Here is a 72,089-nt window from a genome sequence, read left to right as displayed (position 1 = left end):
CTATAGGTGTAACGAAGAAGGTCATATTTCTAAAGACTGCCCACAGAAAAACACACCTCCACAGCCAAGGGCATTCAACATGTTCCTCAATGAAGCAGAAAAGGATGGGAGGATTAAAAGATGAAGACTTAATATTAATATATAAAGTCTGTATCAGGAAGCATAGCCTGTTAGAGGCATAGTATAGGGTGAACTTGAACTTTTGTGTAATAGTTTCAAGAATTAATATAAACCCTGGTTTTGTTATCTGATGTGTTGAATGATTATATGATTTATGTATGGTGACTTGGTTAACTGCGAGACAATACTTGGGACGAGTATGAGTAGGTGTGAATGGTAGTAGAGATCTATACTACCGGAAGCATAGGACTCACGCTTGGATCAGGGGAAGTCACAAGGTTATCAAGAAGCTAGTAATTGATTCTGTTTTATCCAAGTATGTCATTACCATTGTTTCGGTAATGTCTAGTAAGATAGTTGTTATTCCGACCCTAGGGGTCATATCAATTGAGTCCGACTACGATGAGAGGTCATCGGGACACGACCCATCAAGGTTATTACTAAGAATGGAGAGATAACTTATGGAGTCAGTATACGAATCCTATTTCGTTGATGATTCCGGGACGTAATCATCCTAAGAGGGAGATAATTGTAACGCCCGTAGATCAGGGCTAGTCAATTTAGAGACAATAAGCGTCAAAAATGACTTTTTGATAGAAGATTATTTAGGATGAATAATCCTAACTAAGTTTTAGTATATGTTACAAGGTTTCCGTGCATATAAAGAACGCCAAAATCCGAATTATAACAAAGAAGTTATGACCTGTCGAAGTTTCGCGACAGAACCGGCACGACACAGCGCGACGTAAAAAGTGAATTTACGTTAGAGCGATATTTAGCCTTAGCAATCTAAACGAGAATCGAAGATCTCGTTGTTGGTATCGAATCGATAAAAAGTTAGGCGAAAACGGACGTCAGACGAAGAAGTTATGAATTTATAACGAAATTTTCTGTCCTGACCTATTAAAAATAAATAATAAAAATAAAAGTCAAAATTAGCCAATGGAGTCTAAACGAAAGTCCTAGAGCGTAGTCTCACCTACGCGTGGATATAAAGAACCTCGAAAACGGAGTTCATATGAAAAAGATATGAATTTTCGAAGTTTATTAATGAATTAATAATTAAATTTAATTATTAAATCCCGGTATTATCCGAAGGCGAGTCATCGGACTCATCCGAAGTACGCCCCGTGTACAGCGAAGCATGACGACCTTCGCACTCGAGTTCTTCGGATGATGCATGCAGTGACGAATTCGGACGCGTACGCCTGTACGCCCTGCGTACTCCGAGGCTCCAGCCTCCTATAAATAGGATGCGAGGGCAGCTGGTTCTTTTGTTCATTTTCCCTCTTCTCTCTCCCGTTTTGCATCGATTTGCGTGCCAGAAATACCCCGAAGCCCTGGTGTTATTCTCGAGCCTCGAAGCAAGTTCCGAGATCCCGAAGATCCCGAGAAGTGCGGTTCCCGAGCCGAAGCTCTGCTCGCGAGAAGTTCGATTTTTGTGGAGATATTCCAGATCTACTGAAGAATACTACTTTTGCAAGTCGTAGTGCTGTCCAATCATCTTCTGATCAAGTGAGTGTATACTACCTTTCATAAACACGATGATAATACAAGTATGGTTTGAGTGTATTAAGTATATTGTTGTTTATATGTGTGGGTGTGTAGTTACTTTCTTCTAACACATAAATATGAAGTATTTGCTATGAAATACGTGCTATGTGTTTATATGTTATTTGTCTATTTGAGATGGGCATGGAAATTGGAGTTTTATACAGGTGTTAAATGATTTAAACTGTGTAAGTATTTATATCTACAAAATTGTTGGGTAGAACATAGGTAGATGGAATTGTTGGTGACTATGGAGTTAGCGCCTATTGTATAAACCTTGGCGACGATGTGACTTCGTGCCTATTTGATGAACCTTGGCGACTATGGAGTTAGCGCACGTTGAGTAAGCTTTGGCGACTATAGAGTTAGCACTTGTTGAGTAAACCTTGGCGACTATGAGGTTAGCGCGCGTTGAGTAAACTTTGGCGACTATCGAGTTAGCGCTTTTTGAGTAAACCTTGGCGACTATGGAGTTAGTGCTTGTTAAGTGAACCTTGGTGACTATGGAATTAGCGCCGGATAACTATGGATTTAGTACTTGATAAATAAGCTTTGGCAGCAATGGAATTCGTGCCAAATTTCTTACGAATAAATGAATGAAGGATAGTTAGTTCTTAGGGTAAAACCTTAAGAAGATAATGGGGATGGGTAATTGGGTTGATTTTTTGTTGATTAAATATAATGATTATATTATTGTGGGTTGAAAACCCTATATGCTCACCAGGCTCCCAAGCCTGACCCACTCAGTTTTCTTTTCATTACAGGTAATGGCACAAGGGTATAATTTGGTGGACTTGATGAGAGATTTTGGATTATAGATCAGTAGTTAAATAACTATTGTAAAGGTCTATTTTATATTGTTTATGCTTTTGGTCTGTATCGAATATGACATCCCAAGGTTTTATTATTTAATGAAAATACATTCTCTTTGAGAAATGTTTGGATAAATGGTTATCATATTTTTGTTTTTGGGAACAAATTCCGCAACAGTTTTCTTTAAACGATTACTCTGATTTTAAAAACAAAGCATAAACAAATCGGTCTTTTCTGGCTGTGAAATTTGGGGATGGCACAGTTGGTATCAGAGCATTAGTTTAAGTGAACTAGGAATATGGATTTATTTCTAGACTTAAACTTAGAATGCAAAGCAATGATTGTGAGTTGAGTGTGTCCATTATATTTTAGGTAGTACACCTAAATTGACACAGGCACTATTTTATTTTAGGAAAATTGCCTTAAATGCTATTATGTGCTAATTGTTATATGTTTGCCATATATGATGTTAATGTTGGATTAATGTCTAAGTCCATAACTATAATTGGTAAGACTTGACCCGACCCGGCATGGTCCATTTGGGTTGCAAACCTTCATGCACTTAGATAGACTATAATGAGAGAAATAAGACACTTATGGTTATTAATATATTATAAGTTCTAGTATATTAATAATAAGAATAATAAGATTGTTTAATTAGTATTGATCAAGAATTAATCTAGGATTAATTAAGTGATCAAAAGAAGACTAATTAAATATATGAGTTGATTGTGTAAATCATCCATACTTATATAGTGGGCTAATGCTCCATGGATAATCAAGTTGGGCTAAAACCCATAGGATGGTCCATGGGTGCTCCATGGTGTATTTGAACCCATGGATCCAAGGAAATGGAAAGTCATGACAATTAAGGATTTACCCTAATTGTAACACTATATAATGATCTTATTCTTGACAAAAATCGGGCACTAGGATTATTCTAGAGAGGGCTAGCCGATTTCATGAAGTGTAGAACTCTCTCAAGTTATTCTAAGGTTTTTGATAACTGTGATTCCATTTGAGGCTTCCACACTATTGGGGCTAGGCACTCAAGCTTCATGAAGACCTTCTACATCAAAGAGGTATGTATTCTATCTTGTTATATTCATGTTTTGTATGATAGATTAGGATGATACCTTGGGTATTCTTATTTGCATGTATAATAGAGAAAACATAGATCCAAGGTATTTAGGGTTGCATGTACACTTAGGAGTGTTAGAATGCTCAAAACCCAACAGTGGTATCAGAGCCTAGGCATGTTTTCTTGTTATACTTGCAAATGGAGCTGAAAAATCGAGTTGTGATGCTGTCAGCCCAGCAGACTCGCCGAGTCCATGAAGGGACTCGACGAGTCCAAGGCAAAATTCATCCAACTCGCCGAGTTATGTTCATGCACTCGACGAGTTGGACCCCAGACAGCATATTTTCGAGGTTTTTGGCTAGAAATGGACTAGGAACATTACCCTACGTTGTTTTTGAACTTATAAACTTGTTTTTAATGTGGTAATGTTCATGCTAATCCATTTTCAAAGATAATTGTCAATAGATTCATGTTTTGTATTAGTTTAAGGTTTAGACTAATTACATGAAGAAGTTTGATATGAATTATCTTGTTCTTATGAGTTGCTTAGATTAATAGAAAAGTTAATTGAAATAGTTGTTTTCAATCCATTTTAATCTAAGAGTTGAGTACAAAATGTGTTTGTGTAACTTGTCCTCAAGTTACATGAAGAGTCACTTTAAAGACTCATAAAACTCATAAAAGTTGGTAATGGTTACAAAATGAAGAGTCTTGTGTCATTGAATTTTTTTTTTTTTTTTGACTCCATAACTTGTCCTCAAGTTATGGAAATTCAAGAGTCACTTCATTAATAAATAAATAAATAAATAAAGTGTAACCTTAATTAATTCCATAAGTTATAAAAATAAAGAAAAGATTAATTCTTTTATTAGTTTAAAGTCTTCCATAAGTTATGGAACTTGAAGAGTTTTTTGGATTAAAACTACTTTAAACACATAAGTTATGGAATTAATTAGTTTTGAATAGTTTCAAAACTTGCCCTCAAGTTTTGGAATTTGAAAAGTTTTCACTTATGAATACTTTAATTCCAAGTTAGCCCTTAGAATTTTAAAAAAAGTTAAAATTCAACACTTATACTATTTATAACATTAATGGTTAATTATTATATATATGTATAAGAACAAGTCGTTTTACCGTTAGTAGGCCTCATTCACGAAGCCGGTCTATAAGGTGGGTATAAGGTTGTTGCCTATAAAATGGCGACTTAATGGGTGTCTACTCTCACCCACCGCTTGCTTGACTGGTGGAGGGTCGTTAGCCGAACGGGTAGGACAATGACTTTAAATTCTCCCTTCATTAAAAGTATTAATGATAAATACTAAAGTAACTAAAATCTTAATAATTCCCAATCTTAGTTACTTTAGGAAAAATGTGAATTTGGTGCTAACCCATGGAATTCACACTTTGTACCTTACCAAGTCGTTGGTGGAGCGTGTGTGGTTAACCGACACACTAACTTGGACTAGTAAGGACCACGAAGGGTGACTTAATGTTTGTCATAGATCAATGGAGCGTGTGTGGTTAACCGGCACATTGATTAGGTGATAATATTAAGGATACCAAGTGAATTGGTATGGTTATTCACACCTTGTTTTGTGATCCTCGGCATCCCAGTCACAAAATTTGAGAGGGCACACTCGAGATTGAAACATGCCATTGAAAAGTTCAATGAATCTCAAAAGATCTAGGAATTTCAAATCCAATTAAAACCTAATAAATTATTTCGTTTTTCATGGTGGAAATTGGTGAATCGTCATTCGCCTACCTTCAAATATTTTATAGCTTGGATTACGGCATCCCTCTTCTAAGTTATAAAATAGTTTGTTGGGTCCTAGCCTTAATATTTCATATTGGGTGTCATATTAAGGACTTTAAATCAACTATCTTGAATATCTCCCAAAACATGTCTGGTTTAGACATTTATGATCTTCCCAAATCTCTTGAAGATGATGTTCCTCAACATCATGCTTCACTTCCTTTATCTCCTCCAATTATTCTCCCTCACCCACAAGTTCTTGAAAAGTTTAAAGTCACTCAAGCCCTATTGGCAAGTTAAGGTCTTGGTGTGGTCACATCTTGGAGATGTAGTCACATATTGACAAGACGGGAGAGTTGGGTGTCAAAGTCTCGTGAAAGTTGGATGTTCAATCACTTTCTTAGTAACATAGCGGGTCACTTTGGGACTACTATGAGACAGACTATGACACGAGCCTTAATGATCTTATCTATTTGTTTTGTGCTGTGGAATCAGCAATGATTTGGAACACTAGTAAAGCAAATTTTGTTAGAAGATCAACTTCCCAAACCTTAAATGGACATTGGAAATGGTAGCATTGGATATCTAGAAAAGCATTTCTCTTCCCAATGGAAAGGGATCGGCCATAGTCAACTCGGTTGACCAAATGGTAAAGAGAAAGGCTAAGTCTGAAATAGTCTCATGTGCCATTATCAAAGGGTCTCAATATGTTTATATTGCCAAAGAGAGGGGCATTGGTTGCGAAGCTGCCCTATTTACCTGAAAGGTCATAAGGTTGATCAAGTCAAGAGGTTTGACTCTACTTCGGGTAAAATACACTGTATAACTCTGTTAAGTTCCTATTTGGAGATTCTTATTACATAATGTGAATGGGTCACATGCTGATGTCTTTTAAGAATCAAAGAAAAGATAGGAAGCTTAAAGTAAGTATATGCTGATTCTGATTGCGAAGATGGGTTTCGATCGCATGGTTCGGTAATCAGAATTTTGAGCTGTTGCTTAAGAGTTATAATATATTGCTTGTGAATAGATAACAACAAGGTTTTCATGTGGATTGTAAGGATAAGTTTTTCCGCAAAGTTTTAAAATAAAAGAAAAAAAGGTTTTAATTTTATTTATTTTAAAAATATCCTTACAATGGCATCGGTGGAAAATTGTTGCTTATATGTTTCCAGTAATAGCAATATTGGAAAGTGGATTTGATTCTTTCATTTGTGGTAGTGTCTGAATTTACCAAATGAAGAAAGTTTTTCATCACCCAAGTTTCAATTGGACAGAAACTTGGAATCATACAAGTTGTATTGTATGATGAATGAGAATTTTCATCTTTGAAAAATTAAGACTAATTCTTTGATCACATGTATATGTGAGTCAATTGAAGGACTAAGGAATTAGGTACACTGGGTGTGCGCTGGTCAAGGTCCACCACAAAGATTGATTTGTCATGATTTACTAAAGATTAGTAAATATGATTATACTTATAAGGTTAAGTATAATTTTGTAACATTGGAAAACGAATAAGAAGAATCAAATTAGGCAGAAAGATAAAAGTTTCTCAAATCTGAAAGGACGGGAGAGTACTTTAGTATCAGCTTTGTGATCATCTTAATGATTAAGAAACCATATCAAAATTTGTTCTCTAAGAAAGTCTTAGTGCATTCTTATGACTAAGAAGAAGGGATCTTGAAATTGTTGAAATGGTTAAATCAAGAAGATGAATCATACTTCGTTCCAATACAAGTCTTGGAGTCATACTCCAAGATTGTAATTTGAGTGACATGTCTTAAAGAAGGTTTAAAACACTTATCAAATGTAAGAGTAAAATGTTTTCTACTCTTGTACATTTGAGATTGGTAAGTTGTGATGTCTTGGATGAGACAAAGACCAACTAAGACCAATTGTGTGAAGTGTTAGTCTTGATAAGAATCCGCACTATCCCTTGAATATTTGTTTTATCAAGGAATGGTTCTTGACTAGGAAAACTTATATGTCAAGGGGACAGTGGGAGCCTTAAAGATCCTGAAAGAGTTTCAAGATTTAATCAAGAGTAAAACCTGTAATTTATCACTAGCACACGACTTAAGGTTTTCAACCTATCGTGTTGACATAATTCTTATTTCTGTACCTACTTCAAATAAGTTGAATTTACATGTGAGTTATCAGAGTTCAACTTGGAAGCATTGGTGGGCCTTGTGTTACCAAGGTGACAAGAAACTAAGATTGAATAAGTTTAATCCATGTAGGGCTGAATTTGTCACTAACCTTATCTTGTGATTATGGTTTTGACAAATTCGCATGGATAGGAACTCATACACTATTAAATCTAAGTGTCATAAGGTTTCTCTCCGATTCATGAAAATGATGGTGAGGAAATGCTTTCACTAAATAGATTTTAAGTAGATATCAATTGTGTCATTTGCATTTTCAAAAGTCATTAGTGGAGCGCGTGTGGTTAACCGGCACACTAACATGGACTTGTGAGAAATGGCAAATGCCTAAGCAATTGAGACTATGATTACGGCATCCCTTTTCATAGTTCTGAAAATTGTTTAGACACACATGTGAGCTATCTAAGAAAGGGTGTATGAATCTAAATTTCAGAAGTCCAACAGATTTCTGGAAATGTGTCAGAGCTAGTGGGAGCATAAGTGTTATGCTGATAATCATCATGTTAATGGGAGCATGACTATTATGATTAGTATTGCAAGCTAGCAATGTTAATTATAGAAAACAAAGTTTCAATCCGTGAAGTTGCAGGGGTTGAAAAGTTGTTTTGCTATAATTAAGGGAGAGGAAATTATACTTCATGTCAATTCTAAAGCTTAGATTGAGATTTTAATCATCTTTAGTCAAGAATATATGTGAATTTTGTGTTGGAATGGTTCAACTTGAAGAAATTCTATATATATTGCATTTTCAAAATTCGATTATGATTACGGCATCCCTCTTCATAGTTAAATTTTGAAAACATGGCAAATAAAAAATATTGTAGCAAAAGACTGGTCTAGTGTCATGTCTTTATGTCAAACATCATGAATAGTATCCCATATGCTTCGGATATAGGATCGATTTCATGTGCTATAATATTCATCCTTTCTAAATTTTCCAAATGCTTAAGGCATTTAGAAGGGAAAAGTCTAGAACTGGATATGACTAAAGTGATTAAGCAATTGTCGAGGACAATCTGAGGTTCGCCAAAGATTGGTTGCTCAGGGACATTTGGAAGTCTAGTGTTAATTTTGGTAGGACCATATCGACATTTTCTGAAAAGAGGTAACTCTTGTTCGGAAGTGATAGTCAAATAGGACTATGGAAATGTCTCCATAGGTGGAAGTGATTCAATCTATGTAAGATTAGGAAACTTAATGCAAAAAGGATGTTCCCAAGGAGCTGATCTCCTTTGGAATGCTCTGTAATGGTTGTTGTCAAGTCTTTCTGACTTTGTGCATAATCATTACAAGAGGATCAATGCATATAAGTTTAGAATCTAACAGATTTCAGTAAATGACATAAATTTGGAATTCTTGCATTTACAATAAGGATTTGGGATTGTGAAATGAGTATCATTGGAATCATGTTCAATTGATCTACATCACAATGTAAGGATCATAGACAAACATAGTGTGCATACTTGGGGTATGGCATAACTATTGTTTAGAAAAACAAAGTGTACATGCTAGGAGCATGGGACGACTGTTGTTTTTTATTCAAGTCTTAAGATGATTATTTGAAACATTGAATAATGTGTAATCAATATGGTGATAAATAAAAAGTGGTTTTATTTATATTCAAAAGGGTTCTGAGACCATATTAGATTCGATTATTATTGTATTTCACTTTGCATGTTTTGACTTCCAAAATAGCTAGGTTATTCTTTCCGGATGACTAAGTTATTTAAACACTCCACAGTCGTTCATATGTTGGAAGTAGGTATGAATCAAGACTGTCATGAATCGGGTTTGTAGATGGCTAAATGAGTTTAGTCATGGCAATGGTTGCTACAACATTCATGAGTACTCATAAGTTATGAGTATTGGAATAAACCCACGCTCACTTGTATCACTTCATGGAATTTATCTCGAGTGATCGTGAGACGATAATATCATATAAATCTTCAAACCTAGAGATATGAGTTGTTACCTATGAGTTGGTTGTGCATTGATTGCACGTAAACGCATCAGTAACTTGATGTTATAAAACGTGCCTTTGTGTACAATTCAACAAGTAGTAGAACAAGCATATGAGTCGAAGTTTATCTGTTCCTTCTAGAAATAGAAGCGATATCTGGGCCCCTCGATGATTTTGTTGTGACCTATGTACCGGCCGGTCAGAACTGAATTGATGTGTTCGATTAAGTTCTTTGTCAAACAAATCGAAAATCGGGAAACAAACTGCTGGACAATAAGTACGACGTTGTTCCATGTATTTGTCCGGCTGATATCATGAGAACAGAGGATTATATGATCCCTTATCTAATGGACAAGTCATTGACAAGATCAGAGTTCATCTACAAGGTCAGAGTTCGACAGAAGCTTTTGAGAGCTACGATTGTCGGTTGGTTCCTGAAGTCATACGCAATAATAGTTTTAGACTTATCCAAGTGGGAGACTGTTGGATTAATGTCTAAGTCCATAACTATAATTGGTAAGACTTGACCCGACCCGGCATGGTCCATTTGGGTTGCAAACCTTCATGCACTTAGATAGACTATAATGAGAGAAATAAGACACTTATGGTTATTAATATATTATAAGTTCTAGTATATTAATAATAAGAATAATAAGATTGTTTAATTAGTATTGATCAAGAATTAATCTAGGATTAATTAAGTGATCAAAAGAAGACTAATTAAATATATGAGTTGATTGTGTAAATCATCCATACTTATATAGTGGGCTAATGCTCCATGGATAATCAAGTTGGGCTAAAACCCATAGGATGGTCCATGGGTGCTCCATGGTGTATTTGAACCCATGGATCCAAGGAAATGGAAAGTCATGACAATTAAGGATTTACCCTAATTGTAACACTATATAATGATCTTATTCTTGACAAAAATCGGGCACTAGGATTATTCTAGAGAGGGCTAGCCGATTTCATGAAGTGTAGAACTCTCTCAAGTTATTCTAAGGTTTTTGATAACTGTGATTCCATTTGAGGCTTCCACACTATTGGGGCTAGGCACTCAAGCTTCATGAAGACCTTCTACATCAAAGAGGTATGTATTCTATCTTGTTATATTCATGTTTTGTATGATAGATTAGGATGATACCTTGGGTATTCTTATTTGCATGTATAATAGAGAAAACATAGATCCAAGGTATTTAGGGTTGCATGTACACTTAGGAGTGTTAGAATGCTCAAAACCCAACAGTTAATTGTTCGGATCTATGGTCTGTTGCCGACCGGATCTGGAAAACTTATGTGTTTAGGATTGTAAGCGTGCGTCTACGATATTAGAACTAACATGTAAACATTTCGGAGTGATAAGGATGATTTGAATATCTATCGTGACTAAGGATCTAATTTCACCTTATTCGGTGTATAGATCAAAAATGGTGAGAACAAGGAGTGGAGTTGGAAATGTTGATGACAACAGGAATCAAATACAAGTAATTGAACAAATACCTGTTGTAGCAGCAGCGCCTGAACCAATAACAATGGCCGGAGTTCAAGTGATGATCCAGGCAATGTTCAATAATCAGATGGAAGAAACCAGACGTCTGATCAGGCAGAATCGCGAGGAATTGTCAATTCAAGTTGAAGAGCCCGAAGTAAATGGAGGTCAGTCTGAAGGAGGAAACTATAGTGGGACCGTTGGTCAAGCCAACCCACCAATAGTTCGCCAAAACAACCAGGATAGAGGAAATGATGGACGTGGATGCAAGTACAAGGATTTCATGGTATCCAAACCACCATGTCTTTCTGGGAGCCCGACACCGGTGCAAGTCATGGACTGGATCTCCGAAATGGAGACGATGTTTGAAAGTTACGAGTGTAGCAACAGACAGAAGACCGCTCTTGCAATCCCTCTGTTAAAATCTGGAGTATTGAGCTGGTGGAAGTTACTGGCTGGTTCGATGCCTAAGGGGGAAGCTAGCAAGATGTCTTGGAAAGAATTCGTGGTGCAACTGAAATTGCAATACTGCTCTGAGCAAGATCTTCTGGAAATCAACAATGAGTTCCAGAATCTGAAGAAAGGAAAATTGAGCGTTACTGAATACGCTACGAGCTTTACGGAGAAAATGAAGCTTATTCCACACCTAATTCCAACTGAACTTTCCAAGGTCAACAAGTTTGCCAATGGATTACCAGCGGACTTTGGTCCGATAGTCAAATAAGCAACCACTCTGAAATCCGCCATCTGAGCAGCCAAGAATGTTGAGACCCAAATAAAAGAAAAGGGTCTGGAAAGAGCTGAAGTTGGAGAGAAAAGGAAGCGTGAAGGTTCTTCAATAATCGATAAAGAAAGTAAATTCTCGAAATCTGGGGGAAGAGATGAAGCTAAGTGGTGTGAGAAGTGTAAGAAGAAACACTTCGGGAAATGTAGCGAGGAGATGACTTGTTATAAATGTGGGAAGACAGGGCACTACGCCAATAAGTGTGAACCCCTCAAGAAGGTGTGCTATTGGTGTAACGAAGAAGGTCATATTTCTAAAGACTGCCCACAGAAAAACACACCTCCACAGCTAAGGGCATTCAACATGTTCCTCAATGAAGCAGAAAAGGATGGGAGGATTAAAAGATGAAGACTTAATATTAATATATAAAGTCTGTATCAGGAAGCATAGCCTGTTAGAGGCATAGTATAGGGTGAACTTGAACTTTTGTGTAATAGTTTCAAGAATTAATATAAACCCTGGTTTTGTTATCTGATGTGTTGAATGATTATATGATTTATGTATGGTGACTTGGTTAACTGCGAGACAATACTTGGGACGAGTATGAGTAGGTGTGAATGGTAGTAGAGATCTATACTACCGGAAGCATAGGACTCACGCTTGGATCAGGGGAAGTCACAAGGTTATCAAGAAGCTAGTAATTGATTCTGTTTTATCCAAGTATGTCATTACCATTGTTTCGGTAATGTCTAGTAAGATAGTTGTTATTCCGACCCTAGGGGTCATATCAATTGAGTCCGACTACGATGAGAGGTCATCGGGACACGACCCATCAAGGTTATTACTAAGAATGGAGAGATAACTTATGGAGTTAGTATACGAATCCTATTTCGTTGATGATTCCGGGACGTAATCATCCTAAGAGGGAGATAATTGTAACGCCCGTAGATCAGGGCTAGTCAATTTAGAGACAATAAGCGTCAAAAATGACTTTTTGATAGAAGATTATTTAGGATGAATAATCCTAACTAAGTTTTAGTATATGTTACAAGGTTTCCGTGCATATAAAGAACGCCAAAATCCGAATTATAACAAAGAAGTTATGACCTGTCGAAGTTTCGCGACAGAACCGGCACGACACAGCGCGACGTAAAAAGTGAATTTACGTTAGAGCGATATTTAGCCTTAGCAATCTAAACGAGAATCGAAGATCTCGTTGTTGGTATCGAAGCGATAAAAAGTTAGGCGAAAACGGACGTCAGACGAAGAAGTTATGAATTTATAACGAAATTTTCTGTCCTGACCTATTAAAAATAAATAATAAAAATAAAAGTCAAAATTAGCCGATGGAGTCCAAACGAAAGTCCTAGAGCGTAGTCTCACCTACGCGTGGATATAAAGAACCTCGAAAACGGAGTTCATATGAAAAAGATATGAATTTTCGAAGTTTATTAATGAATTAATAATTAAATTTAATTATTAAATCCCGGTATTATCCGAAGGCGAGTCATCGGACTCATCCGAAGTACGCCCCGTGTACAGCGAAGCATGACGACCTTCGCACTCGAGTTCTTCGGATGATGCATGCAGTGACGAATTCGGACGCGTACGCCTGTAAGCCCCGCGTACTCCGAGGCTCCAGCCTCCTATAAATAGGATGCGAGGGCAGCTGGTTCTTTTGTTCATTTTCCCTATTCTCTCTCTCCCGTTTTGCATCGATTTGCGTGCCAGAAATACCCCGAAGCCCTGGTGTTATTCTCGAGCCTCGAAGCAAGTTCCGAGATCCCGAAGATCCCGAGAAGTGCGGTTCCCGAGCCGAAGCTCTGCTCGCGAGAAGTTCGATTTTTGTGGAGATCTTCCAGATCTACTGAAGAATACTACTTCTGCAAGTCGTAATGCTGTCCAATCATCTTCTGATCAAGTGAGTGTATACTACCTTTCATAAACACGATGATAATACAAGTATGGTTTGAGTGTATTAAGTATATTGTTGTTTATATGTGTGGGTGTGTAGTTACTTTCTTCTAACACATAAATATGAAGTATTTGCTATGAAATACGTGCTATGTGTTTATATGTTATTTGTCTATTTGAGATGGGCATGGAAATTGGAGTTTTATACAGGTGTTAAATGATTTAAACTGTGTAAGTATTTATATCTACAAAATTGTTGGGTAGAACATAGGTAGATGGAATTGTTGGTGACTATGGAGTTAGCGCCTATTGTATAAACCTTGGCGACGATGTGACTTCGTGCCTATTTGATGAACCTTGGCGACTATGGAGTTAGCGCACGTTGAGTAAACTTTGGCGACTATGGAGTTAGCGCTTGTTGAGTAAACCTTGGCGACTATGGAGTTAGCGCACGTTGAGTAAACTTTGGCAACTATGGAGTTAGCGCTTGTTGAGTAAACCTTGGCGACTATGGAGTTAGCGCTTGTTAAGTGAACCTTGGTGACTATGGAGTTAGCGCCAGATAACTATGGATTTAGTACTTGATAAATAAGCTTTGGCAGCAATGGAATTCGTGCCAAATTTCTTACAAATAAATGAATGAAGGATAGTTAGTTCTTAGGCTAAAACCTTAAGAAGATAATGTGGATGGGTAATTGGGTTGATTGTTTGCTGATTAAATATAATGATTATATTATTGTGGGTTGAAAACCCTATATGCTCACCAGGCTCCCAAGCCTGACCCACTCAGTTTTCTTTTCATTACAGGTAATGGCACAAGGGTATAAGTTGGTGGACTTGACGAGAGATTTTGGATTATAGATCAGTAGTTAAATAACTATTGTAAAGGTCTATTTTATATTGTTTATGCTTTTGCTCTGTATCGAATATGACATCCCAAGGTTTTATTATTTAATGAAAATACATTCTCTTTGAGAAATGTTTGGATAAATGGTTATCATATTTTTGTTTTTGGGAACAAATTCCGCAACAGTTTTCTTTAAACGATTACTCTGATTTTAAAAACAAAGCATAAACAAATCGGTCTTTTCTGGCCGTGAAATTTGGGGATGTCACATAACTCTTTTCTATTAAGTTCCTATTCATAGATTCTTATTAGATGATGTTATAGGCACATTTTGATGTTTTGCAGGATCTAAGAGAAAGAAGGAAGCTTAAGAAGATCAAGCTAAATCTGATCGTGAGAGATGGACTTTGATCGCATGGTTCGAGGATCAGATTTTTGAGTTGCTGATTAGATGTTATGATAAATTAATAGATTTCTTAGCAAATATGTCTAAAAACATAGTTTTCATATATTTTCATTGAAAGGATAAATTTTTCCGCATTTTATAAAGTAAATTTTTTGGTTTTATCTTATTTACTTTACATTTCCTTGCAATGGCATTTATGAAACTTGGTGGTTATGTTTCTATTATTAGCAATATTAAATATGGATTTGATACTTTGTTATATCATTTGTGGTAAATTCATAATTAACCAAGTGAAAAAGAATTCTCATCACCTAAGTTTCAGTTGGATAAAAACATGGAGTCATACAATTCGAATTGTGTGATGTATGAGAATCTTGATCTTTCAATGATTAAGACTAATTCGCTGATTACATGTTTGTGTGAGTCAAAGTGAATAACTAATGGATCTAGTACACATTGATGTGGGCTATTTAGATCCACCACAAAGGATGATAAAACTATTCGTCACGATCTGTTGATGGTTTAGTAGATATGGTTATACTTATAAGATTAAGTGAAATTATTATTCTTTGAAAAGTTTCAAAGAATGGCCAAATAAATAAGAAGAATCTGTTAGGCAGAAAGATAAAGGTTTCTCCAATCTTAAAAAAAAGGATATTACTTTAGTATCATGTTTTATGATGGTCTTAATGATTACGGAACTACGTCACAATTGATCCTCTAAGTTTGTCTTAGTGAAATTGTTTTTGACTAAGAAGAGAAATTGATAATTGTTGAAATAGTTTAATCAGGAGATGATTCATACTTCCTTTCCGAATCAAGTTTTAGAGTCAGACTCTATTAACTTCGAATCCCATCTCAAACTATGTCGGTTTATAACACCTCATGAAATGTGAAAGTAGAAATGTTTTCTTAATCTACCTCATTTAAAATTGGTATTTGTGATTTTTTTGTCAATAAAAAAGATAAACTAGTACCAATTAAACGAAGTGTTTTCTTGATAAAATCTCACATTACCCTTCGCTTGTTTGTTTTTGCTTGTCAAGGAATGCTCTTTAACAGAAAAACTTATTTTTCAAGAAGTTAGTGGGAGTCTTATGATCTTGAATAGTTTCAAGAGTCAATCAAGAATAAACCTTTTAGTTAACACTAGCGTACCACCTCAAGTTGCTACCTATCATGTTAAGTGAAATACTCTTATTTTTTTTCACCTTCCAGTAAAGTTAACTTTGCATGTGAGTTCTATAAGTTCTAATTTGATTGAAAGCATTGGTAGGCGCTTGTGCTACCAGAAGGCAAGACTCTAAGAATAAGAAAAGTTCAGTCCATGAAAGGAAAACTAAATTTGATTTTTGTTTATCCTCAACCTTATCTTATAATTGTAGGTTGGAATTAATAAATTCACATGGATAAGAACACATACTCCATAAAATATAGGTGGAGAAAGTTTTTGCTCTAATTCATGAAAATGATTATAAGGAAACACTTTTGCTAGTAGATTTTATATCTCAATTGATATCATTATGGTTAGCAGTTGTGATAATTGTGTTCTCAAATTCGTATATGATTACGACATCCATTTTGATGGTTTGAATTGTGTGAAATGGCAAGAAATAGTTTGAACGTTCAGGAATTGTTGCTATAAGTTCTGAAAAGGTTTAAAGACACACATATGCTAAATAATGAAAGGTGTGTGAGCTTGAGAAGTCTAGAAGAAGAGTTAATGAAGCACCACATATTAGATATCTGAACTTTAGTAAGAAAGTCAAGAGCATTGATTATCTGGAATTCTAGTTGATTTCTGAATACATGTCAAAGCTAGCGGGAGCATAATTGTTATGCTAGCAAGAGTATAACTATTATTCTAGTGGGAGCAAAATAGTTATGGTAAGTATTACAAGTTAGTACTAGTTATGGGAAGCAAAGTTTTCAATTCGCAAGTTGCTATATTTGAGAATTGTTTCTCTATAGAAAGTTATTGGGGAGAGGATACTTATACTTCATTCCAAATCTAAAAGTTTATATTTAATGGAACTTAGTCATAAACATATACGAATGTCGTGTTGAAATGATTAAACATAGGGAATTCTATATATGGAAATATTATAGCAAAAGACTGATCAAATATCAAGTCTTTATGTAAGACATTATGTATCCCATATGCTTTAGATATATGATTGATCACATATGGTATACTATTCGCTTTTTCTAATTTTTCTAAATGCCTAGGGCATTAAGAAGGGAAAACGACTGGAACTGGATATGACTAGAGTTGCTTAATAACTGTTAAAGGACAATCTGAATTTTGTTGAAGATTAGTTGCTTATGCATAGTTGGAAGTATATCATTTGGACAGACCATATTAACATGTTTCAGATTGTGATAATTCTTGATCTGAATTGATTGTCATATGGAAATGTTTCCATAACGAGGATTGATGATTAGAATCTGAATGTGAGCTAGAAATCTTAATGCAGAGAAGGTTTTTCAAGTAGTTATCTTGAATTTGATACTTCATTACCATGAAATTGTTTTAAGTAACAAAGTTTCATTGGAGAATTTTGTGACATCGTTGGCAAACTCTTTGTGACTTCTAGGCCACATCATCACAAAAGGATCACTGCATGAAAGGTTAGATTCTGACACATTTTGTTGTGACGGGAATTTTGGAGACTCTTACGTTTGTAATATGGTTTTGGCATTATGATATGAGTATCATTGGAATTATGTCCAATCGATCTATTCACAAAGGAAGGACCATATAGAATCATAGTATGCATGTTTATTACATGGCACGACTAATGTTTAATTCAAGTGGTTAGTTGATTAATCGAAACATTATATAATTAACAAAGTCTAATTAATATGGTGATTAAATAATACGTGTTTTATTTATATTCAATAGTTTTGAGACCATAGTTAATTAGGTTATTATTGTGTTTCACATCGCATGTTTTACTTCCCGAATAATTGGATTATTTAGTATGTAGTGAATTAAGATTGTCGTGAATTGGGTACTAGATTGTCTAAGGGTTTAGACATAGCAATAGTTTGCTGCAACATTTGCGAGTACTTCTAAAATGGAGATTTAAGTATTGGATTAACCCACACTCATTGAATTACTTCATGGATTTTATCACGAGTAATTTTGAGACGATAATATCTTATATTCTTGAAACAAAGACATATGAGTTGTTTTTTATGATTCAGTTGTGTATTGATAATATGTAAACGCATCAGTAACTTAATGTTATGAAACGTATTGTTGTATGTGAATTGATGAGTAAATAGTGCAAGCATATGAGTCGAAGTTTATCCGTTCGTTTTCCCCTAAAGGGGAAAAGCGATATTTGTGGGCCCCTTGATGATTTAAGGATGACATCTTATGTTACACCCCAAACCTGAACGGCGGAAACGTCTGGGGCAGATGACATCATGTACAGTATCATAACAATTGAATAATAGAGATCAAAGTATTACAACCATTGTATTGAATATTTCATAAGTAACAATGTACTCAAAATATTGTTTACATAACATCAAGTGCATATGACAAAAATGAATAATGAGATGCGGCGACGCCTCATTCTCCAAAAATGCTTTGATTACCTGTTTAATATTTCCTAAGAATACAAGTGATTTTGAAAAGTGTCAACAATTAAGTTGGTGAGGTCATAAGCATTTTGTATTAGAAGAATCTGTAACTATTTCGTGTAAAATGATAGTGTATACTTCCAGGAAATCCAACATTTTCTTTATAATTGAGTTGTAAGTCTTAATCCAAAGACTAAAAATGTAAGAAATGATGTATTGAAATGTAGTGTTATGAAGTTTTATCTTTATATAAAACTACTTGATTGTATGTGAATCCCGTAAATCAAATTTTGTGTCGATACCCTATATGAGTTATTATAACATACTAATGCGACTAGTGGCTTGAACAATGTGCTTCGGGCATCGGAACTGTTACGACATTTGTCACCTCAAACCTTCCGGTCTAACTATAGCTAATAGTTTAGGTGCGGGGTTGTTAATCTTGTTTGTATCTATACACAAGTGTCAAGCTCTCCCTACAAGAGACTCTTGTTATCATTCAGGACTTGATGTGTACTCTGGTAGGTACGGTGAAACTAAATGTCTCACAACCAGTATCAACCGATTTACGTAAAATTAAAACTCCTTTCTCTTGTAAATGAAATAACTATACCTTTAAATAATTATTTGTTTCTTCTGAAATGATAGTATAGTTTTATGACTCCCAAACTATACCAATTATAGTTTATCTTGTTTGTTTCTCAAGAACATGTATATAATCCTTTACATAAATACATAGTAATCATCTTGTCTAGTTTCACATTGTAGGTCAAACATCATATTTTTGGGTTGTAACCCACAAAATACTGAAATAACTAGAATGTTCCCCATCTTGTTAGAAAAGCTATATGTTTGGTAAAAACCTTCCAAAAACCTTGTTGTTTTGCCAATCATAATTTTTTTTGTTATGATTTTATGACATGGGTTATGTTTGGTTTTTGTTACTTTTGCATTTGAAAACCAATATATCACAAATATATGTATAAAAACTAGCAACAACCATAACTCATGCAAATAATATCTTTTTTAACATGAAGATGAAACATTGCAAGTATTTGTGTGTTAAACCAAGATTTACTTGTATCCCCCCCCCCCCCACCCTTAAAACATAAAAAACTCAAAAATGTGGGGGTATAAACTCACCTTGAGTGGATTTGTAGGTTATTTGAAGAGGTAGTGTGAAGATTTCCAAGCCTAAACTCTTGAATGGGGTTGATGAACTCATTCAAGATGAGATTACCCTAAGATTTTTAACAAATAATAATGTGTGTAAATATATGAAACTAACATGATAGTGCATAAATACACTAGATTTTGAGGAAATACTTACAAAATTCTAAGAACAATCTTGGAAAATTATACCCTTGGAAGCTTGGTCTTGGCTCTTCAGAGAAAATGGAGTTAACAGGAAAGTAGTATGGAAATATGGTGGGGTTTGTGTAGGTGAATTCGGCCTTAAGATAAGGGGGTAATATGATGGGATCTTTGCCTAGTTAACTATTGGTTAAAAGCATGGATATCTGTTCGGTATTGTTTTGCATGGGAAAAGGGTAAAACATCAAGTCATAAAGTCAACTTCTTATCTCCTTATTCCCACCGAAATCACCTTTGGAAGGATCAAATTGGTGATTTCGGTCAAGGCATGACCGAAATCACCTTGTATACCATGTAATTTCGGTCCTAATCCCTCCATAAATGGTGTTTTCGGCCTAGGCATGTGATCTCGGCTCACCACAACCGAAATCTCATGTTCTTGGGTCCCCAAAACTGAAATCTCAAAGGTATGGCATATATCATGAATCAAATCCTAACTATTTAACTTGGCTTGACTTTTAAGTGTTTATTACCGATATGATTTTCAAAGTAGATATACATAAATACATACATACATACATACATACATACATATATATACATACATACATATATATACATACATACATATATATATATACTTATACAAACAATGCCCTTTTGGCTTTCAAAGTTTTATTGCAACAAGATCACAATGTGGTTGTACTTATGCATAGATACATTTTAAACCTTGCTTGACAAAAAGTTTGCAAATTGTCACATCTTAAGCACTTGGCCAAGCCTTAACTGAACTGATGTGTTCAATTAGTAGTCTGATATTAGTCTTCATAAATCAGAAATCGTGAAATAAACCATGGGCAGATAGAATGATTATAATCCATGTCTCATGTCCATATGACATCTTGTAGAATAAAGGAATATTTGATCCCTTATCTAAAGGACACATAACTGGCTAGTCAGAGTTCGACATCGGCTTTTGAAAGCTACAATTGCTGGTCAAATTTTGAGGTCATACTTGCAATCATAGTTATCAGATTTATCAAAGTGGGAGACTATTGTATTTGGTGTCTAAGGCCATAGCTATAATTGGTATGTACCTGATTTGATAGTAGCATGTTCCCTTTGGGTTACCTTCACTCTAGCAACTTGAGAGGATGACTTTTGGAGAGAGTGGTTGAATTTATTATTTGGAATAATAATGTGATTCATTAATGTGTTATGAAAATAATATATTAATTAGAAATCATGTTATTTAATTAGTATGTAATAAGAAATTAATTTGGAATTAATTTTAGGATTAAAGGAAACTGATTAAAGGAATAGAGTTGTTTTCATATCATTGATAGTTGTGAAACTGAGCTCTTGGACTCCTTGGATAGGAGTGGACGAAAATTATAGGGTGACCCTGTAAGTTTTCATCCAAGGCCTTCTAATTAAGAGTCCCTGGGCTACTTGGGCCTTAAATCGGGAATTAGGGTTTCCACCTGCAAACCCAAGCTTTGGGACTAAGTCAGCACATGTATAAAAGGGATCTAATCCTTAGATTTTTGGCCCTATGCCTAAGAACACTAGTGGAGCTGATTTCTAAGAACCATTCCCCCCTTCCTCATCTCATCCTCTTGCTAGTGTTGCTTGTGAGCCATTCGAAGTGCAACATTTGAGGAACTAAGCTTTCAAGAGTCAAGCATCTATAAGGAGTACTTTTTATTACTGCATAACAAGTAAGGTAAACATCAAAACCCTTTTATTATGTAACTTTCGAATTATATATGCTAGATCTAGGTTTTTGCTTTGGAATTCAATTTGCATGTTCAACTAGTGAAAAACTTAGATCTAAAGCAATTAGGGTTGCATGATCACATAGGATGTAGTTATGCTCACAACCCATCATATATGCCGCCAAAACTAAAAAAAATACGAATTTAAGGTAATCCAACAACTAACAGCGATCTTGAAACAAAACCGAAATATTTAGCAGCTGTGTGGAAGTGTTAAACATGGAGAAATTTAACTAGGAACCGAACCCTGATACAAGGATTTCCTGCTATGAGGTACCACCCTCCCCCACTTGTGATATACTAGAGTCTGACAACTTCACAATCCTTCGATACGCAGAGCAACTTGAACTCCTCCACTTGATGCCAACCACTGATATCCTTATACATAAGAGAATCTAAATCCTCACTACATTCATAAATTTTAATGCGCATACATTCAAGGTCAATATGATGAATCCATTCTTAAACAGAATCAACTTAAAAAAACCTAAATAAGATAACTCCATTTAACTGATCATCCCAGATTACAACTAAACTTGAAACACAAACAAAAATAATAGATGAACACCAATACCACCCTAATCGCTAAACAAAAGAACTGCCAACTCAACTCTCGGTCTCCGGTGATTTGTTCATTCCAAGACGACCATCGGGTAACTGCCTAGCTAGGGGTGTGGGATCTAACACCTCACCGAAAATGACAAAAGGACAACAAGATTTGATGTGAGCTTCCTGGCCGTAAGGAAAATAATTTGCGTATTTCGCATGCAATCGCTACCAAAATGGCCATACTCGCCACACCTATGACATACAAAAGATTTTCCCTCTCTCTAATTGTTCCCAAACTCTTATTGGCAGACTTGAAACGCTTCGCTACAAGCTAGGACTGATCCGGAGCCTGCAGTTGCTCCCTCTCTTGGGTCTCTGTCTCAATCTCTCTCCTCCTTGCGGTATCTAGAAGCTTAGCAAGAGAATTGTAATGCTGGAGGGACATGAACTTCGGAATATCCGACTTGATTATCCCTAAATACGAGTCGTCCGAGCTTTCCCAAACCCTTAATGTCCGCCATACTAAAAATACAACAAGGATAAATCATACATCTATAATACAGTGCTGGACACACTAGACCCAACTCCTATGAGTTCCTTACTAGCCTCGAAATTCCTCCTGAATCTCATACGGATCCTAGGCTTTCAGTAGTACAAGCCCATACTACCTTCCATACCTATTTGTAGTCGATTTAGAATTCATTCGAAAGTTCTAAGTCACCGCAATAGACCACCCGTAGGTGTGCAAACACCCACTTCTCCTACGAGCTACAATTAACTTCTTAAGCACTCCTCCTAGGACTACCCACGCTCCCGCACCAGCGGTTGCATTTGTACATGCTCGTTGTACACAATACGAGATCAAATCGGCCTTAACTGTTCAAAAATCAAAGAAATAAAGATAGTTATTTTGAAAAAAATTCACTTCTTGTATATTAATATGGATCTCTATGGAAAGAGGACGAAAAAGCATGAACATTGGTATATTCGGTTTTGTTTAGATAAAAACATGGGCTAAAAAAGATTAAACGAAAAAAAGGAAGTAAATTTTGTTATAATGCGGTGCATGCGCGACCATTATAAAAGTCTACAATCCTAACTTTTGTCGTTGATCGCTTTAAGTTCTGACGCTTTAGATTGTTTCTTTGATTAACAATGGTTCTCTATTGAACTTTTCTATATATATATATATATATATATATATATATATATATATATATATATATATATATATATATATATATATATATATATATATATATATATATATATTCTTCAGTCATTGATAAACAATTTGTTGGACAATACTCAACGCAATTACCACAAAATATACATATTCCGAAATCAATACTGTAATTAAGGGGAGGGTTCATGCGAAAATGTAAATAATTTGCGTAAATGCGAAAACAAGAAAAACCTATGATATTGTGTCACCTCAACAACATATTTTGGAAAATAATTCATTCAAACTTTGAAATACATTACGATAATCGGTGATAGATGAGAAATTGTTTCATATTAGAAAGTATGATTTTTAACATTTTTATTATGAAAACATGAATTTAAAAATGATTAAGGAAGTGAAAAAAATTATTAAAGACGACTTTAAATCTATATTACCATAACACCATCCAATGTAAACTTACTATCTTTAATTTATTACTAATAAATTTATTTTTTTATAATACACGTGTTTGATTTTTATAAGATAAAATCTATTTTTCCGTTTTCACATGAACGTACTTATATATATATATATATATATATATATATATATATATATATATATATATATATATATATATATATATATATATATATATATATATATACACACACACACACTCCCTCCATCCCATTTTAGTAGACAATATTTCCTTTTTGGTTTGTCCGAAAATAATACTCTACTTTTAAAAATAAATATCCCTTTAATTAACCAAAATATCCCTTTATATATAGGTAGAGGTCTATATGAGACCATGCTAATTTTCTAAGACGTGGGGACACAATCCTAGCCTACTCAGTTTGGAGATCAAATGCAAAATAAAAGGAAAAATCAAAAAAAAAAATTTTTAAATATTATTTTCATTATTTAATTTATCCAAAAACAAATAAATTAAAATGAAAATAATAGTAAATAAATCACCGTTTTTACGAAAAATTTAATGAAATATTCTAATAAAATACTACAATGTAAATAATCAAGTCGAATTTTTAGAATATTAGAATATTCTAATATTCTACTAAAATTGATGGATATGCTAAAATATTTTAATATTCTACTTGAATTTATAGATTTGTTTTAATATTTTATTAGATTTGTTTTTTGAATATTTATAAGTTTTAGTAGAATATTGTAACATTCTAAAAATTCTATTTGATATTTATAGTATAATACTATATTAGAATATTTTACATATATTTTGCAGAAAAAGAGTAATTTTATTTTTTATTTTTTAATTTTATTTGAATTTTTTTGATAAAAAAATAAAAAATAATAATAATTAACTAAAAATTTTCATTTATTTTTCATTTTAAAAATATATATTTTTTGATTTAAAAAATAAATGGTTAGGATTGCGTCACCATCTTTTACGAAATATGATGGTCTCACATAAACGTAACGTTTATATATATATATATATATATATATATATATATATATATATATATATATATATATATATATATATATATATATATATATATATATATATATATATATATATATATATATATATATATAGGGTGATAACTTTTCTTAAAGTGAAAAGTCATGAGCACACCTTAAAAAAGTTGAAAAAAATCTTAAAAAAATACAAATCATAAAATCGAGTTTAGATCCATGTGCAGGAGAAAAAAATTAGAAAAAAAATGGATCATTAAAATTGTATCATGGATCATAATGATGCAAATTAAAAAATTAAAATTGAATCATGGATAAATTTTAATGATGAAAATTTTTTTTTCAATTTTTTTCTCTCAGACATAGATCTATGCTCGATTTTATGATTTGTATTTTTTTACATTTTTTTTGAATCTTTTCAAGGTGTCCTCACGAGTACTTACAAGAACCGGACCCTATATATATATATATATATATATATATATATATCTTTACTATCTTATAAAAGAAATCTCACTATTTCTAAAAATAGATTGAATATAATAATATTATTTTTTAGACATTCAAATTATTAAGCTAATAGTAGAAGTAGTCATTAATAAAATAATATTAAATTGTAACCTGTGTTTTGAATCCTTATATTTCTCAACAAATTCTATCTCCTTTCTTGAATTTCGGATAATTCAAAATTTGAAACCATCAGAAAATACATGTTGATTCAAATATCCCTCCTACAGATGGCTCTTTTCTTAATAGGTTTTTATTTTAATCCTTACTTGTAATTGATTTCATCATTTTTAACTCTTTGTATTTTTATCTTATAAATATATTTGGTGAAGGTTTTATTATATCAGGTTTGTTCCTAAAAAGGTTTTTACTATGTTTCTTTAATGTGTTGGTTTTGCAGGTTCAAAGAACTCAGCCAAGAGGGCCAGTTAGAGCATTGTATTATCATTAGTTTGTATATTTTTGCATCTTACTTTTGCAATAAAGAACGGTTAAACACAAGATTTGACATGATTAAGGTAGTTTGTATATTTTTCATCTTTTTTAGTCTAAATATGAAACATTTTTCATCATTGGTCCTTATACTATCAAGTTTCATCACATGGACTTCTTGATTACGGTGATTATTGTCCTTATTATAAGGTTCTATATAGATTTTGTTCGATATTTTAAGGTTTCGAGAACCTAAATCAATATTAATCCTTGAATTACATACCATCGTTGAAAATGTTTTAATTTGTGACCAAACTTGGTTTAAAATCACAATGAACAAGTTGACACCTGAGTATTTTGGCCTTCTCAAAGGCCTATTTATCGACTTTTGAGTCACAACACCTGATATTCTAAAGGTTTATTTTTATAAACTATTATTTATATATTTTAGCATTTTACTTAGTATGACATTAAATTAATAAATGAATTAAGGAAAACGAAAAAAAAAGGACGATAAACAGTACAAGTGGTTTGGGTATGTATAAATCGAAGTAATAACCATTTAGGGGGTGTTTGACAAAAAAGCTTATTGCTTATTAGTTTATTAGTTTATAAGTTATTAAGTAAGTGTAGGGTAACTTATAAAAAAATGACGTATTAGAGGTTCCCCACCGGAATAAGTTATTTTAATCCAAACACTTTTTTAACTTATAGTGATGTGGAACCTAATAAGTTGTGTTAAAAAAGTTTAGCCAAACACCCCCTTAATATGGTATGGTAATGCTCTTGAAAAATAGATATCATTTAATATTCATTTCTCGAAGTAAACGCAAAATGGTTTTAACTCTAAAGAGATCAAATTATTCGCCGCCCGCCGCTTTGCGCGGGTAGACGGCTAGTATATATATATATATATATATATATATATATATATATATATATATATATATATATATATATATATATATATATATATATATATATAGAGAGAGAGAGAGAGAGAGAGAGAGAGAGAGAGAGAGAGAGAGAGAGATAGATGAAATAAAAGAAACTTAGGAAATCAATAACATACTTTAATACGACAATGACACAAGATTTAGGATGAAAATTTTCTCGCAAGTGAAGCCTAGTTATCTTTTTAATTAAATATTTTAAAAGAAAACTATTATAAATTATGAGCGACCAATATAGCATCGCATTTTAAATATATTTTATGTTAGAAACAAAAGAGAGACATATTGTGTTAATACTAGAGGGTTATAAATCTATAACTACCAACTCCAAAAATTGGATTAGATAAAAGTTTAGTAAAGTATTCTAAAATATTCAGAGAATGATTGATAGATCTAGGAATCAAGTTCTTCCCCCTTGAAGTTTCTGACCACCATCCCATTTTTCCAAAAACTGACTTTCTGGAGTATACATATTAATGCTTGATATCATAATTAATGGCCTCCCATGTTCTTCCATCAACAGTATGAACAAGAGTTTATTTTTAATAAATTCTGCCGTTAAAAAAAAAAAAAACAGTATGAACAAGAGTTATCAAAGGAAGCGAATTGAGAATATGCTTAGCCATCATCCCTTTAATTAAACTATTATTTCATTTTCTTTTGAAAAATTGATTACTAATGTCCGACAAAAAACTGACCATACTGTGTTCTTTAGCACATAGCAAGAACAACACTTTATCATAAACATTTAAGATTTTCAGAAATCACTGGAACAAAAATGGGTTAAGGCAACGTAAAAAACCCGTTATTATAGATATTTTATGACTGATTTATTTTTCTCATTTAAGAAAAGACAACGTCATTTTTGACAAGTTATGATGATTGTTAGTTGTGTGATTATAACTCGTTAAAAATCATTGTTAACTTTTAAAATTATTGTTGACTTTTGGTGATGCATTTTTTTGTTTGCCATGACTAATGTTCACTTTTAGTCCGACATTTTTTCATTTGTCATGACTATTCCTACCTTTCAGTCACACATTTTATCGTTTTTCATTACTGTCACTAACTTTTAGTGACATATGTTTTGTCTTTTATCATGACGAATGGTTATTTTCGGTCACCCAAAAATAATTAAACTGTGACCATTAGTTATTTTTAGACATAGGTTGATTCGTTTCATATGACTATTGTTTACTTTTTAGTAACACATAATAAATTAAAATGTGATAGTAAACCAACTTTAGTCACATATTTTTTGGCATGTTTTTTATATTGAAAAAATACATTAAATAAAAACCAAATACAATTTTAACCATGACGATAATAAACATTAATATAAAAATTATCCAACACAAGTTCAACAAGAATGATATCAACTATCTACGACAAGAACATGTCTGTTGTTCAACTTCTTCATCACCTGCATCAGGGTAAAAATATTCAACAACCTCCACCACACATCACACGCTCATATTCAACCTACTGCTAAACCTCATATTCAACCTACTGCTAAACCATGAATATAAAAGGTAGAAGTTTTAAGTACAATGCTTTTAATAGGAAAACTTTAAGTACAATGTTCATATTCACACATCACACGATCAGGACTTGATTTGTTTTACTAGTTCTTGCCATTTACCTATAACAAGCAACATGTTTTCACTAGTTGGTAAAATTGCTCAAAGAACAATGTTAAAATAGGAAAATCTTTAAAGTGGGATACTATAATCAACCACCTGATCATAGCCAGTCTAATGGATCATAACTGCAACCCAATGGAGACATGAGGTTGCAATGCAATCTACTAAAAAAACTCTCCCATGGTCTGGAAACCTTGAAACCAACTTGGTAATCTTTAATCAACAACCAATTAATCAATCAACTGGTAAGCAAAAAGGATTGTGAATGCATCCCAATGGTGACATGAAGTTGCAATACATGTTGCCACCAAATTCATCTCATGGGATTAATATTGCAAACTGTGAAGCTACCATGACGAACTTTAATCAAAATTTCCATTCAAGAAGGCCACAAGGGAGAATGCCAAGTACAATTAGTAATTTTACATTTCAAATAAGTTATGTGAATCCGTTATTGACTGGTTCATTCAAAGGTTCACATCCAAATGTTTTAGATGCTACTCTTCTTCTAGTCTATCATGTGTGTCATTTTAAAAAAGGTTTTGTAAGTCCATTACTTAGTATTAATGCTTCATTTCAAATAGGTTTTGTGAATCCATTACTGACTGGTTCATTCAAAGGTTCATAGCCAATTGTTTTAGGCACTACTCTTCTTTTGGTCTATCTTGTATGTCAAACATGGAGACTCAAAGGCTAGAAATACCAACTATAGTTGGACTACTTAGAAACCAAAAAACCATGAACAATCAAGTTTAAGATATGGGTTGTAATGACCCAAAAATCATATATTCTGGGTTATAGTATGTATTTGGTATAGATAATGCTAAGAGTGAACTTAAGTAATGAAACAATGATATTTGGGTAATCCAATACATACATTTGTATACTTACGACATTATATCAGAAAATGTATAAATTTTAATGAATTATTAGTTAAAAAAGATGTAGTTCACTCTAAGATGATTATGTGGATATAAAGATATAAAGTTTGTCAAAAAATAGAGTTTGTATGAGAAAGCTATGACCGTTCGAAAAATGTGTTGTTATTCTGAAAAGTCAGAATATTAGGAGTGCGAAGCGCCTCTTAAAAAGCACGATGCGCTTCTACCAAGTCATGAAAAACACACGTCAGTCGATTAGGACATGTTACAAATGGAAAAGGATACATGGTGTGACATTTGTGACATGTTGCAAAGGGAGAGGGACACATAGAGCGTGACACACCCTTTTAGAAGTGTGGGGCGCTCACCGACCAACCAACCTATAAATTGTGGTCATTTCTCGTTCATTGCATGTTTGGTCTGACGAATGTTCTCATCTTTAATGTGATGTCTTATAGCTTCAACATAGCGTTTTAACGTCGATACATAAGTATCAAAGTTGGGGTCAGTGAGTGGTGGTTACGACTTACAAATGAAGAGATAGAGGTTGTTTGTTGAGATTAAGATTGTCGTAGGGCTAAGGTATCCTCTCGATTGTTAATATGTAATTTTATTTACGTGAGTATTGAGTCATGATGAATAGATAAACGCGACATAATATGTGAACTCATAATGCGGTGTTGTCATGAGCAGATTGATAGGAAATAGATAAAGATTTTCTATCGTGTAACTCTCGAGTGGATAACAAGGGTTGTAAACACAAGTTTACAAGATTATCCAATTGTGAAATTGGACTGAGGGCTTACGAATTTAAGTTGTTTGTTAATAGTTTTGCGAAGCTTGGTGATTTGTAACAAATGGTTTCCCTATTGTGTATGATTAAGAAAAGTTTACTATAAAAGATATGAAAAGACAAGCTCCTAAGTGTATTAGGACAAGTTATGAGGAACTTCATCTTCGTCCATATAGGTGGACTAGTGTTGAGCTAAGAGATAGCATGAGACAAGAAGCCAGATCGAAAGGTAGTCTTCTCTAACAAGCCTTGCGAGTACATGTGGATTTTCTCATTTGGGATACATGGCATATTAGTAATGTTTAACGAGTAAATGAAATATTTTATGAGTAATGGTTAGCTAAGTATCATTTATTATACATATTACTAAAAAGGTTTAAGGATCTATATTTACACTTGTGTTATGTTTAATTTTTTTGTTATGCAATGTTATTATTGAATGTGCATGAGCGTAGCATCAGTCATTTAAGTATGATTAAAGCACTAAAGAAATAGTGACGATCATGCACCTATGAGTGAATTTCATTGTCTTGAAACGTTGTCGGCTAGACCAAGGGGTATGCATGGGAAACAATTATGGGCCATTTGGACGATTTGTTCTCTGATATGGATATGCGTAGTTTATTAACTGAGCCATAGTATTGATAGTCGTAATTTATTGAGAGGGGCTTAGTATGGATAACCGTAATTATTCACAAGGCCGCACTCCGATTGCCTTAGTTGTCACTTTATGTGACCAGAGTTGTCACTTTTCATGTCTAGCCTAATTCGGGGTGGTCCTTATGGACATTAGATTCAGCAGATAAGTGAGACTCGGGATGTTCTGAGAAGTCTTGAATTGAGTGAGGATATGCATATCATGCTTTGCATACTGTTTATTAATACATGTCAAATTATAACTTTATCAAATAATGATAACAATAATATCATGTCTAAACCCATGTAGCTCACAAGACAATTTTTGTCTCACATATTTTATTTGAAGTGCCATGTGTTCCAGGTGTTAAGATTTAGTCTGGGAGCTGAGTTAAGACATACAACAGGGAGCTAATGGATAGAAACTAGGCATAGCTTCCCTGGTGTAAGCAACCTTGCAATTTTACTATGGTTTATTTGTATTAGTTGTAATACCTAAAAGAGTGTTTTTACAAATGTATTCGTAAATTAAATGACAAATGTTTGGGACCATATTTTATAAATGAGACCCATTAACACAAATCATTATATAAACCACATTATTTTAATGTATAAAAGTTCGAGGTCTTACAAGTTGGTATTAGAGCCATAGTTTACGCGGATTAGATTGGGATATCCATACCTAGACTTAAATTGTGAGGTACATCAAAAGAAATAGAGTGGTTTAAGGCCATTACTAGTAATACTAGTAAGTTCTATGATTTATTGCAAGGTTTTCTCTTGTATAGAAATGAGATTTCATTTTGCGAAATGACACATGGATTGGAAAGGTTTGCTCTTGTTTAGAAAAGAGATGTCATTTTGAGAAATGACACATCGATTGATGTTATAGTTATTATAATAGAATGATGCATCCACAGTGATGTGTGTCCTAGTATGTGGACAATAGTTAGGGCATGTGTCCTTAAGGAAAAAGATAAACTTGATATTTAAACATGTGCCAAGATGGCTTAAGTTATCATTGAACATGAATATTTCTTATGAGATTTGTGTGATTGCATTCCCTATTTAGGGATAAGAAAGGATTGGATAGATGTTGCTATCACATTGTTCAATGCTGGTAACTAGAAAGCTTTAACAACTGTTTGTATCTTGGTAAAATGGACAACAAGATAATGTCTCATGGTAGGAGTTTGGAAATTATTTTTAGTATGACTTGAGAGTCTGTAAGTGTACAGGTATGTGCACAAGTTGATTTATGTTGATAGATGATGCCTAGCCTTGAAGAAGAGACGGCTCATCATTGTATAAAAGGTTTATCCTTAAAGTAGTTGGGATACTGGGAGCTTGCACTGTGTTGTTTGATGCTACAATGATAACATTGATTAAAGAAAATCCATGGAGGGAAGTAAAATATAAATGAAAATAAAGAGAAATGGTGCAATAGGTTTAGTGGTAGACACCTAAGAGAAAGTTAATAAGAATGTTCCATTGTAGCTGTGTTACGAGCTAAGGAACATAAGAAGATAGGTCAAGACTTCTAAGGAGGTAAAATATGTAAAGTATGTACAGCAAAAGCACATTTTCATACTGTGCCTATAAAAGAAAGAAGAGGAGGTGTAGCTCCTATAATGAGAAAAAATGGACTCATAAGAATGTGAAGATATGAGTATGTTATAACAGTATACTTGTGACTAACTGTATAGAAAGAAGAAATTTTGACCTTATGTGTCATAATGGGTAACTAGAAAGAGACTAAGAAGTAACATAGAGAAACTAAAATAATGGACTCATTAAAAGAGTCTTAGGTTAGGTATAGAGTCCAGTAGAGAATGGGATGATTAAGTGTCATCTAAAAATGGGAAGTTAGAAACATTGGGGGTGTGTGACTCCAAATATGAGGGGTAAGTATCTTTGGTAAGCTATATCTTTTGGTGTATCAAACATACATATTGCTAGCTAAGGAAAAAAAGAAAAAGTTATAGTATCTAGCTTGCATAAAACTGAGGACTAGAGAAGATAGGTACCCAATAATTTTCATGTTGGGTAATGAGAATAGATATAGAAAAGTTGTGAATCAAGTAATGAAGTATTAAAGTTGAAACTAGATAGGTATGATGTGCGTGCAATGTATAGGCGTTGTTGACACATGGTACTTAGGTGTTGTTTCTTTTTTCGAAGAAAAAATTCATGAAGTCTGCGGAGAAGACGTGAACCAAATGGCTGCAACCTATAATAAGAAGCTTGGTTGTTTTTTAACATCTACATGCTGCTACAATAAACTGAAATTTAAATAAAGTTATTTTGACAAACTGAAAAATAGTTCTCAACACCAAAATTTTAATAATTCTAGTCTTAAATTATTGAAAGAATACTAAAAAGAACATGTAAAAAAACAAAAATATAAAACTTCAAGAAAAAATCTAAAAAAAAATGTAAAAGAACATATCATTTTTTTTGGAATAAACTAATTTAAAAGAACATAAAAAATAAAATTATAAAAATATTAAGAAAATATTGTAAACAATGTGGAGAAAATTTGTAAAATATTCACATATGTTAAAAAAGACGCAATCGAAACTGAAAATATTATTAAAAGAAACGGTCAAAAATCAAAAAATTCAAAGGTTTTTTTTAAATCAACTTATAAAAAATTGTGGAAACTATAAAAAGAAATTGTATCAAATCCATAAAACAAAGTTAAAAAAAAAAATTTAAGTTTTTAAAAAACCAAGATTTACCAAATTTCTAAAAAAAATCACTTGGAAAAAATGAAAGTTGACGAGGTTTGAAGATGCCAGTCAAGTTCTATTTGGAGCAGAACACGCACAAAGGTTTTGTAGTATGAAGTCTTCCAAGAAAAACAAACTGTTACGAGATGGCAAGTGTTGCGCCATGCAAAAAAAATTTATGAAGAATTTTTTCTAAAAAACAAACAACCTCTTATTGTAGTTCAATGGAACCATGAAGTTACTTGAGGATCGAGTTGGATTGGCAGAGTTTTCTGTAGAAAAGTAAGGTTTGACCAGGGAGATCAATGTCAGTTGATTTCTTCAAAAACGTTAAGGCCAAATATCAACCTTGATCCAATGGAAGAAATGAGGAATAAATCGTAAGATATATCCATTGAAAATAAGTCTGATAATGATTGACAAGAAGAATGTGTAAGAGTGAAGTCATGATGATAGTATTACAGTACTAAGGTGGATGACTTTTAGTGATTATGAAATGATGGTATTGTAAAGAGTTCAAGATAGAATTTTCTAGGTTAATAAGTGTCATGAGGATGTTTAGCCAGACGAACCACAATATTAGCATGGAATGTAATAGTTTGACTAAGAGTTATTGTGATATAAATAAGTGATAACATTGAAAAAGGAAAGGTAATTTCCTCTATTTTGAGTAGAAAATAGGGTAATGATTAAGACAAATAATAGTAAATTGGGAAGTCTTCCTAAGTGATAACTAAAGTTTTTAATAGAATTTTGTTGTAAAATATTGGGGATATAGAAAGTAAAGTATCAGTGACTCGCGGGAAGAATGACATTTCTTGATAAAAGATTCTAGGGCTAAGGCTCTACCTTTTTTAGGGTGACTTAAATGGAATAACTGTTTCCATTAAGTGTTAACATATTGGTAGTAAAGACCAAGATGATGAATTATTTCCTAGATTTCCTTTGTAAGAGGGTGATAATGGCAGTCTTATGCTATGGTTGATAGAACACATTTTAAATTTGACGATTATAAATTGAATTGGAAAAGCTTCATCGAAAAATGAAGTATAGAGTTGACTAAAACTTTTGTGATCACTTAAGTATCCATGATCGTTAAGTCCTTGTAGAGCACGATTCAATAACGGGGACATGAAAGGTGAATCATGGAAATGAGTGAAGTGTATTATGCAGTAATGAACTCAAAAAGAATAAAACATGTAGAATTACCTAGCATGAGTAAGTGAATGATCGATAGGTACCAACCTAGTATAGTAAGTACCTGTTGAGAGAAGAACTTAAATGAAAGTGAGATTATGGTGCGAAATGGAAGTTAATCTCGAGGAGTTGGTAAGCATCAATGGTGTATTTCTGAGACCGTGGTTGATATGGTAGTTTTCTAGGGACGAGGAGTGTTATTTTGTGGATTGTCGTTTTGGTTAAAAGGTGGTCTGATGAACTGTTGATTTTTATGGTAGTTAGGTTGAGGGAGCATGTTGAACTATTTACTAACCAAGGATAAAGCATGTTGAAAGGCTTCTTCGCCATTTGGTTGCGTCTCCGATTTATATGACTTCAATGTGTTATCATACGGGGTTTCCTATGAGGATTCTATCTTATAAGGATATTGAAGACGTCTGTTGGTAGACTGCCATGAGCGAGTGGCTAAGGCAAGTGCTCCGCCAACATCCATGCAATCCTTCATCACCATAGACTCTTGAGCTTGGAATTCACTGTAGAGTTTATATAATGTCAAAGTTTTGATCGTGCTATCTCCCTAAACTATCATCGTTGTCATGGTCCACTGCTTTCCTAGACCATTCAGGAACTGCAAATTTGTTTCATGATCACTTGAAGTAATTCCTACATTTCAGAGTTTGGTGACGATGAAGTTGAATCTTTTGAAGGAATCATCAAGACTTTCACCAGGGAGAGCTTTGAAATTGTCGAAATCATTTATGGTGGTGGTTAGGTTCTTGCCTTGATCTTGCTCTATTCATTCATATAGATTTTTAAGAACATCATAGATTTCTTATGCAAATTTGCAGTTAATAATGAGATCAAAACTATCAGGAGGAACTCCACCTGAGATTTCATAGAAAGCAATTTCGCCTTTCTCCATATTTTCAATGTCATTGTTGGTAGGTCTAGGTATGGCAGCTTTACCACCTCCAATTCTGGTTTAAGTTTCATTTGTGATAATGGGTGTAAGGATATGTATATGTGGTCCTTTTTCTACAAATCTAGAAACTTCCTTACCAAGTCTCCTTAAATATCTTTCGATACCTTGAGACCAATGATGATATTCACTAGCAACGAGTACTTGGTCTCGATTAGAACCTCCAAATTTGTTTGATACATTTAATTAGTAAAGTTGTGCCATTTTATAATTTTGAAAAAGATGAGCTTAGTGGTATAAGAGGCCTTTTAAATTAGAGTTTTTCTTTAGAAAAAATTATGGGTTTTCAAAGAAAATTAAAAAGAAACCACTATGGCTCTGACACCAATTGTTGAGAGAGGAAATTAAACGAAAAATGAGATTATGGTGGAGAATGTAACTTAATCTCGAGGATCTTGTGAATCTTAACAATAATATGTAGCAGAAATTCAGAAGGAAACATAGTTACAATATACTTCACTAAATATAAGCAAGTAAGAATTATACTTGTTGAATCATAACTTGGTTTGCATTCAAACACAAGATATTGTATGGCGGACAACAAAGTTTGAACAATCAATCACATGAAGATAAAAGGTTAGGAGATTTATATATCACTTGAACGGATTACATGGAAGATGAAGATCAGACACACTTTCTATGTTTTACATACTATGTGTTTATAGGAAGTAATAGTATAATTCGCTAAATAAGATAATTTAAAGTAAACTTTATTAAGATGTCTATGATCCCATGCTTGGACTGGAAACAACAACTCATCACACAATCGTCAGAATGGTGATCATTTCCTTATCTCCAATATTCAAGTCTTCTGTCAAGTCTTTAGATAAGCAACTCTTCGCTATCATTTCTCTCTTTGACTCTTCACAACTCCAAATCAGATCCTCACTTACAATAAATCTTCATAGCTGTCGACGGTCACTTTCATGTATCAACAGTACCAGTGGAAACCCTACCTTTGAGTGAGGGTATGATAAAGTAAGAAATGTTAGGACTAAGATTTCGATTTAGAAACAAGATTGAAGATAAGGCCATATATGCATAGAGAAAATGTACTCTAGCTAAGTACTTTTGTGATACCTTATAGGTCGACAGTTGAGATAACTATCATTTAAGTAAGAAATGATCAATGGAAATGATATGACAGATAGGGAGATCTATGTATAATCTCCATTGATAGTTGTACCCTTTAGGGTATATTAATGTATAGGTTATGATTGACCTAAGTATCAAGTGATAAAGATTATTTTGTTTGGTCATAAATTGTGGTTTAGACTTTTCTTTTCATAAGCTATTAAAGTTCTCAGTCTTGGACCAAAAACACCATGTTTTGGTGTTGTTTGGACCAAAATCACATGTGATTTCGGTTAGGCTTAATATTGGTTTGTTTGAGTTTTGGGTTGGGCTTTGGTTATTAGGTCTAGGTATAAAGAGTGTTATTTTAGCCTTGTAATGGGAGAGGGACGTTTTTGGGGGCTGCCATAAGCCTAGAACAAGATCTACAAAGAAACAAAGAGAAAACAAAGTGTAATCGTGAATCTTATCTACCCGACTATTCATCTATAATAGTGTGCATTGAAGATTAATCATCGTGTTCTTATTCCATATTATATCTTGCATCGTTCACTAGATTAGGATTCTACACCATCATAGTGAATACGATTGATACCTAGCAATTTGGGGACTTATAATTGCTATCAAATCTAGGATCAGTATCACTCGAATTGGTAAGATTTTAACCGTTTCTTGGAGTTTTTCTTAGATTTTCGGGTTTATTTGATTTATTTTTGAAGAAATATTAGCTATTTGTTCTTAGTGTTATTCATATTTTTGAGTTTTTGATCGATTTTAGCTTTAAAATTGGTAAATCTCCTGTTTTTGGCGATTTCTGCGAGATCCTCGGTGAAAACCTTCGGAGTCTTCGGTGGCAGCCTCATTTTCGGTTAGGGATTCAACAGTTTTCAGCGGCTAACGCGTGTTCTCGGATTACAGTGTGAAGGTTCTTGGTGGGTACAATCTCCGCCCTCAGTTATCGGTCTCTCCTAATTTCGGTTTGGAGTTCTCGACCTCGGATCTCGGTCAAACAGATTTTAGTCTCCATGTTCTTGGCCTCGTGTTTTTGATCCGAGATTTTGGTGCAAGTCTTCTCGGTCAGGGTCAAGAGGCATCGCATTTTCGGCCCAAAAGCCTCGTTTTCGATCAAATAATGTCATTTTCAATCCTAAAGCTTCGTTTTTGGTCCTAAAGCTTCGTATTTGGTCAAAAAGCCACATATTCGATCCAATACCCTTGTTTTCTATCTAGAAACTTTTGTTTTCGGTCAAGGTTATTTTTTTTTTGGACAAAAAGTTTAACTTTCATTTTTGAGTTTCAAATTTAACTTTTGACTTTCAAGTATAACTTTTGACTTTCAAGTTTTCACGTTTGACTTTCAAAAACCATTAAAATAAAAATATAGTATTAAATGTGAACAATATGATTATGCTCAAGTAAAGATTGCCAGTCTAACTGTCGAGCTTGACACGTTGAAAAATAAGTTTGAAAATACAGTCTTTAATTTTAAAAAATTTGATGTGTCAAGTAAGAAAGTTGAGTCAATGATAGAAAAACAATTAAAAATTAAAGATAATTAATATAAGGGTCTAGCGTATCACAATGTTCCACCTCCATTCAATAATAACTATACCCCACCCCTTGAAACGAATGAGATAGAGACACCTGCACAATATGGCCAGCCCCAGTAATAAATTCAGTTAAGGCTGAACAATCTAGCCTCACTATAAGTGTTGAGGTGAATGATTCAGATACTTCTACCTAAAGTGCAGAGAAGATCACATTGCATGATGGGATGAGCAGAACACAAATAATTCTTGTTCTGCTGATAATGATTCAAAAGCTCGTGATGAGGTGAATAATTCTAATGCTTCTACTTCATGTGTAGCTAAAGAAGCAGTGCAAGATGGGAGTGAGCTGATCAAAATCAATTCTGAGTTTGCTGAAAGTGTTTCAAAAGCTTGTGATGATGACACTCCCACTATTGAAAAATCCCAGCCACAAAAGTCTGTCAAGCAATCTAACAAATGTTCTTGTGCTTGTGCTTGTGCTTCTGCTTGTGGAAGTTCTTTGTAACAAACTTTAGTTGGACAAGGACCAAGTCACAATCTGATTTATATGAAAAGACAAACTTGCTTTAACTATGGGACTATTGGTCACATTGCCAGAAATTTTCCCATATCTTTTATATGTTCCTTACTATGCACAAGGTTGGCAGACCATGCCTAGAGGGTGATCTTCCAAAAAAAAATCCTTTGACGTCATGTTCACGTAATGGTGATTGGAATTCCAAGATGGCTAAAAGCCAAGCTCCCAAGGACCAAAAGGGCCTGTTGGACAAGGAGTCTAATTCGAGAGATGGTTTAGCCTAACCGAAATTGGTAAGATTAAATTCATGTCAAGTATCATCTTCTAGCTCACACTTGAGATTCAAATCTAAATCAAAAGGTAGTTCAAGTTCAAAATCAAGTGTTGAAGCACCCATTAGGTTAGATATTAACAGACCTAAACCTAATTACCAATGGGTTCCCAAAGGTCAAATTTCTAACTCATCCAAATTTCCTATAACTTCTTCATATTTCTTATCTCATAAACAGGTTATGTCATGTGAATGAGTATCTTATGTAGATGGTGATGGTAAATCCCGTTTCAAAATGGACTGGGTTCCAAAAAAGCAACTAATCCTGCACTTTGTGTCGGAGCAACTATGGAGGAATATCATCAGACTTCGGTAGGTTGATAGTTACTGTTCCAGCCACATGACAGGAGGCATCTCTCAACTGAGGTTGAACATGCGGATGCATATGCGTTCTGTTCTCAGATCATCTGGATGCAACTTCAATTGTTGAATTACGGTTTGAGGTTTTTTCTTCTCAACACTTCTGAGTTTTTCTTAAAATGACTAGTTTTGAAGAATTTTTTTTAAATTTGTGCATTTATTTTATTTTGTTTCTTCCCCATGCACAAATTAAGGGGGACAAATCAAAATACAAAAAATTATAAAATCAAAAATACAAAAATATGTCTTCTTTAGTAAGTATTCTTGGGAAGTGATATGAAGTTTAGTGCTAAAGGGCAATATGAGATGTGTGTAATGCACTGAAGCTAAACTGTTTAGACTATATGTTCAATGTGCTAATAGGCACGAAGGATTCCAAATTAAAGGACTAGACATAACTAGCAATGAAAGCACTAGACAATGTTAACTCAGCTGGACTTAGATAGTTTCAGTTGGACTGACCATACGTCGCTTGGATATATTCAGCAGTGAGATAAACAAGGGAGCCTACAAGATACATTAAAGTAACTTATCATCTAAAAGTGTTTCTCAACACTTCTTCGATGTACAAAATTATGTCCTTAATTCTGGTGCTGATAGGGTGAATGGGGGGTTCTGATAAAGTAGGTCAGTGTGAAATTGTTTTTCTTTCTTATCCTCTCTGTCAGTCATATATTGTCTCCTCTGCGTGATCGGAAGATCCGACCTGGGACACAACATATGCATATTTCTATCTCTATATCCCTTTATCTATGTTAGTCGTATGTTTTCACCTCTGTGTGATTGGAAGAGATCCGACCTAGTGCACAACATATGCATCTCTATATCTATTGTCACACCCCAAAACCGGAACGGCGGAAACGTTCTGGGGTGGATGACGTCATGTCAAGTATCACAACACATGCATTATAGTAATCAAAGTACAACAAGACATCGCATTAATAGTAATAATTTTACATGGCTACACTAATACATCAATTCAAAGTAATACAAGTAATAGAATAGATACAACATAATGCTAAGCTATCTTCATCAATTGCTCCGGGGATGTACCTGTCTAATGCTAACCTGAGAATACAAGTTATTTGAAAAGCGAGTATCAACATTTTTTTTACAATGCTGGTGAGTTCATAAGTATTTAGTGTCATTTTGTCAAATAACTTTATGAAGTAGTAGGTAAGTGTTTACTGTGTATTAGAGTTCTTTCCAGAAAATCCGATATTTTCTTTAAATAAAGCAGCCTTCTACCAAGATTGGTCAGTGTTATGTGGTAAAAAGTAGTTTTCCCTAAATTGCTATCATTAAGAAAATACTGAATTTGATTATTAAATAAAGCAACGACATCAGGGAAATAACATACGCCTCAGTAGTGAGGACTGCTGACTAAGGCAAAGGAATCATAGACTCCAGGAGAGTATCGAACGAACGACACGCCTGGTTCAGTCTAACAAATAGAGACACAGACCCCAGAAGGTACCAAATGAAAGGTACCGCTAGTAAGGTCCAAAACAGTGAATACAGACCGTAGACAATATCAAATGGAAAATACGTCTAGCCAGGTCTAAAACCATGAATACAATGGATACAATGAATACAGTAAGTACAGACCCCAGACAGTATCAAATGAAAGATACCGTAGACAATATCAAATGGAAAATACGTCTAGCCAGGTCTAAGACAGTGAATACAGTGGATACAGTGAATACAGTGAATACAATAAGTATAGACCCCATACATTATCAAATGAAAGATACGTCTTGTAAGGTCAAAAACAGAGAAAACAGACCCCAGACAGTGTCAAATGAAAGATACGTCTTGTAAGGTCAAAACAGTGTGACTCTAAAATGAATTACCAGCATACAGTGTAAATTGCTGGCGAGATACCGTTAACTTAAAGCCAATGAATTATAAGGTAACCCGGGATACTTGTAACCATACTGACTACAGTACCAGACGCCCTACAAGCGTCTATAATGTGACATTTGTAACCCATTGGCTTGGTAGGCCGGGACTGTAGCTAGCAGTCTGGGTGCAGGGTTGTCAATCCCGTATAGATCTATACACACAATGTCCGCTCTCCCTACAGGAGATTATGGTTACCAACTAGACGACGGAGTAGGCCGTGTACTGAAGATGCATCCCAAATAGTGGGTAGAGACTTCCAAATAGTGGGTTTCTAATGTAAGTGTAGACTAGAGGTAGAGACTCTTAACTGAACTGATTGAAGTAAACCCATATGTCTATGCTTGTGTACATAATATATAACTAATGAATCAAACGACCTTCGGATGGACATTCGATCCAACCAGACCACATCTCAATGAAGAAAAGGAAATAGGGCGGACAAGCCTTCCTAAGTCCTTCAATCATTATTTATATGCATCTATACAAGCACAAACATACATCTAACTACGCTTGAGTGTGTATCAAGTAGGAGTGATCTTTGTGAAGTAGGAGTGTCTAACAAGTGAAGTACGAGTGATCGCAAGTGAAGTAAGAGTGTTGAACAAGTATAAGCGTATCACGAAGTAGAGACGACAATAAGTGAAGTATGAGTGTATCAAGTATAAGTGAAGTAGAGTCGATATTAAGTATAAGCGAAGTAGAATCTTATCACTAAGTAAGAGTGCGAATAAGTATAAGCGTCCATCAGGTATAAGTGACTTCAAGTATAAGTGAAAGCGTTACAGAGTAGGAGTATAAATTAAGTATAAGTGAAGCAGCAGTATCTAATAAGTAAAAGTATACGTCGTGAAAGGGAAACTTTGTTGAAAACCTTTGAAAATCTTTCATAAACCAATTTAGAATGAATTTAGGTAAAACAATATAAGTAAGAGTTTTGAAACAATTGAAAACCATTATAGTGTCCTACTCGGTAAAACAGTGTACAGTGGTAAAATCTTGTGCATGCAGGTTATCAATCACATGTGATTGATATGATAACTGGCATGTTTAACTTGTATTCCCCCCCCCCCCCCTATAAAACATGTAAAAACATTTAAACAGGTTCATTCAGGGGTATGAACTCACCTGGTGTAAGTAGATCCGACGAAGGTGTCGTTGGGCATTCGGTGTCACGTGGGGACTCAAACACACACAATGACCTATTTAACATATGATAACATATGTTCACATACAATTAGTATATTTAATACTAATTAAACACGTATACGCACTAAAAGGAGCGGAAAACACTTTGGTTAAGTGTTTGGGGTGTCCCGGTGATGGGATTAAAATTAACCTTTAATCTATGAAGATCGATTAGATCTTGAACAAGTATATGAATATAAAACAGTAAAAACGCAATAATAAGAACAAGACAAGATTGAATCAAACGAGTCGAATGATTAAAACAAAATCCTCAGAAGAGCTCGATTAAGAACATCAACTGTAGAGGATTGGTAGGTTACAGGAACGATTAAAGAAACCTTGAAATTACTATCGTTAAGCTCTCTATCGTTATTCTCTAAAATCGTTAACCTAATATGCATGCAAGCATTAACTTATATACAATACATAAAAGGCTCTCGGTTGGACATGCCCAAACCGGAGTATACATGGCTAAACTAACAAGCCCAAAAGACGTAACATCAAAATAAAACTTCAGCCTAACAATCTCCCCCTTTGCGTCAATTTGGAGCGAGACCTTTACTTCTTACTTGGGCCGGCAGCTGAAGCTGGTACCTTCTTCTTCACGGTGTTAAACAGACACTTGGTTATGGAGAGGATGGTCTGTCTAAACCGGATGTACCAATTGATCATATCATTGAAGTACTTGATGTCATCAGCCGAATTCTCTTTACACCGCTTGATAATGAATAAGACGTGTTCCAAGCAAGCTGTGGTGTAAAGGTGTTTGTCAGCTAAAGCGAAGAGACATTTCTGTCCTTCGGCTCTAGTGAACATCACTGAGTTTCGCCTCGGATCAATCTTACCCATTTGCATTTGATTTAGATCACTGGCCGATCCCACAGGTGCTATCTTCGGTTTCTTCTTAAACACTGTGGCAACCTCCTGATCCATTAGGGCAACCTCCATGATATAGCAGGCCAACATCCTTTTGACATGGTCTATGAGGGGACCATATTCGGTTTCATCAGTCAAAAGGATATTGTATAAGACAATCCAATCATGAGGATTTAGATTGGGCAGATCCGCCAGGGAGATGATGTGAGCAGTTCTTGCAGATCCTCGAATGAGCTTGAACTTGACGTTTGTGAATCTCCCCACGGCATAAGGCTTCAGTACCCGAACATTAACAATCTTCTGGGCGCTCCAGGTAAGATACTGAGGACGAGCGGCCTCCAGGTAGAAGTCAATGAGCTCCCTGTCAAGCTCATCGTTCGGATGCGGGACTTCAAAAATGTTAGAGAAGGCGTGGAAGATGAACGCCTTTCGAGTCAGCGGCATATCAAACTGCGAATCGATAGAGTTGTTGCAGTCGAATGATATAACCGGCTCGAGCCATAATATGCTTGGAGTCTCTATGGCCTCTTTTATCATACGATCCCTGGTCCAGGAAGGGAAGAGCAACTTTCGGCTCTCAAGGAGATCGTGGGCTTCTTTTTGCTTACGTTCGGCTTCTTCAGCCTCACGCGCCACACGACTGGCATCGTCTTCAGCATTGCGACTGTTCTTTCTTTTTAACATGTCAACAATGGTCTCCTTGTCTTCATCTTCATCTTCATCTTCATCTCCTCCCTCAGCTATGTTTTTGCCCTTGTTCTTCACACCCGAACCCGAAGCATGATCAGCAGAGGGTGGTTCGGTTGTGTGAGTAGCTTTGGAGGAAGGAGGTGATTTCGATCCTTTCTTCTCATCTCCCCCTTGTTTCGGAATGGACACGAAACTCGGTAGGCCTTCAATCTTGCTTAAAAGGTCCATGGCCAGAGAGAGTTTTTCAGCGAGGGTACGCCTCACCGAATGGTTTAGGATGGCGTCGTGTGCTTCCAGGATGTTAGATAACGCTGCATGGACATCCGAAACACATGTCTTTATCACCTCCCTTTCGGATCGAAGAGCTTCCAATTGTTTTTGGGAGTTGGAAAGTTGCGTGCTCTTGATCTTGAGGGCAGTAGTCTTGCTCGCCAAGACGTCCATCAGAGAATTTTCAGCTGCAAGATCCTCTTGTAGCTTTGCCAGGCGGGCATCGATGGAGGCACGAAGTGCCGAGTTGTCGTCGCTTATATTCTGGCGTAAGGAAGCGAAAGAAGACAGCTCCGTCGAGACAAACTTGGCCAATTGTTGAACAATCGGTTCCAGAGTTGTCTTAGTGGCATCGGCGCTTTCCTGCATGGACTTCATCAGGACGGAAGCGTCGGAGAATAGTTTATCGACTTTTTCGGTCGCTGCCTCACAGGCTCGGGTGGAGGCATCGATAGCAGCAGTTGCTGAGGCCACCGAATCATGTTGAGCCCTGGAGAAGGCGTCAACGATCTTCTGAAGGGCAGCTTCAGACAAAGATGACTGCTGGTTGGAAGAGGAGGCGAGAAGTTGATCAACCTTCTCGTTAAGCTCTCGGAGATGCTTCTTTGTCACTGGAGCATCATCCTCCTCATCACTCTGAACTTGAAACAGACTATAGTAGACCGAATCAAAGTTCATGTGATCACCACCAAGGTAAGGGTTTTCGCCATCGGAGGTATTTTCTGGAGATGGAGGTGGTGGTGAAGCTGGGGGTGTTGTGGTTGGTGTATTTGGAGGTTGAGTATGGGGTGGGGTAGTTTCGGGTGGTGGTTGAGTTTGGGTTTCGGTTTGTGGTGGTTCGGTTACTGGAGGGGTTTCGGTAACTGGTGGTGTTTCGGTTGATGTGGTGAATATGGGTGGTGGTATAGGGAAAGAGGTTGGGGGAATAGTGGGGTTTATGGTGGGAATGGAAATAGGAATAGTTGGTGGAGGTGAAGGAACTGGGGATTGATGAAGTTCCATCTCTGGGGTTGGGGACCGAGGTGGTGTGTGGCCTCGTTGAGGAGATTCGTCTCCTTGAGATCCTTCAGAGTCCGAACTTCCACCCTCAGATTCGCTTGAAGAGGAGGGAATAAATAGCTTTCGCTTCTGTTGGGTCTTCTTTCTCTTCGGCTGTGGGGATGAAGCAGCCTTCGGTTGTTTCCGCTTTTTGGGAGAAGGGCTCTTTGGTGCTTTGGGCGCTTGCTTCCCTTTTTCACCCTTTTTGCCCCTGGTCACCGGTTTGTCGGCATCATGAATCGATCTTAGCATGTCCGGTGTCAGTTCCCTGGGACCAGTTGGCCTAAACTCCTTGATCGTCTGTATCAGTCTGCTGTCAGAGGGCACATCTGCATACATTGTCTCCAGGATGGAGCCAATGAAGGAGAATTTCGATGCATCTGAGACGATGATCTTCTTGGTATGGAACGTACCAATAGAAGACATCGATGCACCATCAGCAGTAGGACCGTTGAACTTGTCCATGGCCCATCTTGTAATCAAGATCCAGAACCGGGCCAACGACACCTCAGAGTGTCGGGATGAGGAAGAGAGGCTCTGAATCAGTTGTTGCCATAGGACAAACCCATAGTCCAGGTTTATCCCGTTGTACACCCCATACATTATGGAAAGGAAAAGACGACTTGCACCGTCAGATCCTGAGCTCCTCTCTGACAGTCCCTTGAAAAGAACTGTAAATAAACCATTCCACTGGGGCGGCAGACAAGATTTCTTAAATTTGGCGACGGAGGTGAGAACCTCTGTGTAGCCCATGTTGTAAAACATGTTGTACAACATCCCAACCGGAATTGTCTCCGGGTGAACTCGCAATGGGTCAGCAGCAAACCCTAGCATAGTGTAGAAACGGGGGCGAGAAATCGAAGTTTTGTGTTCTGCCACTTCAAAGAATACCCGGTCGACGGCCTTGTCGTAGTAAGCCGTCGCGTAGACCTGTGATAAAGCCACCATAGGCACAGTTTCAATTCTGGACAGTGCTGGTGCAAGCTGGGAGTACTTGAGGCATTCTATGACCGGCGACATGTAGGAATCATACGCTAGTGGGTTAAGATCAATGACCAGACATTGCTGAGGATGGATAGGGAGTATCTGAGAAGTAGCATGAACGGAAGAAGATTCATCCATTGTTGCAGTTGTGGAGAAGATGATGAACAGGAGACGGTGTGGGAGTTTTTGTGCTTTGGAAATTATGGAGGCAGTAAAGAGGTAAAAGGTGGTGTAGATGGCTTTTTATAGTGGGTGATAGGAGAGAGAAAAATCGTTTCAAATCTCTTATGGAAATACAAAGCGGGTTTTTTGAGTGACTGATTTGTGACAGTTGGGGCGTGCGATGATCACGTAGGAGAGAGAGTGTCAGTTTCCTAGGATTACTCCGCCCAATAAGTGCCGGTTCAGAGAGAGGAACCGTTTCCATTTCCACACGCGCCTGTAATGCCAGAGTGATGACGCTTCGATATCACACACGCGTCCTTAAGTGTCAGAAAAAGCGCGGCCGTTTCAAATTCACGCGCCCTCCTCTTTACCGTCGTTTGAATTTTTATCCTTTTAACTCCCGCCGAGTCAGCAACCTTTCGTCTTATCCCTTTTAAACGGCATTGTAGAATAAATGACCCACGTGGATAGTTTTTGACCACAACTTCATTATTAACCATCCAGTAATAATCCAGCCTGTAAAATAATTAGTAACGGAATTTTTGAAAATCTAGGATTTTCGTGCAAAGAGTGTAAAAGAAAAAGAAATAAAGCAACTCTTTTTAGGATAATCTGTGATGTCAATAATGACACGAAACTGATGATCCCGGGCACGAATCTCTTCCTTCAAGGTCAAGAGAGACCTCAAAGTGTTAGTGTGGAATCCCGTTGAATTACGATCAAACATTTATTAATAAATGTTGAAAGGCTTCTTTTAATTAGGATAATTAAGGGTGGTTTCGCTTTGATTCATCAATTCAATTCTTGATATAAGAAAGAAAGTGAACAAAGTACTTGTGAGACCGGTGTAGTCTGTTGAACAAGTAGGTAGGAGATGATTTTGTAGTGGCTTGGATTAATATGAAATCTCAGATAAAAATTTAAAACTGGATCCCTTGGGAAGAAATGTTATGGTGTGTAACAATTTCATTGGAATCACGCAAAAGAAAAATTGAGATTCCATGAAGGTACATTCGTCAATTCATTGGTGAAAACTTGATCAAATTAATTGGTCACCGTCAATTCGTTGGTGTTGAATTTTGGGTTTCACTCAGCTCGTAGTGGCACGAAACTAAGATCATAAACACAGATGTTGTGTAACCATAAACCTCAGTGGTAGTTTCTGAGAGTCTCAAGGGTTACAGTGATGAAACGAATGTAATGGAGAAGTGTAATGGGGATGGTGTAAGAAAACATAGTACCTCTGCTGCGAAAATAAGGACCAAGCAGGAAACTCTTAACTCATGTGAGAAGAGAGTGAGGTAGCTCACGATTAGAATAAATGTGTTAGCCTTATTGGGAAGACAAGGTTTGTGTATACCAGGTCATGAAGGCTATTATTCAAAATCTTATGAGGCTTGGGACACATACAGCAGCATGTTTCTAGGGACACTTAAGTAAGTCATCAAATATATCCCCATAAACGAATGAGCACACAAAAAAAAATTAAATAAAATATTTTTGGAGTTTTGAAATTTATAATAAAAATGAAATAAAAATAAAAAAATAGAAGAGAAAAAAAAATAAGACTTAAAATAAAAAAAACTTTGGAAAAAATGAAAAACCGAACCCGAACGTTCGGTTGGGAAAAAGTTGAAAAACCGAACCCGAGCGTTCGGTTGGTTTCGGTTCTAGAAAATTTTGAAAAACCGAACCCGAACCTTCGGTTGGTTTCGGTTTAGGAAAATTTTGGAAAACCGAACCCGAACCTTCGGTTGGTTTCGGTTTTGGAAAATTTTGGAAAACCGAACCTGAACCTTCGGTTGGTTTCGGTTCCACAAAATTTTGAAAAACCGAACCCGAACCTTCGGTAGGTTTCGGTTTTGGAAAATTTTGAGAAACGAAGGAATTTAGATATACAAGTGATAAATACTTTTAACACAAAGAAAAACAAAATTGTACAACAAATATACAACACAGAAAAACTACCTTTGAAATAATGAGCGAGTCAGATGGTTGAACCGAACCCGAACGTTCGGTTGGTTTCGCTTCTTACGATTGAGGTTGAGAGGTAGTGTGAGGTACTGACTCTGATTCCATCATACCTAGCCCTTGCAATATTTTATTGAATGATGCTTCTGGAAGAGCTTTGGTAAAGACGTCAGCCAGTTGATCAGTGGTTCTTACGAAGTGAACTTCGACATTTCCATCTTCCACATGATCTTTGATGGAGTGATACCTTAGTGCTATGTGTTTGGTTTTAGAGTGTTGCACTGGGTTATGACAGATCCTAATTGCACTTTTAGAGTCACAATATAGTGGGATCTTCTTCATATTGAGTCCATAGTCTCGAAGTTGACTTTGGATCCAAATCACTTGTGATGTGCAGGATGCAGCGGCAATGTATTCCGCTTCGGCAGTAGACAGCGACACACACGTTTGTTTCTTGGATTGCCAGCTGACCAACTTCCCGTCAAGGAATTGATAGCCACCAGTTGTGCTTTTTTTGTCGAGTCCACATCCTCCAAGGTTAGCATCAGAATAGGCTTGAACGAAGAAACCTGAGTTGGATGGATACCATAGACCTAAGGAGGTGGTTCGCTTGAGATAGCGTAGGATGTTCTTCACTGCCAGCATGTGAGGTTCGCGTGGGTTTGCCTGAAATCGAGCACAATAGCACACAGAAAACATGATATCAGGCCTGCTAGCAGTTAGATACATCAGTGAGCCAATCATTTGGCGATAGAGCGTGATATCGACAGCCGGTTTGTCTAGAGATGGGGTAAGCTTGGTGCCGGATGCCATTGGGACTTTGACTTTTGAGTCTCCCATCATTCCAAACTTCGCTAGGAGAGTCTTCGTGTAAGCTTCCTGATTGATAAAGATGCCTTCGGGTCCCTGTCTTATGTTTAAACCAAGGAAAAAGTTAACAGGACCCATTGAGCTCATTTCAAACTTAGTCTCCATCAACTTTCTGAATTCAGCTGTTAAGCTGGGATTCGTGGAGCCAAAGATGATATCATCGACATAAATTTGACCTATCATAAGGTGGTTACCTTCCTTTTCGCGAAAGAAGGTTGGGTCAACCGAACCTTGTTTAAATTTAGACATCTTTAAAAATTTTGTAAGCGTTTCATACCAAGCTCTCGGAGCTTGTTTGAGGCCGTACACAGCTTTATCCAGAATATAGCAATGATTTGGATACTTTTCATTCACGAACCCAGGAGGTTGCTCCACATACACAATTTCTTCGAGTTCTCCATTGAGAAATGCACACTTGACGTCCATTTGGAAAACCTCAAAGTTTTTGTGAGCAGCATAAGCCAGGAATATTCTAACAGATTCTAGCCTAGCTACTGGAGCGAAAGTCTCTTCATAGTCTATCCCTTCCTCCTGACAGTATCCCTTGACCACCAGACGAGCCTTGTTCCTTATGACATTACCTTCCTTATCCATTTTGTTCCTAAAAACCCATTTGAGACCAACAACCGAAGCATCTAGAGGAGTTGGAATGAGGCGCCAGACTTTATTCCTTTCAAATTCGTTCAGTTCGTCTTGCATTGCTTGAACCCAATCAGAGTGATCGAGGGCAGTGTTCACTGTCTTCGGTTCAACTTTTGATACGAATGAGTTAAACATACAAAACTCAACCTTTGAAAATAAGGATGTCTGTTTTGCCTTCAGTTGAGATCGGGTCAGAACCTTTTCAGATACATCACCAACTACTTGAGAGATGGGATGATCTCTGGTCCATTTGGTAAGAGGAGGATAATTCGGATCAAAGGTTGGGTCTAGTTCAGCATTAATCATTTCTTCTGGCTCAGATTGGCTATCGTAATCAAGAGTCATATCATCATGCTCCCCCTCAATTGATGAGTCTTGAGAAACATGAGGTTCAGGGGTTTCTTGTGGTGCTGGACTTTCAGGCGTTGAAGCACCTTCGTTTGGAGAGGCATCTTCGGTTGGTGAGGCACCTTCGGTTGGTGAAGGACCTTCGGTTGAAGTTGTAGAGCTTGGCTCCCCCTGGACTTGTGAGCTTGGCTCCCCCTCGACATGAGAACTTGGCTCCCCCTCGACTGAAGCATTGTTGGATGGAGATTCAGCAGTGGGCGATTCTCCTTCATGCATTCTTCTTGCAGCATCTTCGACAATCTGCTTCATATGATCAACTTTGTTGTCAGCTGCACCTGCTTCTGAGAGAGAAGCTTTTTCCGGTTCGTCAAAGAGTTCCAGAAATTTCTCGTATAAATTGGCGATCGAGACTGTGACTTGGCCATTTTAAGGAAAGATTTCCCCAGCAGTGTCTTCTATGGCCTGTAGCTTCTTGACATAGCTATCGTCAAAGGTCACATAGTATGTCTCTTCAATCCTTCTTGAACGTTTGTTTAGGACCCTGTACGCCTTGGATGTGAGTGAGTAACCCAGAAAAATTCCCTCATTGGCTTTGACGTCAAACTTGTTGCGGTGTTCTTTAGAGTTAAAGATGAAACACCTTGAGCCAAACACGTGGAAAAATTTCACATTGGGCTTTCTGTTGTTTAATATCTCATATGGTGTGAGCATGAATCGCTTGTTGAGATAGGACCTGTTCTGTGTAAAACAAGCAGTAGAAATAGCGTCAGCCCAAAAATAAAGAGGTAAGGAAGCGAAACTTAGCATAGTTCGGGCAGCTTCACACAAAGATCGGTTTCGTCTTTCGACTATTCCGTTCTGTTGTGGTGTGTAGGGAGCTGAGAAATTGTGACTAATTCCCTTTTCTGCAAGAAACTCTTCAAACTCCCTGTTCTTAAATTCAAGACCATTGTCGCTCCTGATGTTGCGAACGACCTTCTTGAGCTGGACTTCAATTTGCTTGAAAAACACTTTCAGCTTTTGAGTCACTTCAAATTTGAGCTTTAGAAAGAACACCCATGTAAATCGTGAAAAGTCATCAACAATAACAAGAATATACTTGTTACCACCGATGCTTTCGATAGATGAAGGACCACACAAATCGATATGAAGCAATTCGAGTGGTTCAACAACTTTTGTGTTGATTACAGATGAGTGACTTTGACGACTCTGCTTCCCCATTTCGCATGCAGCACACAAATGCTCTCTGTCGAACTTGAGCAATGGAAGACCCCTAACATGACCTCCAGTGACAAGTCGGTTGATATCTTTGAAATTGAGATGAGAGAGTCTTCGGTGCCACAACCAGCTTTCGTCGGATTGAGCTTTTGATAACAGGCATATGGTTGGGTTTCCTTTGATGGGTTTCATGTTTAGAGGAAACATTTCACCCTTTCGCTCTGACTTGAGAATCACTTTCTTTGACTTTTTCTCTATGATTTCAGAACCTTCATCATCGAATGAGACTTTGAGACCTGTACCTCCAACAAGCTGAGATACACTGATGAGGTTGTGTTGGAGTCCTTCCACATAAGCCACCTTCCTTATAGTGAAGTCTCCATTTGTTATCATTCCATATCCCTTTATGGTGCCGAAAGAGTTATTTCCAAACTTGACGTTGCCACCATTTGCAAGAGATCTGTATTCCCTGAGCTCCTCTTTCCTCCCTGTCATGTGACGCGAGCAGCCACTATCGATGTACCATTCTTCGTCGAACTTCTCGTCACTAATAACCTGCAAAAATTAAGCAGATTTAGGAACCCAAAGTTTCTTGGGTCCATGTGAGCTTTTCATGGGAACGGGAATTGTAAGAGAGATGTCAACTAGATATGTTCGTTTTATTAGAGTTGTTTCATCTTTCTTTTTAATGGTAAAGACTTTTATTTTGTTAGGATTGGGTGAGTTCGTTTGGGACCCTGGTTTGGATTCATTGACCTTCCGCTTTCCCTTTTGTTCAGCTGATGAATGAGATTTTTGAGAACAAGCGGAAGAAGCTCTAGAGTAAGATGGAGATGAATCGGTGGAAGTAGAAGAATTAGAAGAACGAGAAGAATTAGAAAGACAGGATTTGGATGGAGAGGACTTTCTGGCTGGTGACTCTAGGTGACCCTTTTGCTTTTGATCATTGGAGGGAATGACATTAGAGTCTTGTTCTCTTTTGACTTCAGAACCGAACCTCTGCGTTCGGTTGTAGTTGTTCTTGGAACCGAACCTTTGGTTTCGGTTGAAGTCCTTTTCAGAACCGAACCTTTGCCTTCGGTTGGTATTTTCTTGTGAACCGAACCTTGGCTTTCAGTTGGTATTTTCTTGTGAACCGAACCTTGGCTTTCGGTTGTTGGAACTTTCAGGCTTTCTTACTGGATTGTTTTCATACTTCAGATGCTTGTCTTGGTGCGAGTAGTATGCATTCTGGGAGTGCCAGAATTGTTTCCTTTCAGAAAGGTTTTTCCTGTATCTTTGGTTCCTTTCTATCTTCTTATCCCTCATCTGCTTAGGTTGATGATGAACGTTCGCTTTCGTTTTTGTTGTCTCCTTGGCTGGTTCCTTTTGAACTTCAGGAGTTTTACTTTGAGCCGAGGGAGCAGAGGGAATATCCGAAGAAGATCCAGTTTGCACTGAGGGAGTAGAAGGAATCTCTGAAGAAGTTCCACTTTGAGCTGTTGGAGTAGAGGGAATGTCTTCTTTTGCTGAACAATCATCCTCCTGAGGAATATCTTTCGTACCACTGGTACTTGGCTCATTGAAATTATCCGGCTTGTTCAATGGTTCAGGGATGTATCTTCCTTTGCTCATCCAGGAGGTTCTTTCAGATAAGCCAACGGTTTCGTTTGCATTATCTATTGGAGCTTCCCAGAAGAACTCATCGCAGCCATCAGCATTGTCTTCGTTCACAATAGCTGTGAGTTCGGCTGTTTGATGTTCGGTTACCCCAGTTACTTTGTATACTTGATTTGGGGTGGTCCTGACCTTTTGATACACAACTGCTTTCTCTACTAATTTCGGGGACTTTTGTTGGGACAATCGAGCGAACTCCACAGAATTTTCAGAAATTAGATTTTTGTGGTTTTCAGTTTCGCTTTTAACAAATTCTGAGCAGTCAACCGTATCCTCTACAGAAATTTCACTCATGTTTTCGTCCTCGTTAAGCTCAGATGCATTTTCAACATCAATTTTGTTTTCTGAGCTTACGTTGGCGTTTAAAGAGTCAAATTTTTGCATGGTTTCGGTTCTCAGTTTGAGTCTGTCATTTTCGTCCAAAAGATTTTTGAGCATGTCCTTGTGGTCTTTGGATTTAATGAAGGACTCAATTTTGTCCAGTCCATACATATAGGTCGGATTGACATCATCAGACGATATCATACTCTCACAATTGTAGGCTTCGGCATCAATTTCATCCTCCTTAAACTCTAGGAAGGGCAAAATCATGCGATGGATCTTTTGGCCTATCTCACAGTCCAAGTGAAGTTGAGTAATATTGGAATATAAACGTTTAGCAATTAAACAAAAAACATTTCTTTGTTTTAACAATTTTAAATTGTCTCTCTGCAAATAAATGTTTTCGTCTTTAACTTTAATTAATTCCGACTCTTTTAACTCAATCCACATCCGCCGCTCCTCACTCTTCGACGCCACCCTGCTCAATTGATCAGTCAGGTTAGAATTGGTGACTCGAGTTTGAGTTAAGCTACTATCTGAATGAGAAATTCTTGTGTTAACATTTTTTAGTTCTTTCTCATATGAGGATGGTGGTACTTTAGATGAAATAAAAACAGATTGTACCTTCTTTATCAGTTCATCGAGCTCATTGAACTGCTGGCTGAGTGGTTTGGCCGTAAAGCACATATCCTCCTGTACCTTCGGTCCATCGCTTCCTCCATCGGTGTTGTATCCCCTCATTTGAGATACGTCAGTCACCATGAAGCATCTTCCTCCATTGCTTTCCTCCTTAGCCACATACGCCTTTCCATGGGTAGGCTTCCTCACTTCTTCGTCTTCTGAGTCGGTAGACCAAACTTCTGTGCTACCGAACTCATCGTCATTAACCGAACCCTGCACAATAAGAGCATTAATAGAAGGGTTAACGGTAGACTTCTTCTTTCTCAACTCATCCAGTCTCTTCTGCAGCACGGCTTCCTCATCATTACCATCGTCCTTTTCAGCCATCTTCTTAAGAACACAGTCCTTAGCATAGTGGTTCTTGCCACCACAGTAGAAATAGCTTACTCCGGAATCGCCATTTGCCTTCGGTTCCTTCTTGAGCTCCTCAGCCTTCGGTTCATTGTTCACCTTTTCAGAGCTGTAACTCCCCTACCAGTTTCAGTTTTTGTTGCTGGGGAATCTCTTCTTTATGAACCTCTTAGGATTGGACACCATCATGGCATAATCCTCAGACGTGAGGTCATATTCCTCCAAGTTGAGCTCTTCATCCTCCATCACAGCTTTACTTTTAGATAGGAGGGCCAACGAACCAAGACTAGAAAGAACGTTCTTCTCTTGTACCACAATCTTCTCTTGGGACTTTAGAATACCCACCAGTTTCGCCAAAGAGTATGATTTAAACTGCTCATGGGCTTTGACTGTGGAAACCACTGCTCTCCACTCAGACCTCAGTCCGTTCAAGAAAGTAACCTTTTGTTCGATAAGCTTCCTTTCAATGTCGTGTTTGATCATCTTGCTGAGAAGATGATTGAAGCGATCAAACGTCTGGGTCACCGTTTCTTCAGCCCCTTGCCTGAATTCTCCAAACTCAGATAGAAGCAAGGTTTGGATAGAATGTTCAAGATCTTCGTCTGTGGAATACAGTTCGCGAAGTCTATCCCATACTTCCTTCGCCGTTGTGCATGAGCTGACCAATCTGAATGTGTCGGACTGAAGGGCGAATCTTATCAACCTTAATGCCTTAATATTGCACTGGAATTTGTCTTTTTCATATTGTGCAATATCCTTCATGTCTTTTAGCAGATCATTGTACTCCTTTTGAGTCTTAACGATTCTGGATGTTGCAGAATGAGAAAACGGTCCATTGATGATGGCTTCCCATATGAGGTAACCATTGTCCTCCGATCCAATCACGTAATCTTCAAAATGATGCGCCCATACTTCATAGTCATGGGTGTATAAGATTGGAATCTTTGTCGTCGAACCGATGCTGTTGGAAATATTAATAGGGTTTCATTGCGTCGCGTCCATTATGATCGTAAAAACCTGTTCAAAGATCAGACTTGTAATAAAGCAGATTAGGGAAAAACAATAAATATTAAGATACGTCAATTAAGATGACGGCTCAATAAATATCGATGCTTGCGGAAAACCCTAATGGAAATCTTTTTCACAGAAAAGATGTGTATCGATTACACAGCCTCCTACTCTGATACCAATTGATGGGATTAAAATTAACCTTTAATCTATGAAGATCGATTAGATCTTGAACAAGTATATGAATATAAAACAGTAAAAACACAATAATAAGAACAAGACAAGATTGAATCAAACGAGTCGAATGATTAAAACAAAATCCTCAGAAGAGCTCGATTAAGAACATCAACTGTAGAGGATTGGTAGGTTACAGGAACGATTAAAGAAACCTTGAAATTACTATCGTTAAGCTCTCTATCGTTATTCTCTAAAATCGTTAACCTAATATGCATGCAAGCATTAACTTATATACAATACATAAAAGGCTCTCGGTTGGACAGACCCAAACCGGAGTATACATGGCTAAACTAACGAGCCCAAAAGACGCAACATCAAAATAAAACTTCAGCCCAACACATGGGTAACATTTAAGGGCATGAATGAACTAGGAATGGAGTTTACTCTCCAAGAGTAAACTCACCATAAGGTGTTTACGGCCCTGGGACACTCCCCATGAGTTTACGGCCGTAAACTCATGTTGAGGGTGTTCTAGGATGCTTAAAGGCCTCATTTCAATTGTGGAATTTTGCTAGACTTAGATATCAAATGTGTGAAGGGGTTTAAAGCACCTATATGGACCAACTTGGAGTTTACGGCCCGAACCAAGGGGGTTTACAGCCGTAAACTCCTAGGGACATATTCCTTGGGTGTTTTAAGGCTTCTACTTGCTCATGGAATTATCCTAAGTCCAAAACCATAAAGTGTGAATGAGTTTAAGCATGAAATGGCCCCTTTTGAGGAGTTTACGGCCATAAGCAAGGGAGCTTACGGCCGTAAGCTCCTATACCCTCTTTCTTTTGGTGTATTAAGGGCTTAAATGGTAGTGGGTAATTTCCTAAGCATTTTGGTAATAGTCTAAGGCCATTTGGGGGATAAAATTAATGTTTTGGGGATGTTTAAGGGTGTTTACGGCCCTGGTACATGCCTGGGCCGTAAACTCTTTTTGACCCTTCATTTTGTTGTGTTTAATTGGTCCAAAACCCAAATACTAAGTCCCTAAATTATGTATGAAGTCCTAGGGTGGTTTGGGAGTGTTTTTGGGGCATTTTGACATGGTTTAGATGGGTTTATGGCCTAAGCATGTGCTTGGGCCGTAAACTCTCTTTTATGCCCTAAATCATTGTGTTTTGATGTTTAAACACTCCTAGGCTAGATCCCCAATTAGTTTCCAAGCTTAAGGGTGAGTTTAAAGGCAAATTTGGCATTATTTTAGGGGTTTACGGCCCTAGAGTGTTCTTGGGCCGTAAACTCCTTACTCCTTGTCTTCTTGGACGATTTTTGGGGTATAAGTACAGCTAGTAATGTTTAGAACAAGCTAGGGTAAGCGGACTTACAATTTGGAAGAGTTTGGTTGCGGATTCGGGGCAAAAACGACTCTAGAGAGAGAGTATAGAGAGAGAGAGGGTGGAAAAGCTCCAAATGGAGTTTACTCACCTTTATATATGGGTGGGAGTTGGAGCTCAGTGGAATTCTACCCAATACTGCCGTTAAACGGGGCTTTTGGTCGCACCCGATTTAGTGGTCGTAACAATAAAACTTAACATTTTCCAAATAAATGGAAATGGGTGTTATGTGTTTTTATTTCCTTTTATCATGACTTAACGGCATATTAATGTGAACCAATGGAATGTTTATTAAATTGACGCCCTCTAATTAACGGAACTTTTATACAGTGGAATATTCCGTTAACGGTAACGGGGAAATGTAACGGGACAACTTGGGTTGTCACATCATCCCCCCATTAGAGGGAATTTCGTCCCGAAATTCAGGTCTAGGCAAAGAAGTAGGTATGAATAGCGAAGAAGAGGTAAGAGAGTACTTCCTACACGGTTGCCCTCGCATCCCCAAGTGAACTCTAGTCCGTGTTTGTTATTCCGACAGACGCTCACGTACGGGATGCGGATTCCGTCTGGTGTAGCTAGTGGGTTCCGACTGGTGTATCTATGAAGTCAAGGTTTCTCAATGGTTCCAATCAAGATGATTGATGTACGAAGAGTGATGTTGGGAGATCACATATCAAGTCTAAGATGTGGATTGATCGAGTGTGAATCTTGCGGTATATCCGAAGGTAGTAGCGGCCTGAATAGGGTTGGACCAAATCCCCATGGGGATTCTCATATGGTCCTAAGCTCTCGGAATGGTAGAGCTTTTCAGTACTCAGAACATAGTGTACTTCTATGGCAAGATCATCTCTGGCGTGATCGCCATTCCGAAGTTCCTAACGTTCTCACTCGTACTGTGTGTAGTCCTTCAGGTTGGTCCTTAGGAATCTCGAGTGGTTTTTTGGTTTCACGTTTCCTGTCAACTGGCCGATAGAGACTTTCTAGATCGTTGAGTGGGTTGTGTGCGTATGGTTGTCTGCTTGCTATAGAGTGTCTGTCTCAAGCTTGTGCAAAATGGATCTGCACTAAAGAATCTTGAGATACGGAAACCTTGAGGGTCGGAGAGATAGGGTTTCACTAGACGAGTGTTGGACTATCTCGAGAGGTGGTTCTACTATCTCTGCGTGAGATAGTATTCGTGGAACACCTAATAGTATAATGAATCTCTAAGACTGTGGTTTATTCTAGCATGGAAAGTGTATGCTCCTACATAACCCTTCGACTAACACCAGGACTGGTGTCAAGTCTATAACCTCTTCGGGATCAGGGTCATGAGGCTTAACGCAGCTACTTTCGCTCTTTGATCAAGTATTCTTGGCTGCGAAGGTTATCCTGTGGTTCTCGGTATTCTAGTGTTTACTTTGGAAAGTGTAATTCTTCGTCTACCGGGCGACGACGATTTCCTCCTTGCGAGAGGGTGGAGGATGATAAGCACCACTTTTCTATAACTGGGTGGACGAGGTTCCTGAGTAGTGCGAACATCTACTGCAACTACTCTTCTGAAGGTTCTGAGTTTCCTCAGTCTAAGTCAAATCTAGTGAGTATAGGGTCTCATCACTCGGAACTTTACTAGTTTAACCCGCAGTGATTCTCTTGACTCCGGCTCCTATGTTATGGAATAAGGTGAAGGGCTTTTCTAAGAAGTTCATGGTAGAGCTCATGTCTAGTCTAACCTCAATATTGGGTGTATGCAGGCAGTATACAATTGAGGTCGGCAGGATGTTCAGCTTTGCGGCTCCACCCCAAACCCACAACCTAACGAGGAATAGGGAATAGGGAGGAAACACACACCTTAAATCTTTTGATCTCAATTATATGCCACCTTTATGCATATACCTGGTTATAGTGGTCAGTCTCATGAGTTCTGTTCTCTGGGTTCACGAACCTGATGTGCGAGGTGCGAAGGGTCTTTTTGGGGAAACTATGAAGTACACTTCGGATGGTTGTTGTCTTTTGGAGTATCTGCAATGTCGTTCACTTCGGTGTTCATCTGACTACGAGGGGTCGGTCGACGGCGCGTGGTACCCACTCCTGGGCACTTCGGAAGGTTTGAGATAAGAGGGACGATTGACGGATCGCATTAGGTTAGATTATTTGTGTTAGGTTTTAGGTTCGGGAGAACCTATATTTGCCGACATGGCTATGGAGAAAGTTCTTTTTACACAGCACCAAGAATGTACACATGGTTGCACGAAGTCGATCCACGATCAATAGAGTCGTCGAAGTTGGCACACTCCGACATGATATATAATGAAGATTAATAGTGTCATGTGCCGAACAGGCACACAAGTTCTAGGCGTCTCGGGTTTCGTCCTGTGTATCACTACCGCGGATACCTGGACCGATAGAATTGACGCGGAACTATAGAGAGTTCTAAGTGTTTCCGGATAGAGTACCTTTTCATGAAAGAATTCTCACAAGGCATTTCTATAATCGCCTCACATATACTAGTCATGTATATTTAAGGTGGGGAGGACTGTTGACTGAGCGACCCCGCCCTAAATCCACAACCAAACGAGGAACATGAAATTAGGTGACAATTGCACACTCTAGGTCTGTCCATCTTAAATATACATGGCCGTAACGCATATGTTTAGCTATTATAGTTTTACCTAATGAATTTTAAATTTTATAACAGTGCTACGAATTTCGCCTTACTGGGAAGAATTTACATTTGAATTAGTCTTTTATTGTTCTTAGTTTAGTTATCCGAGATCGAGAGACGTACCAAAATCTAACGAGTTTCTTGTCGCTTCTCCCTACGCAGTAGTGTCAGGCTCCTTCTGTGTCTTTGTCTTTCCCTTCGGTTGGGCAGTCCTTCTTGAAGTGTCCAATCGTACCACATAGACGACAAACTGATTGTCATCACATTGGTGATTGATGCAATACGCTCCACCGGAGTTCTGCATACACGATCCGTATGCCCCTTCATGTTGCACCTAGCACATAAGAGTTCCCGGCAGGCACCATGATGATGGTAACTGCACTTGCTGCAGTGGGGAAGGTCTCCTAAGTACGGTCTTCTTGGAGTCGGGAGGGAAGGATTGACAGGGGTATAGACTGCCTCAGCTCGTTGCCCTTCGGAAGGTCTTTGAGCCGAGGTACTTCCCTCCGCAATCTTAAGTTTTCTCTTTAGTGGGTTTGAGTGAGGTTCTTGGGTGGCTGAGTATGGAAGTGTTGGTTGCTGCTGTCCATTGCCAGGATTGGAAATCCCGAAAGGGCCCTTGCTAACATTGGCGGTGTTAGCATTCAGGTGAGCCATGATAGCTGCTACGGCTGCTGAGACTACAGCTTGGAATGTAGCTTCATCGAATAAGAGAGTAGGTTTCTTGCTTGCGGATTGGTTACGCTTCTTCGGTGGCATGATTTTCCGACACGGAAAGGAATACAAGGTAATGAGAGACGATGGTTAACCCTGGACATTTCTGTCCTGAACGTATTAGGCATAAATTTTCCCGTGCCTCGAGTACTGGTCGTCTGATTGTCGACCTACATCCCTATGATGTAGTCCTGGTAATCGAAGTGGGTGTATGAGTATCGGAAAAAGGCCATAAAATGCGAGTCATTCCTACTAAGTTACCTTTTTATACTGGGAAAGGTTCCACTCTCCGGCCTGGAGAGATTTGAGAACGGTTCGGAACGAAACTGCGGAAAGAGAGGCTCATGAAAGCTCATGGCTAAGCACTCTCAATAAAGGTGCGGGGATCCGTCCTAATTGTGTATCTGGCAACGGGAATCGACGATTTACCTAAAACATAGCATGAGTAGTGTAACCACTAACTCACTAAATTGTATTATTTTAAGGGTTTATTAGTGTGACGAACACGAGGAAAAGAGAATTCCCGGGTTCCATGTACTGGCTCCCTCGGTCTACCTCGTATCTTTGACTGGAATTGGCGTTGGTTTCCTTCGGGTAGTTACCTGGGGTTCTTTTCTGGTGAAGACATATTGAATTTCTACTCCGCCTTCCTTCTGATTCCAACTCTGGGTGTCACCACATCATGATGGATGACTGGGATCTCCAAAGTTTAGGCGAATCTCTCACCGATGTCCCTAAAAGAATATAGGCACCTGGTGAATTCAATAGTCTCGACCCAGTTCATTTATTTCCGAACAGGACATCTTCTCAATGAACCTCCTCGGGGTCGGAATCAACTCTTCTGTCAAGCACTGAAGTGGGTAGGGTTTTCTACAGGGTTCGTGCGAGAATGGAAATGTCTAAAGAATCCTAAGAGATTATTAACATTTCACTATATGATCCATATCGAGTCCTGCTACGATTACACAGGGTATACAAATCATATATAGCTTAGATCCGATAGGCCTTCGAATATGTGATACTACAATAGAAGCACATCCCAACAAGGAAAAGGAAATAGAGCGAAACCACACATTCTTAGCCTATGGGATCCTTATTATATATAACCTTGGGAGTACAGCCTCTGTAGTTGTAGGTATATCAATAAGGATCTTTTTAGTTATTCACGCAAAGTTAGCTATGCATCCTAAAATACCCCTATGGTATTTTAATTCTTTTTTGATTCTTATCTTCTGAGTTTCATTCTGGGATTAGTGTGGATCTTTTAGTGTTCTAAAATACTCCTATAGTATTTTAACTTTATGTTTGGCTCTAGCATTCCTAGTTGGTAAGTTTCAGACCTCCTACACACCACTATCACTCCCGAGCACACGTTCATCGCATCTTGGATAAATGTAGTTGATCAGGTTACATTTATCCCAACTTATGATTACATAACTGCCCAGGTTTGACGGTAATGCTCAACAGCCGAAGACTTTTATTCTTGTTCTTCTTGTGATACTTTTGTTCGAGTGTTTAGATTCTAGATGTTATTATACTTTGGTAAAATATGGTTATATTTTAAAGTATAATTCTTGGTCAGAGTGTTTTATCCCTTTGCGTTTATAGGCTGTATATCTTTTTTGAATTGATATACTTAGCTCACTATAAACAATGCTCTAATACCAATCTGTCACACCCCAAAACCGGAACGGCGGAAACGTTCTGGGGTGGATGACGTCATGTCAAGTATCACAACACATGCATTATAGTAATCAAAGCACAACAAGACATTGCATTAATAGTAATAATTTTACATGGTTACATTAATACATCAATTCAAAGTAATACAAGTAATAGAGTAGATACAACATAATGCTAAGCTATCTTCATCAACTGCTCCGGGGATGTACCTGTCTAATGCTAACCTGAGAATACAAGTTATTTGAAAAGCGAGTATCAGCATCTTTTTACAATGCTGGTGAGTTCATAAGTATTTAGTGTCATTTTGTCAAATAACTTTATGAAGTAGTAGTTAAGTGTTTACTGTGTATTAGAGTTCTTTCCAGAAAATCCTATATTTTCTTTAAATAAAGCAGCCTTCTACCAAGACTGGTCAGTGTTATGTGGTAAAAAGTAGTTTTCCCTAAATTGCTATCATTAACAAAATACTGAATTTGATTATTAAAGAAAGCAACGACATCAGGGAAATAACATACGCCTCAGCAGTGAGGACTGCTGACTAAGGCAAAGGAATCTAGACTCCAGGAGAGTATCGAACGAACAAAACGCCTGGTTCAGTCTAACAAATAGAGACACAGACCCCAGAAGGTACCAAATGAAAGGTACCACTGGTAATCTCCAAAACAGTGAATACAGACCGCAAACAATATCAAATGGAAGATACATCTAGCCAGGTCTAAAACAGTGAATACAGTTGATACAGTGAATATAGTGAATACAGTAAGTACAAACCCCGGACATTATCAAATGAAAGATACGTCTTGTAAGGTCAAAAACAGAGAAAACAGACCCCAGACAGTATCAAATGAAAGATACGTCTTGTAAGGTCAAAACAGTGTGACTCTGAAATGAATTACTAGCATATAGTGTAAATTGCTGGCGAGATACCGTTACCTTAAAGCCAATGAATAATAAGGTAACCCGGGATACTCGTAACCATACTGACTAGAGTACCAGACGCCCTACAAGCGTCTATAATGTGACATTTGTAACCCATTGGCTTGGTAGGCCGGGACTGTAGCTAGCAGTCTGGGTGCGGGGTTGTCAATCCCGTATAGATCTATACACACAATGTCCGCTCTCCCTACAGGAGATTATGGTTACCAACTAGACGACGGAGTAGGCCATGTCCTAAAGATGCATCCCAAATGGTGGGTAGAGACTTCCAAATAGTGGGTTTCTAATGTAAGTGTAGACTAGAGGTAGAGACTCTTAACTGAACTGATTGAAGTAAACCCATATGTCTATGCTTGTGTACATAATATATAACTAATGAATCAAATGACCTTCGGATGGACATTCGATCCAACCAGACCACATCTCAACGAAGAAAAGGAAATAGGGCGGACAAGCCTTCCTAAGTCCTTCAATCATTATTTATATGCATCTATACAAGCACAAACATACATCTAACTACGCTTGAGTGTGTATCAAGTAGGAGTGATCTTTGTGAAGTAGGAGTGTCTAACAAGTGAAGTAGGAGTGATCGCAAGTGAAGTAAGAGTGTCGAACAAGTATAAGCGTATCACGAAGTAGAGACGACAATAAGTGAAGTATGAGCGTATCGAGTATAAGTGAAGTAGAGTCGATATCAAGTATAAGCGAAGTAGAATCATATCACTAAGTAAGAGTGTGAATAAGTATAAGCGTCCATCAGGTATAAGTGACTTCAAGTATAAGTGAAAGCGTTACAAAGTTGGAGGATAAATTAAGTATAAGTGAAGCAGCAGTATCTAATAAGTAAAAGTATACGTCGTGAAAGGGAAACTTTGTCGAAAACCTTTGAAAATCTTTCATAAACCAGTTTAGAATGAATTTAGGTAAAACAATATAAGTAAGAGTTTTGAAACAATTGAAAACCATTATAGTGTCCTACTCGGTAAAACAGTGTACAGTGGTAAAATCTTGTGCATGCAGGTTATCAATCACATGTGATTGATATGATAACTATCATGTTTAACTTGTATTCCCCCCCCCCCCTTTATAAAACATGTAAAAACATTTAAAAAGGTTCATTCAGGGGTATGAACTCACCTGGTGTAAGTAGATCCGACGAAGGTGTCGTTGGGCATTCGGTGTCACGTGGGGACTCGAACACACACAATGACCTATTTAACATATGATAACATATGTTCACATACAATTAGTATATTTAATACTAATTAAACACGTATACGCACTCAAAGGAGCGGAAAACACTTTGGTTAAGTGTTTGGGGTGTCCCGGGTAACATTTAAGGGCATGAATGAACTAGGAATGGAGTTTACTCTCCAAGAGTAAACTCACCATAAGGTGTTTACGGCCCTGGGACACTCCCCATGAGTTTACGGCCGTAAACTCATGGTGAGGGTGTTCTAGGATGCTTAAAGGCCTCATTTCAATTGTGGAATTTTGCTAGACTTAGATATCAAATGTGTGAAGGGGTTTAAAGCACCTATATGGACCAACTTGGAGTTTACGGCCCGAACCAAGGGGGTTTACGGCCGTAAACTCCTAGGGACATATTCCTTGGGTGTTTTAAGGCTTCTACTTGCTCATGGAATTATCCTAAGTCCAAAACCATAAAGTGTGAATGAGTTTAAGCATGAAATGGCCCCTTTTGAGGAGTTTACGGCCATAAGCAAGGGTGCTTACGGCCGTAAGCTCCTATACCCTCTTTCTTTTGGTGTATTAAGGGCTTAAATGGTAGTGGGTAATTTCCTAAGCATTTTGGTAATAGTCAAAGGCCATTTGGGGGACAAAATTAATGTTTTGGGGATGTTTAAGGGTGTTTACGGCCCTGGTACATGCCTGGGCCGTAAAGTCCTTTTGACCCTTCATTTTGTTGTGTTTAATTGGTCCAAACCCCAAATACTAAGTCCCTAAATTATATATGAAGTCCTAGGGTGGTTTGGGAGTGTTTTTGGGGCATTTTGACATGGTTTAGAGGGGTTTACAGCCTAAGCTTGTGTTTGGGCCATAAACTCTCTTTTATGCCCTAAATCATTGTGTTTTGATGTTTAAACACTCCTCGGCTAGATCCCCAATTAGTTTCCAAGCTTAAGGGTGAGTTTAAAGGCAAGTTTGGCATTATTTTAGGGGTTTACGGCCCTAGAGTGTTCTTGGGCCGTAAACTCCTTACTTCTTGCCTTCTTGGATGAGTTTTGGGGTATAACTACAACTAGTAATGTTTAGAACAAGCTAGGGTAAGCGGACTTACAATTTGGAAGCGTTTGGTTGCGGATTCGGGGCAAAAACGAGTCTAGAGAGAGAGTATAGAGAGAGAGGGTGGAAAAGTTCCAAATGGAGTTTACCCCCTTTATATATGGGTGGGAGTTGGAGCTCAGTGGAATTCTACCCAATACTGCCATTAAACGGGGCTTTTGGTCGCACCCGATTTAGTGGTCGTAACAATAAAACTTAACATTTTCCAAATAAATGGAAATGGGTGTTATGTGTTTTTATTTCCTTTTATCACGACTTAACGCCATATTAATGTGAACTAATGGAATGTTTATTAAATTGACGCCCTCTAATTAACGAAACTTTTATACAGTGGAATATTCCGTTAACGGTAACGGGGAAATGTAACGGGACTATTTGGGTTGTCACATCTATCTTCTCTCTCAAATAATTGAGCACTCACCTAAAGTAAGGAGCTCTTTGGAATTCCTTTATAGCTAGGGTTTCTTGTGAACTGGGGAACATGTTCTAGTGCATTTAAAATTGAATTAGCTAAAGGCTGACTGTAGCTCTCGCTGCTGAATTTAAGTGGACAACAATATCCTTGGTCATCGTCAGCTAGATGGTCTATTTAGGAATATAGTTACAATATCTTGTCACTTCTAGTATGTCAAACTTGCCAACATCCTTTGTGTTTAAGTGGTCCACAATATTGGTGATTGACCAGAGCTAAACATGTAGGTGCGTGCGGATAAACGATATTGAATTGCTTGACAACTTTGATACCAAAAGTTTTTGTTTTGTACATTTTGTATCTTATTTTTGTTAATTTGTTCATATTTTTCTCTTATGCACAAATTTAGGGGGATAATTTAAAAAAATCAACCAAAAAATCATAAAATTTAAAAAAAATCCAAAAATATTTTTATTTTATGTTTTTATTTGCTTTCAGAAAAATCAAAAATCAAAAAATATTTTATTTTTACTTTTGAGTGTATGTTTAGCTTTATTTTTATTTCTTAGTTATTTCTATTTTGTGTTAAGTTTATTTTTACTTTTATTTTTATTATCTCAAAGTTTTGTTTGTCTTAAAAAGCGAATTCAAAAAGAAGAAGAGACTCATGGAGACAGTATCAGAATTTTCTGAGCAAGGAGAAGAAACTTGGAAAGGAGTTGATGGTTATTACACTTCATTCTATTTTCACAAGGAATTGAAGGATTGAAAATGTACAAATTGCCAGTTAGACAGTATCTATCAAAGAACTTCGAATTTAAGGTACTAAAAGTCTGAAACTATACAAATGTCATGGCACCATGGCGATGCACCTTGCAAGGCTCAATTATCGTTGTACGTCTCGCCAAGGTCCGAGTTAACTTGTTTAACTAAAAAAACTGCATTGAGGTCTATGACCTAGGGTATGCAGGGGATAACATCAAAATATCCGTGAGTAATTCTCTGATACTCAACAAATCGTAGTGCGTTCCTCCATTGTCACACAGATACTGCGAGTAGTCTCCTTCTGAGCCAAGGTTGGGTCCTTGAACAACTATGGTGAGAAGGGTCTTTATTACTCTATGATCCATAGGGACTTTTTAGTCATGGTTACTTTTCAAGGCGCAATGGTGATCATTAAAGAATTCTCATTTGAATGAAGAAGAAGTAAAGATTGTTTTTCAACATTCAATATTTCAACCTCAGAAGCAAGGTGAAGTTGTACTTGAAGTTATGTGACAGATTGAATTGAAGCCTTGTCAATGAATTTGTTGCTATCTATGAACTTGTTGAAGTGATCCTGAAGAATCGGTCTCTCTGTTATTATCTCTGAACTATTTTATAGCAGAAAGTGTTGATTTTCAAGAATCTTTACAAGAAGCCACTACACCTAATGTACGCTCAAGGTCAAATCTTTGAAGGAAGGCCAAATTTTCAAGATAAATTCGTTCATGTAGAAATTCATATGTTCATCTTGAAGTTGTGAAGAAATCGAAGATAAAAGTTGAAGCCAAGCACAAAGCGAAGTTTGAAAAGAAAAGAAAGCTACAAACCCAGGGGGAGATTGTTAGGACATAAGAAAAGAAAGCTATAAATAAAGGGGGAGATTGTTAGGTCATCAATTGTGGTTTATACTTTGCTTTTCACAAGTTATTAGAGTTCTCGGTCTAGGACCGAAAACAACATGTTTGGGTGCTGTTTGGACCGAAATCACATGTGATTTCGGTTAGGATTAATGTTGTTTTGTTTGGGTTTTGGGATGGGCTTTGTTGATTAGGTCTAGGTATAAATAGTGTTATTTTAACCTTGTAAGCCAAGAACGAGATCTAGATAGAATCAGAGAGACAACATAGTGTAATCAAGAATCTAAAGGGAAACAGACAGACATGAAAGTGTACTCAAGAATCTTATTTACCCGACTATTCATCTGTAATAGGGTGCATTCAAGATTAATCATCTTGTTCTTATTCATATTATATCTTGCATCATTTATATGATTGGGATTCCGCACCATCATAGTGAAATCTGATTGATACGTAGAGATTTAGTGACTTACATATTTCAATGTTTCTTTAGGAATCGTTAGGATTGTAGTTAGAAATCAATAGGTTATTCATGTGAAAAATGATCTTTATTGGCCTAGTTTAGACTTTGATGAATGTGTCCGAAATGTTCAAGGAGAGCACTTTTATAAGAGGTAGTTAAAAGCATGTAGTAATACATGTTATGCGAATAAAGAGAATAAATCCATATGCAGAATGTCTCACTAAGTTGGTGACAGATAGTGTAAACGAATAATCGTCCCTATATAAGAAAGGAAAATGATGATTATATTTTACAAATAGTGATATGTGTATTATCGATAGAAAAGTTAATTCCCTTGTAGGGAACATGTCATTAGGCTAATAAAAAATAATGCAAATGGATGACCGTTATGTGAAAGAATGGCTATGATAAAGTGAAAATTATGTGTAAAAATGGTACATAGGTACTGATAGGAGGGTTGAGGTCCTTAAGAATCATAAGATAAAGATGTGATTGTCGGGGGTTGACAACTACATATTGATATGAGCAACGTTTGTATAACCTATTGAGCAAAAGTATTTCAAGTGTCGTTGATGCACTAAGTAAATGGTGATATCATCATCGATAATGTAGGCTTATGAAACCCATTGTGAATATTCGGAGAAGAGAACATTTCATCTGAAGTGGATTCAATAAAATAAAGTCTATTGTTATAAAACTTAAACCGATTGCGGATCGGAAAAGTGATTATATGAGTTCTAGATAGATTCCGAGGAAGGAATATTCTAAAGGGAGAGACAGTTTTAACGAACCATAAATCATGTATTGTGGGTTACAATATGCATTTGGTATAGATATGGCTATGAGTGAACTTAAGTAATGAAACAGTGATATTTTATATGTGTTTGTATACTTATTCAATTTATATCAGAAAATGTATTAAGTTTAATGAATTATTAGTTAAAGAAAGTTGTTCACTCCGAGATGATTTTGTGGATATAAAGTTTGTCAAAACTAGAGTCCGTATGAGTAAGTTAAGGTCCTTCAGAAAATGTGTTGTTATTATGAAAAGACAGAATATTAGGAGTGTGAAGCACCTGTTAAAAAGCATGGCACAGTTCTACTGAGTCATTAAAAACACATGTTAGTTGATTAGGACACATGGAGAAGGAAGATGGATATGTGGATGTTCCAGAAGTGCCACCAAACATAAAGAGCGTTACGGCTTATAAGAAGTGTAGGATGCTCACCCACCAGCCAACCTATATATAGTGGTCCTTTCTCATTCATTGCATGTCTAGTTCGGGAATCTTCTTATCTATAATGTGACGTAGTATAGCTTTGAAAGGGCGTTTTAATGTCGGTACATTGGTACTGAAGTCAAGGTCGGTGAGTGCTGATTACGACTTACAGACGGTGAGCGTGAGGTCGTTTCTCAAGATTATGATTTTGGTAGGGCTAAGGTGTCCACTTGATTGTTAATACATAATTTTGGTTATGTAAGAATTTAGCCGTGATAGGTTAATAAACCATATATATTATCTGAACTCGTAACATGGGGTTGTTATGATCAGAAAGACAAGAAAGGTAAAAAATTTATGTGTTGGAACACTCGAGTGGATAAAGAGGGTTGTAAAGCCAAATTTACAACATTTTCTGATTGTAAAATTGGACTATGGGCTTTCGGAGTTAAGCTGTTTGTTAATAGTTTTGCGGAGCTTAGTGATTTGGTAAAAAAATGGTTACCCTATTGTGTTAGTGATCAGGAAAAGGTCATTGCAATAGATATGATAAACAAGCTCCTAAGTGTATTGGGACATGTTCTAAGGAACTTGATATTTGTCCATATAGGTGGAACAATCTTGAGCTACGAGATAACATTAGACACGAAGCCAGATCGGAAGTTAGTTTTCATTGACTTTCCAGGTGAGTACATGTGGATTTCTCCCATTTGGGATACATGACATATTAGTAGTGTTTTATTGTTGCAAAGATACTAAATATTAGCTAATGAGTAAATGAACTCTTTTTATGAGTAATAGTTAGCTTAATATGTTTAAATGTTTTACTATAAAATGTTATTATTGAATGTCCATGAGCATAGCATCAATCATTTAAGTATGATTGAACCGGTAAAGGATTAGTAACTATCATGCTCCTATAAGTGAATTTCATAGTCTTTAAATGTTGTTGGCTACACCAAGGGGTTCGCATAAGAACCAGCTACAAGTCCATTTTGTTGATTTGTTCTCCAATATCGATAGTCATTGTTTATTGACATGGCCATAGTATGGATAGCGATAATTTATTGACAGGGCCATAGTATGGACATTCGTAATTATTCACGGGTACACACTCTGGTTGTCGTAGTTCTTAATTTATGTGACTAGGGTTGTCACTTTACGTGACTAGCCCAATTTGGGGAGGTCCTTAAGGATATTAGAGTCAACAGATAACTGAGACTCAGGATGATCTAAGAAGTCTTGCATTAAGTGAGGACATGCATATCATGCTTTACATCCTATTTATAAATGCATGTCAATGATAGATTTAATAAATATTTTTAATAGTAATATTGTGTCGAAACCCATGTAGCTCACAAGATAATTTTTGTCTTACATATTTTGTTTGAAATGCCATGTATTCTAGGTATTAAAATTTAGCCTAGAGACCTGAGTTAATATGTACAACAAGAGTCAATGGATAGAAACTTGGCATAGCTTCCCTGATGTAAGTAACCTTGCAGCTTTACTATGGTTTATTTGTATAAGTTGTAATACCTGAAAGAATTCTTTTACGAATATATTCGTAAATGAAATGACAAAACTTTGCGGCCATATTTTATAAATGGGACCCATTAACATAAAATGTTTTATAAACCATATAGTCTCAATGTATAAAAATTCGAGGTGCTACATGCGTCCTCCATGAACACCAACAACTTCACCCATGGACACCCCATACATAAATCATATAATTTGTTTGAATGTTGATTCTTACACATTTAATTTTTGTTTTTGGTAAAATCCTTATCTTCAAAAACATTAGGTTCTTTTATAAAGGACATCGACTTAGTCCAACAAGATCTCCATAGCATACCTACTGATGTTGTCCCAACAAAACCCGTTAGTGGAGATATACAAAATATATCCAACTTTCTTTTGATATATGATCCTACTAAAAAAGAATAGAAGCTCAATAGCACATCTGATTCTGATGATGAATCTTCCAATCCCCATCATCTAAATATAGGAGAAGAGTTCCTAGAGAAGAGTGTTGGAGGTCTGATCGATGGTAGCAACTGCCTAAACTAGGGCAAAACTCAAATTCATTATGGATCCCACAAGATACCCTTAAATATAAACATAAAAGATACTAGCATACTTACCTTAAAATGAAGCAGAGAATGGTTGCTGTCAGAGTTTAGTCATCGCGTTTCGGACTTCTTGAGATGTCGGAGAAACCGGTTCGTACAATTCTTTTTCTAAATTTCAAATGTGTCTAAATGATACAGTTTCCAACTTTATCCTTTGGGTCTACTCCAAATGATACAAAACCTCTCCGCCCATACAAAAACTCAAAAGGCAGACCAACAATGATGGAGTGAAAACTCTACAAGAGGTAGGTAGGAGTCCCGTATCCCACCAAAATCAATGACGCAAGCTTGCAACATATCCTCGAGAGTCTGAATGGTTTGATCACTTCGGTCGTCGGTCTGCATATGATAAGTTGTGCTGAAGTGTATCCTTGTGCCCAGTTCCTCATGGAACTTTTGCCAAAATCGGCAGGTGAACCGAACATCACGGTCTGAAACAATATAGACCGGGACTCCATGGTGAGCATCGATCTCACGAATATACACGTCTGCCAACGAGCTTTCCCAAATTTCCAGAAAGTGGGCACTCTTGGTCAATCGGTCCACGATGACCCAAATAGCATCAAAATCCTTTGTCGTCTTCGGCAACTTGGTGATGAAGTCCATCGAAATATGCTTCCATTTCCACATGGAAACCTCCAGAGGCTGCAACTTGCCATGCGGCCTCTGGTGCTAGGCCTTTACCATCCTACACGTCAAGCACCTCTCGAGGTACCAGACGATCGCCCTATTCATACACGGCTACCAATAACTCAACCTCAAATCCCAATACATCTTGCTGGCCCCCAGATGGATAGAAAAACTAGACTTATGAGACTCTTCCAACCAATTAGTCTGGCCCCACCAGATGTAGGAACCCATACTCGATCGCAACGGGTTAAAAAACCACGACTGTCTGGCACATATAAGGTGATCTCGCCCTTGATCCGCTAAATCTTCAAATTTTCTTCTCGTA

Source organism: Lactuca sativa, chromosome 3 (genome assembly GCF_002870075.4).
Source record: "Lactuca sativa cultivar Salinas chromosome 3, Lsat_Salinas_v11, whole genome shotgun sequence".
In the NCBI taxonomy this organism is placed as follows: Eukaryota; Viridiplantae; Streptophyta; class Magnoliopsida; order Asterales; family Asteraceae; genus Lactuca; species Lactuca sativa.
The sequence above is the reverse complement of the archived record's forward strand: the minus strand, read 5'-3'. Positions refer to the sequence as shown.